Here is a 72,089-nt window from a genome sequence, read left to right on the forward strand (position 1 = left end):
GCTGACTGGGCAAGTGCACCCACTTGTCAGTCCATAAACCTTCCCTTTTCTTCATATCAGTCACCCCTATAGTAGGCCCAAGAGCAGAGTGCATTGTAAGTATAAGGTAAAGTAAAGTAAAGTAAATTGATACTTGTATAGCGCACTACTCACCTGCAAGGGTCTCAAGGTGCTTGTACGAATACCGCTGTGGAACCCATCCTGGCTTTCCCTGTGAGGCGTCCACTCCTGGGCACCCCCAAGGTGGAGGCCAGGCATCCTTAGCATTGTGGGGGCTGTTGTGGAGATTAAGCAAGCTATTGCCCAGAGTTGCAGAGTGGGACTCCATGATTGGAATAGGCACCAAGGCGAGAATTATCAGGTCCGTGGAATTTTGAGCCCAAGACCCGCCGAGGCGGGGAATTGAACCCTGGTCCCGGGCTAGACCTCTGCATCAGGGTCTGCCGCTCTAACCATTGAGCCACACTTCTCCAGGTAGGACATGCCCTGGAGTGTGTGGCCTATCCTAATAGTGAATTACAGCCATTTTCGTTTTTCACTATTGCAAGGCTACCTGTTCCCCATAGGCCAGAATGGGCAGTTAGATGTATTACCTTTTATAATACTAACTGACTCAGAGACCGTGGTAGAAATTTGAGTTTAGTATGCCTGGATTCAGAATTATAAAATACATCTTTTAGTGAAGTTGGTTTTAACATTCTGTGTTTGCAAATACCACTTTTAGAAAGTAGGTATTTGCTTGTCTAACCTTTCAAGCCTGCCTCTGCTAGGTTGTGTATTCCTTGTCTGGTTTTGTGAGTGACAGGGCTGGGGGATTCCAAGAGACAGGATGAGTCAGCCCAGTGGTGAATAGAGAGATCTGCATCTAGATGGGAGGGAGGAGTTGCACCTGAACCTTGAATGGGGCTGTGCCTGCCTTCCACAATGCTGGCTCCACCTCCTGGGGAGCGGCTGTGTCTCTGCCCTGCACACTGAAAGAAGAGAAGGAGTCCTGTAAACAAAGTGCTCCAGGACTGTACTTGCCTTCCACAATGCTGGCTCCACCTCCTGTAGAGCGTCTGATGTTTCTGCCCTGCAATGTGAAAGGGAAGGAGAAGTCTGGTAAACAGAATGCTTCAGAACAGGTTTACTTTGGACTGAGCAAAGGCCCCTCTCCCCTCGGAGAACAAAGGCTTTTGGAGTATAAATATTGGGACCCTGATCCCATGAAATTAGATCACTTTGGACTAAAAGAAGAAACCTTTACTGAGGAGAGGAACCTGAAGAAACTTAGAAGAGACTATTCCCAAGCTGAAGTGCTGCTTGGGGGATTGGCCTGCAGTGGTTGCCTTACTGCCAAAGGAAGGAGAAAGGAACTTTGTGTGCTTTAATTTCAACTTTTGAAGGATCTCCAAGGGTTTAGAAAAGAGTTTGCCTTCTGCTGAAGTCTCAGAGACAACATACTTCACCCCACAGTTCCCCAGAGTTCTTTGGAAGTGCCTGCTGCTGTTTTGGGCCTTCTGAGGAACTGCGTGTCGCATGGAGCTGGAAGCGCGACTCATCGAAGAAGAAACGTGTCGCTGTGCCTGCCGTCGCAAGTCCAAAGAAGGGTGTCACTGCTGTAACTATCGTATTGCATTGCATCGAGAGGAGCGTCTCGCAACGAAGAGAAAGCGTGTTGCCGTCGCTGCTGCTCCCGTCGCAACTCCGAAGGAGGGTGTTGCCGCTGTAGCTGTCGCATTGCACCGCATCGAGAGAAGAGTCTCGCAATGAGGTCGGCACGTGTTGCCGTCAATGTGCCTGCCATCGCTGTGCCTGCCGTCGCAACTCCGAAGGAGGGTGTCGCCGCTGGCTCTGTCGCTCTGCACCGCATCGAAAAAAGCGCCTCGCACCCCAGAGAAGCGCGCCGCCATCTGAGCTGCTGCTGTCACATCGTTGATGTCGCCGCTGTGGTTGTCGCATTGTGCCGAAGCTTCAGGCATCGTGGGAGAAGGGTGTCGCAGGTGGAGCTGCTGCCGTTTCATCGCGGAACAAGGGTGTCGCCGCTGCAGTCCCGGTACAAAAGGGGGTGGTGATGGACGGAGCATCTGAATCAATCAAACACTCACACCCAGTCAAAAAATCTAGGTTTAATCAGTCCCCTCATCAAATCGAGAACTTCTCGCTTCCCTGGAGAAGCGTGCTGCATCTGGAAGATCTTCACGTCTTTATTTCTTTGCACCTGAACTTTACTGCAATTCCCTTGCAGCAACATTGCTTGTCGGGGAAGCGTAACTCAACATAAGGTACATTGACGCAAAGTCTTGCATCTTAAGAACTGAACTTAACTAAACTAAATCTACCATCTTAAAGTAACTGTATTGTGTAATTTTGTTGTTTATGGTCTTGTGGTAACTCTATATAAAGTATACTTATTTTTGATATAAAAACCTTGTGTGGTGTCCATCTGTAGTGTTGTCACTGAGTTACTGTATGTGGTCACAAATGCTTTACACACTGCCTCAAGCTGCCAAGGGGGTGAGCAGGGGTTATTTAAGAGTGTAATCCCCTTATCCTGACTAGAGGGAAGGGTCCCTATTTCTCACAAGTACCTACCTGTGCCAACTAGAGACCCCCAAATCTAAAACAGAGCTAACAAAAATAGGGTGGGGAAAAGAGAACAAAACTGCCTAGTTCGTCGCTCAAGTGTGAATGCATCCGAGAGGGTTCCATTGATCGCTATGCAGGCAGTAGTAGCTGAGTACATAGCCATAACTATGTTGATGTATGAACTACCTAGATTACAGGACAGCATGCAGTGTCTCAAGAATGACCACGAAACCCTGTCAAACGCTTTTTCTGTGTCCAGGGTGATGGCTATAGATAGGTCAGGCTTCATCTTTGCCTGCTTGAGTCTGTGACACAGTAGGCAAATGATATCATTAGATATTCGATATTTGAGGAATCCAACCTGAGAGTTGCTAATTAATTTTGGAAGAACCTCAATTAGTCTCACGGCTAGGATTTTTGCATACCTTTTACAGTCCACATTGATCAATGAAATTGGCCTATAATTTCTTAGTAATAGGGGGTCCTTCCCTTCCGACGATAATATTGGCTTCTCTCGAATTCCATGTGCATCCCTCCCTGGCTTTGATATTGAAAACTTTTAATAAGGTTAGTTGGAGGGACCAACTGAATGCCTTGTAGAAGGAAGCTGACAAGCTGTCTGGGCCCGGGTCTTTATTACTTTTTAGAGATTTGATAGAGTTAGCTAATTCCTTTTCTGAAATGGCTTTCCCTAGCGCTGCATTTTCTGTCTCTGATAGTCTTGGTAGGTTTATTCAGTCTAAATATCTGGTACACCCTTCTGACTTTCTGCTTGTTAACTTTAATATAGGTCCTCATAGAAGGATTGGAAGGCGTGCAGGATCTCTTTTTGTTTGGTTTGGATATTGTTATTGGGGTCTTTTATCGAGGAGATAGTAATCTGTCTCTGCTTATGTTTAAGGTAAGAGGCTAGTAATTTGCCTTCTCTGTTGCCTTTGCAGAGTTTGAGGGCCTTGAATTTGTAGATCCACACTTCCGCTCGCTTACTCACAATTTTGTTATATTCATATTTTTTCTTAACTACTTGATCCAAGATGTCATTGCTATCTAATGCCTTGGCATGTGAGGTTTCTAGGAGTTTAATTTCATTTTCTAGTGCACCGTGTTCTGAATTTAGTTTTTTATAGATTTTTTGCTTTAATTCCAATGATGACCCGATAATCGCCTTTAGCGTGTCCCACAATGTGAAGGTGTCTGTATTTGGGAGATAATTATACTTAACGTAGTCCTTAATAGCATTCTCAATCTTTTTTTTGTCTACTGGATCGGAGAGTATCTCATTATTAAATTGCCACCTTTCAGAAGAAAGTATGGAGTGAGTACCTGCTAACTTAGTATTAATGCAAGAGTGGTCTGATACTAGTTAAGGAGCTATGTCCATTTGGTCTATAAGATGTGTATATGAACCTAAGATTAAAATGCAGTCAATCCTAGTATAGGAATTGTGCTGGACTGCGTAAAATCTATAGTCACTCGTATCTGGGTGCTGAAGGCACCATGAGTCCTTAAGATTGAATTTGGAGCAAGGTTTTTGGAGAACCTCATGTGATCGTGTGGCCTCGTATCTACATTTGGATTGACGGTCAATAAGGGGGTCTAGAGGCAAATTGAAGTCACCGCCTACTATGATGAAAGCCTCCAATTGTAATTGAGGTCTTTTCCCAGAACTTGGGCTCATCGGAATTAGGGCCGTAAACATTGGGAACATGGATTGAATCATCCCCCTCTTTTTAAGTGTGTGACTAACGTCCTCCCTTCATCATCATGTGTTTGTGAGACAGTGGTGATATTGGAATTTCTGGCTGTAAGGGTAATAACTCCTTTTTTGTTATGGTCCGTTGGTAAGCAGGAGATATGGGAGATTCAGTTGTGTTTAATAAAACCAACATCATCCTCTGAGAGTTTCGTTTCCTGAAGGAGTATGATCTTGCCCTTTGTTTTGGCCAGGAAGTCGAAGATTTTCCTACGCTTAACTGGATGGTTAAGCCCTTTCACTTTCAGGGAAACTATATTAAGGTCTTCTGCAAGCTTGAGAGATTGGCAAATCTAGTGGTCGCTACAGAAATAAGTAAACCTGTAAAGTAGGTGTGTAACACACACACAAACCCAACAATGATGTATTTAGAGTCATACAGAAGGTCAACTGGTAAGGGCTTTACTGCCCACAAGGGCCCTGTCACTGACCATGTATCAGAAAATAGAGCATACCTGTAATTTCAAAGTAACCTAGGAAAAGAATGAGAACAACATACAACAAAAAGAAAACAACCACAAATACTTTTACCCCCTGTCCCTCCTCCCCCACCCCCCCCCCCCCCATCCCCCCACTTTAGAGATTCGGATGCAGGAGCTGCGACGGCAGGTCTGTCAACTGGCTACCGGGAGGGTATTACTTTGGTTTACTGAAATAACCTGTATGGCAATGGTAATTTTACTTATATTTGAAAACAGTAGGTATCGATAACTGCCATTGATATTTATAACTTGTTGCAAAACTTGATAGCTGGTTAACCAGCGAGAACAGAATAAGGCTCTGTCCATTGACCCAATGTGCCAAAATCTAGATTAATTGTGTATCATGAAGGACATGGACTATTGCAACAAATATTTGTGCCTGCATAAATGCAGCAAGCACTTGTGAAGTGACGTTTAAAACCCACAACCTAAGATGCAGAAACCCTCAGAGGAGTGATGAGCAACCCACTACTCACACATAACCCTTTGTGCCAAGCGAGAAAATCAACCATTGTGAACCGTAGTGCTCCGAGCCACAACTCGCCTGTTAACAGTAGAGGCAAGGCACTTGTGTAACATTAACATTTACGCCTGTGAAAATATTGTGAAGCTGTTACAATTGGCAAAAGAGCATGTTTTTTTCTCTCAATTTGTTTCCTAGTAGAAGGAACCCCTTTCTCATATCCACCATTGCCTTTGAATAGTCCTGTGTGAAGTTTATTCAATGGCCTTCCCAGGAGACTTGGTGGTTTTTCCTGCCGAACCCTAGGATGGCCTCCGTATGTTGGTAGCGTAATGGTTTGCATATTATAGGATGAGACCCTTTCCTATTTGAGGAGTTGAACGTTGGAATCCTATGCACCCTGTCCATTTCCAAAGCATGATGACATTTTATTCCAGTGAGCATGGGTATCCAGGATTCTAAAATGCCATGCAGGACCCCGCAGCATCCTCTGAGGTCTCCGGAATTAAAAAAATACGCATGTTGCCCCTTCTATTACGGTCTTCCAACTCAGCAGTGTATCTTTTAAGCTTGCTTGTGGTGTCTCAGAGGTGTTTTATCCGGAGATAAAGATATCCAGTCAACCGAGATCCTTATAAATGGTAAGATCTGATAAAATAGAGATAAGCATCTGGCGTAATTAATATTAAATTAAAAAGATAATGTCTCAAGTAACTTTATTCTAAAAGTCATTGAAACATTTGTATAGAATTCAGTATGTACTTAGATACATGTACAAAAATGACGAGAGACTGCACTAGGGTGATTCTTAATGGGCTGAATAGAGGCTAAGATATGCTTCACTCTGATTGGGGAGCTGAGGAATCCTTTGTAACCACAAGAGCACATTAGAACGACTGGTTCCAAATCCAGCATGGAAGCTCATTTCTCTGCTCTGCGATATCAAATGGGTTGTCTTTGGGCTGAAGTGGGGATAACAGGAAAGTACCGAGGGGTGCTTCCTTGCAGCCAAAGTCCTTTGCCATTTTAGATTTTAAAAAAGCCATATGTAGGATTTAAACAGTTTGTAGGCAACTATCACAGTATTTGGAGAGGTTGTTTTTTTGCAAACGTGGGTGTGGATACCTTTAAGGACAACATACGATAGACATTTTACCACTTTGAATGCTGATTTCTACTAAATCGGTTTTCATTGGTGTCTGCTGACTTTGTAGCAGTTCTGGATCTTGAAAACTGTATTTAATCCTAAAGAAAATGGGAGCTTATTTTTCCATGTGCCAGTATCCTAGTTGGACTGAGTTTTTCCACCAGCATAAAACTAAACAACCTCTAAAATTACCTATGGGACCAGAGAGGAACTCTTCTTGTAGATTGCTCTGCTTGCCTGGTGAGGGAGATCTAGAGCTCCTATAGACCGCATGACTTTTAAGCTGTGAGACCCAAAAACAAAGTAGATGCCAGAGACTTCAGTAGACATTCCTGTAATACTCGAACTGATGTAGAACTTTGAAATCCATGTGGTGACTGCGCTGGGTATATCGATTATGAGTGAAAAATATGAGCTTGACGTTTACTGTCAGATGTCTGTGTTTGGCAGTCATCCATCTGGGGATTTTATCAAGATATGTCCAAATCTGCTGTGTGTTAACAATTAATTGATGAAGAGCCTGTGCTATTCTGAATTCTATCAAAAGTCAAGGATGAAGTACATGCATCATTAACATAAAGAAGCAACTTTACTAATCCGTTCTTATACCATCCAGTTCCCATCTGGAAACGGCCTGGTCAAGCAGTTTGGTCTGACATGTGCCTATTTGACCAGGTTCAAGGCTAAATTGCAGATGACTAGCCTCCATTAAAATTGGCATAATGGATAATAAAGATGGTCTGTAATATGACCCTGAGCAAATGCCAGTAGCTGGGATTAATTCCAAACATTCTTTTCACTGCTTTGCTTTGTGTTGTAGTGCAAAGGATGTGTCCAGAAGTGAGTCTCATACTCACTTTCCCAGGTCTCAAGCTGTATCTCCTTAATTATGCCTATGTAGGCCAAAATTGGCCTGGAGATGATTGTCTTCCCATCAGGGGCTGTATTATATATATGGTACACTTGCCGTGACGCTTGTGCTTCAAAGCTGCTCCATGTTTCACAGAGCAGGTAGCATCTGCCTGCACTTTCAAGAGAGATTAGAGATCCCCTTGCAGGCAGGTCAAGTGAGTGACTGCACCTGTCTGCAGGGCTTATGACTGGGGGGTCCATCAGACCCCCTTTTTCCTGCCCCAGAGGGCTGCCTTTAGGAGGTGCACTGGAAGTGCACCATCATTTCGTGGCACACTTTCAGTGTGCCTCCTAAAGGCATGTTTGCCACTGTGACTGCATCCATAATACAACACGGGTGTAGAGGCAAAGTGATTCCCTCAGTTGCATGGTGCCACACCCCCATGTAAATGAGGGAACACACTCTCATGATAGCACTTGCCCTACATGTGCTCTTATCTGTATTACAGAAGGGAATGTACACGTGTCTGAGGCTTCTTCTTTTACACCATTGTGCCCGGGGAAAGTACAAAGTGGGCACAGATGCCTGTTATGCCGGCAAGGCACTTTGTGTAATACTGCCCCTGGAGGAGACCTCATCTGGAAGTTTGGGTGAGTCTGCTGACAAGTCAGAATTGTTTATAGCTGATCTCTGTTTATAGTGGCTAATGGCAGAAAAAACTCTGACTTGAGTTTATAGGTGTAAAGTAAAAAGACATTGACCAAATCAAATATTGACAGCTATTCAGTCTGCGAATCTTTCAGTTGCCTTACCTCATTTAAATGCAAGATTACAACTCAGGACCTAATTCCCAAAGGTAACTTACACTTTTGAGTAATTTACACTCTTTGCTTATTCACAAAATCCGAGTGTAAGGTACTAATAAAAAAACTGTTATAACACCACAAATGGTCAACCACTGGAACTGCAACACTCTCCCTTAGAAAATAAGGATAAATCCACATAGGAATTGATGTTAAAAGAAATGAATTTAAAATAGCAAAATAATATAATCTAGTACAAATATATGAGTTAATTATAAAATATCTGAATACTCTATTTTGAATTTAAAAATTCATGTAGCAACATTTTTATAAAAGTGCAACAATGTTTTCTAGTTACTTCCATACATCACGTTTATGAACTATTAATGAATGATATTTTTTCTACTTTATTGGATATTTATTTTTTAACTTAAACTTCCCAAAAACTACCGGACTTTAATTTATTTCCATTCAGATATGATTTATTTCAAAATAAATCTAGCAGTGTTGTACCATTTTCCTTAATTATGATTCACATTTACTTACCATACGAAGATCTCAGCCCTGAATGTTGACCCTATGTTAAAGAATAGAGATTTTTTTTAAGTACTCAAAAATAAATATTGTTTTTTAATTTTTTTTATAGATTAATGGCAATTAATTTTATATCAAAATACAAAACACTATAGCACTATTAACTTCATTTTTAAATCAACCTTAAATTCTTGGAAATCCAGTAAAATAAATGAAATTTCTTTTTTTGAAGTTTAAATAAAAGAATGAATTTCCAAGCATGACAAAAATATGTTTATTAAGCATAAAAAATTATTAAAAGTGATATATATATATATATATAAATATATATATATATATATATATATATATATATATATATATATATATATATATATATATATTCGCTCCACAACACACCAAAATTATTGATGAGAAACGGGACACCCAGAGCTGCAGTGTTCAGAAAGATTTATTCGGCAGATGAAAAAAGTTCCACGACGCGTTTCGCCATTACGGCTTGGTCACGCTCCAAGCCGTAATGGCGAAACGCGTCGTGGAACTTTTTTCATCTGCCGAATAAATCTTTCTGAACACTGCAGCTCTGGGTGTCCCGTTTCTCATCAATAATTTTGGTGTGTTGTGGAGCGAATTGACTCAGCCAGCTGGAGGCTGCAACGGGACCGCCCGCGCCAGCTCTTCTCCCAACCAGCGGTGGTGGGAAGATATATATATATATATATATATATATATATATTTATATATATATAATTTAATATTACGATAGTTATATTTAATAAAATGATTGTGATGAAGTTCCAAGGCAGAACATTTGACTGGGGAGGCCAGAAAGGATTAGCTGAACACTGCTCCATCACAGTAACCCTAACACTGTGCTTAGGCCCCAGTCAACCTCGAAAATGTCATTTCTTTAGCTCATTAAATATAAACATTCCAATGAGGTATTAAATTGTAAAGCTCATGCTGGCTGTGCAGAGAAAGCCTGCTAGAATGGAGTACAGAGAAGCATAATAGTGCTACAACACCTGGGTTCTAACCACTGAGCCTCATACTGTTGATTCCTTTAACAGTTGTCCCACTCACCTCCATACCTTTCATTTTCTCCAACTGTGGGAGGTCATAGCAAACCTCTATATTCCACCTACCTTACATTGTTTCTGATGCATTGGCTGAGTTCCAGATGCCCACATTATGCCCTCCTCCAGGTCCTCTTCGACTTGTTGTGGGTCCGCTGGCTCACCACCACACCGTCACTGAAAGAGACCCAGTGCCCTCCACCTTGGGGAGAGCAGTACCTGCCAACTACCCCCGCCCTCCTGGTGCAACTCCAATAGTTTCCATTTGGCCTTAAATAACAGGTGGGTTTTGAGTATGTTGCTTAATAGCAGTTCTATGAACCGGGGTGAGTGGTGGGTTTTAATGGATGGGGGTGTAGGTGCCCAGGTATGACACCAGATCCTGCATACACACTTATCTGTCCCATATCCTAAGACTTGTGCTGACAGGGGTACTGCTGTATGCATTAAGGGGTCTGCAGTTCCTCTCCAGCCAGACGAGGTCCCACATCGGTCTGCGGGCTATACCGTGATCCACGAGTCAACAGTTTTTAGTCGAGGACAGGGTGGACTACTCCACCGCCTCCCTCTACTGCACTGCATAGTACTGTGGGATGCTTGGTATGGAAAGACCCCCCAATTACCTCAGCTGGGTCATTCCTTTCCTAGAAAGTCATGGGGCTCATCCTTTCAATATGATACTCATCAGCTTCCTTTGGATGCTGTGAAGATAGGGTGGGTCGAGCTATATGGTAAGAGCTTGGAATAAGTAAAGGAGGTGAGGTAAAATGCTTGTCTTTATGTCATTAATTCTACACAGCCAAGAGAGCATCAGATTCCCCCATGCTTGGAGATCTTTCACAATAGTGGTGCGTAAAGGGGGTAATTAGCCTTAAAGAGGTCTGAGACCTTCCACGTGACTCGGAATCCCAAATATTTTATGGAGGGCATGGTCCCGCTGAAAGGGAAGGCAGTCGACAGACCTGCAATTGTTATGAACCCCAATGTACCCCAATATAGACCTATGTATCAATACAACCTTTTACCTACATTTGTCCTACCTTGCTCTACATAACGGTTTTGGAACTAACCTTTTACCTAGTTATATGCTGAATAAATGTTGATCAGTTTTCTCTGAAACTGTCCTCATTTAATATGCATGGGGATTCCTAGTATCATATCTTATTACCCAGCCCAAGACGTACGCAGCAGGACTACCATCTTCTGTATAATAACTTTGTACAAAAGTCACTGATAACATCAACCTTGAACAACAGGTCCACTAAACATAACGGCAAGCCATTACGTATCTAGGTAGCACCCCTGATGGTATTTTGTAGATATAATAGAACCACATCTTCGTTGGGGAACCAGAGAAGAAGCTTTTACGCTGACACTAGAAGCTGAGGTCCCAGCCTGCAGAAGCTACAGCATGCAGTGGTCTGGCATCCCTTGTGGGGAGTCTAACTCAAGACCAAGACCGAGTCCTTCGTTCTCTCCCATCAGGTAATGGGGTTAGCTGAGCTCTTTCCTAGGGGATTCTTGGCTTTGAACCCACATACATGCTTGTTTCACTTAGATAGAGTTTGCATTTTAGGAGTAAGCTCGATTACTGTCATGTATCGATATGCCTGCATATATTTGCTATTTTTGCACCATGGTAGGATTCTACCATTTATTTACTCCGTTGGTGCTTGTAATTGTATATATCTGTTTCTGTCTAATGATTTTTTGCCGCAAACATGTGTTATAATAGAATTACACTAGTTCAATAAATGCTTATTGAAAACGTCCCCATCGTTTATTCTGTGTATCTCTCTGAGACTAAGTGAGCACGATTTACTGAGTGAAAGGTATGCAGTGTTTTCACGATCCTTGAAGGGTCAAGGGTTGGCATGTTTGATAGTTGCCAAAAACCATTCACTCCTTGGTAAGGTTAAGGGGTGCTTATGGTGGCACTGTGAGCTACCTGTTCTAAAGGCTAATATATCCTTTGGGGGTGTCTGGAATCAGTCTAGACAAAAATCCCTTAGTTTATGTTATTTAATTGCGCAGATCCTATGTATTATTAGGAACTATGGGCCCGATGTAGGTGGCTCATTACCGGTTGGTAAACCCGAAATTCGGTAAATTTCAGGCTTACCAACCGGTATTGAGCCATTTGCTATGTCGGTTATGATTCTGAATCGGTTTTTACTGATTCTGTATTACCGAATCATTATTTACTGATTCGGTATTTACCGAATCGGTAAATAGCATGTAGGAAGCACATTTAGGAGTGCTCATGTGCATTAAGTATTTGTTATTTACCACCAACTATAAGTTGGTGGTAAATACCGAATGCCTTTGAAAATGCAAATCTGTGCATTTTCAACTGTGCCATGTGGGAGACATACATGCCCTTAGGGCATGTATGTGTGCCACATGTGCACACAAGCACGATTATGGGTTGCAACAGGGTGTCAAAGATATACCCTGCCACCCTTCAATGTGTTCCCCCTTTCACCGAATCGGTATTTACCGATTCTGTAATTCTCATTCATTCCAATCGGCCTGAATGGGAATGGGAATTACCAAATCGGTAAATACCAATTCGGTAACTACCGAATCTTACAGATTCGGTAATACTTACTGAATAAATACCTACATCCCATTTTTACTGATTCTAAAATACCGAATCGGTGAAATTCGGTATTTTAAAATCGGTAAATCTTCATTACGTACATCTGGCCCTATATGACATGGCACCGCCAATGTTGGTTTGGCTCTTATTGAACGGTCAAATCTGAATCGTTCAGTCTTGCCTTTTCAAAGATCTCTACTTACATTTACCCAGAGACGTCTGGGGTGGGAAGGGAAAATCCGCCAAAGTTAAGTAGGTATAGCCTATGTATTGGCTGTAGGTTTGTTCAAGCTTGAAGAATTATAGTTCCCTACATTGTGCATAAACCTTATCTCTCTTTCGTAAAACGTTCCTCTCATAATGTCCCAGACTGAAGACTTTGGTACGAGTAGTGCGAGTGGCACTAGTGCACAGGATGCTAAGCAGGAAGGTGCCCCTAACATTTCAGAAAATTGCAGATATGCACTTACTATGAAATTATTAGGCTATGGGGTCACATCATTAGGTGGGACTATAACTTTTGTGTTGAGGTGCATGAGGCATTCAGAACAGAGGTATTATATTCTTAGGTTCAATTGACACCTGCAGATGCATGCACACATACATTTCATTCTTATACTCTAGATGATCCACCAGAAGTATACATTCCATACGAGGATATAGGAGTCGTGTTAACTTACCACAGATAAAGTGAGACTAGTTTTGCTCAGTAGAGACGGAGTAACTAGGGCAGTCCTAGCTGCTTAAACATCGCATCCAAAGACTGATACATTGCCAGCAGCAGACTTATGTCCACTTCACAGAGAAATAATAAAACTATACAGAAATCTTATACAGTTTGTAATGCAAACACTTACAATTCAACCTTCAAGGGTCACTCAAGCTGGTCAACCAAAAGGGACTGCAACAAAAATAACCCCACAGATGCTGAAGGCGATTATGGGAAGAATGTCCACTAAAGGTGAGCAAATGCCGTTCTGGATAGCACAGAAAATAGCCTAGCATGAGGCAATATTTTCACATACGGGCCCGCATTGCTTACCAATGATAATAGCTCCCCCGATAGAGAATTGTACCACTTGACAAACAGTTTATGCTGCAGTTTACACCAGAACTCATGGCGCCCCCTCAATAGCAGTCATTCCCCAAGTATTGAAACAAATACAGAATAAGTACAGGGCAGAACCTGCCCTGGACTTAGAAATGAAATTGATAGTCAATTTTGCCCAGGTATCGACAATTATGTTTGCCAACATAAAAGGGGAAACAGCAGTGGTGGTGGGACGCCAATGCCTGAGGGAATGTACTCCTGCACAATAGGAGCAAGAACTGCCTAAAATTATTGAAGGCACCTATGCTTCGCTGGGTAGAGATAACTTGGGAGCTAGACCTTTGAAACCGCAATTGATGAGTAATCTGGAACAGGACAACTCAAAGCAAGCATGCAGTTCTTCTAAAAAGAAATGGGACAACAAACAATCAAAAATAAAAAGCAGAATGCATCACAATCACTGGGTAGGTATCCTCAACACGAGCCCTTTGAGTCACTCAATTTTATATATATGCAGGTGTAGGCTTTAGCACCAGCTCCTGTACTTTCCCAAAATCATGTAGGTTGGGATGCTGAGTAACCTCACCATGAAATTCCACTTTAATCTGCTCCTACACCTCAGAGGCAGAACCCAATAAAACATGATGCAATGAAACAAGTCAGGGAGATTTTAGATCAATTTTAATACCAAGGTGTGATCGACAATTGCATCTCCTCCATGAATAATCCTTTGTTTCCCGTAATAAAACCAGACACTTCACACAGTCTAGTTTTAGATTACAGGCATTTGAACACATGCACAAAAACAGTTGCAGTACAGAATGCACACAGTGCCACATTAATTAATATAATTGTGCAGACAAAAATACAAAACAGCATTAGATAACTCAAATGGATATTTTGAAAATTGCAAACCTCAATGTCCTATTTTTGGGAAATGAGTTATGTGAAGGGAAAAGCCTGGCAGCTAATTTTCTAGAAAAATGTACACTGCTCCAACATCCAAAAACTCTGAAAGGATTATAATCCGTTTTAGGATTCCTATATTTTGGCATAACATACAATTTAGATTATGCAGAAAAAGTGAAAACTTTTATGACTTGATCAAACCTGATTTTTTCAGTTCGACATTGGACACAGGAACACACAGAAATTCTCAGTTCTATACAAGCGAACATGATAAATTCCAAACACCACAAATTTGGTGATCCATGTAGTCACGGGTCAATCAGGGTACACTAACCTTTCCTTCAATGAAGGTGAAACAGTACCCATTGCCTACAAATCACATTTGTATACAAATTCTTAGATGCGCTTTGCATTCACTAAAAAGAAACTGACTGCAGTACAGACTGCTATAGTGATAGAAAGAGCACTAGCTGAGATGAAATGCATAATTGTCATGACTCCAGTACCAACCTTGGAGCCTGTTACCAAAGCAAGTGTTCCAAATGCAAAAACATTGCATCCACGGTGGATACAATGGGCTAATTCTCTCATTGCAGCAGATGTAGACTAGAAATTTGACTCTACATTAAAAACACAAGCATTGCTGCAGCACGAACAAGAATATCCATTCCCAAATAAAATAATGCTTCTAGATCAGTATGAATACATTATTTACTCTGACGGATCTGCTGTGTCTGCTGTAGGAAGTAAACAGTAATACAGCATGGTATGTGCGATTGTGAAGGAACATATGCAGGTTGGCAAGTTCTGTCCTAGCAATATACAGACGCCTTCTCTAGGAGATTGCACGGCACAGCTGGTAGAACTAAAAGCCCTGATACTAGCACTAAAAAATACAGATATGGAATTCCCCACACTAATTGTGTGCGATTTGTTTTATTGTGTCCATTCATACAATGAATATCTACACTATTGGGGATGGAATGGTTTTAGAGATTCCAAAGGTTGCTCAATAAAGCAGAAGATGCTTTGGGAACAAGTGGCAGAGCTGAAAAAAGGCATGCCACAGGCTCACATAATTCACACATTGAGTCATCAGTGCGTTGGGGTACGCGTTGAAGGAATTCATTGGCTGATGTAGCTGCCAAAGTGACAGTGCCAACTGCTGCAGTTGCTGCAATTACTTTTTCTAGCATGAGAATAGAATAGGTGGACAGATAATGATAGCTGTGAATGCTACTCATAAACAACAGCTCTGCCTTGCCAAAAAGTTTTCCACTTAAGTACTCCTACAAGTTAGATGTGCAAAATATTTAGTATGCTCGAAATCCAGGAGTGGGGGATAGAGTAATACCAAACATGGATCACAGATTAGCATTAAATCTAGCTGCACACAAGGGTCTGGGTTCAGCTCACGCAGGGGTTACTGATACGATTTTATTATTGAAGTAGCGCAATTGGTGGCCAGTTCTTACCACACAAACTAAGGGCTTTGTCCATAAATGCAACATCTCTCAGCAGATGAAAGGTTCCACCATAGCAAGTCTGCCGCAAACACCATGACTGATAGCAGACAGACCTCTTGCATGTGTCTATTTGGACCACTGCGGACCCCTACAATCTGACAGGGCTTACAGGTACATCCTGGTAGCAGTGGATTCATGCTCTAGATTCCTGTGGGTTTGGCTTGAGCTCTTGGCTGACGCCTAAACTGTTACCAAGGATTTGCGAGTCTTTATAGGGAAATATGCAATTGGCACATTACATTCTGACTCCGGCCCTGCGTTTAGCTCACAGGCTTACAAAGAAGCCATCGGAAGTTTGGGTGTTGCATTGCTGTACTCCACTCCTTATCATCCTAAGGGAGATTTGGTTGTGGAAAGGAAAAACCGGGACTTACAGCAATCCTTAACAGTAAGGGTATTAGGGTCGGGTGGCAGTTGGGTCAATCACCTATGTTGGACCAGAGGACACTTAACAACATGCCAAGAAGTTCCTTGGGGAGCTGAACTCCATTCAAAGTCCTGTTCGGGATTAGAATGTGGGTCCCTGACCTCAACAGTTGCAGCGCAGAGGCGGATGAAAATCCATTTGACATCAATGAACATTTGGCTGTTTTAAAGGAACTCAGTGAATTCAGGGCATTACAAAGCAACGTCCAAGTAAAATGCTCCACCACTCGGGAAGTGAAAGCTATACCGGGAAGACCTGCCTGGATCCTAAAGATTGGAGATCTGGTTAGAGAAAAGATTGTGGACAAAAAAGAATTTGTGCCATCTTACAGAGTGCCTGTACCTGTCCTGGCTGTTGAAGGAACAAGAACAGTACTTTTTCTGCCTCTTGTGGGCAAGAAAGAAAGGAGATTTGTCTCAATTGATCTGATCACACCACCATATGTGGTGATACTCAATAGTAGGCCGCATGAGCTTATGTGTAGCACCAGATCTCCTCTCACTACCATACAGAAAGTTCAAACAGAAGGATTAATAATGTTTGAAAACTCTATTTTACATAGTGAAGGAGTTACTAACAATGGAATGGAACTCGTACCTGTTGAAATTGAACAACAACAAAGTACAAATGGGAGGAGCTATGTCACCAACCAAGATGGTCGCATAGTCTCCCGGCTCCGCTGACCTCCGTCCTTTGCTCTATCATCCTGTTGCTTATCCTGATTACCTGCACCGGATCTGTGTGTGTGATCCGACCCGCACTCCAGTGGTGCAATCCCGGAGTTTCTCCGCCGTTGTGGAGCGGAGCTACGTCGATGCTCGCATTGAGGCCTAACCCAGCGGAGAAGCCGGGGTCTCGAGTGCTGGCTCTGCCGGGTCCGAGTTGAATAACAACGGACTGCTGAAGGTGGTTGAGTCCGGTCTCTGGAACACTCGGACTTTTTTGATTGTTTTGCTGCCATCGGCTGCCTGGTGCCCAACAGAAGGTGAGGTGACGAGTGACGCACGGTGCTGTGTCGCGGGGGTCCCTGACCGGGGGTCTGGCATTCACATCGCCGTTCCCCCGGGTCGGTGCCTCGCTGCGTACTACTGCTCGCTAACCGTCAGTCCCTCATGGCTTACTCCTGCTCCGCCTAATTTTGCCCCGGAGAAGGCGCCTCTCCGTGGGGTCCACCATGTTGGAGGACGAAACTAATCTAGCGGAACAGGCTCGAAATGGCCCGTCACTGCGTACGGTGCTGGAGGCACTCATGGCACTTAAGGGAACTATTGAAGTCCAGACTTGCAGTTTGTTGTCTGCGACGGATGGACTCCTAGGCATGAGACCAGATCCTGACTCGACGCCCGCGACCCGGCAGCCAGCCCGCTTTTCAATAGATGTCTCGGAGGTGTGTCTTGACCCGGCGATGGAAACAGTGTTTACCCCTATTGAAGTGGATCTACCTGACTGTACTGTGCCTGGTCACCCCACTGAACCGTTGGAACCCCCGATCGTGTATCCCCCGGAACATTTACATGTCGTCTCCATTTTGGATCCTTCCACTTTCTATCCTTTGCTGTTTCGGACCGTGTCGACTACCCTCCCCTGTCGGTCTTTCAAGATGGCGGATGGGGTAAAACTTGGCTTCGGAGGCAGGGAGGGTCAACATTGGTACCAGCCATCTACATCGGGACCTGCCGTTCTTTTCTCATCTGTGTACTCCTGTTCGGTAGACTTTGACAGTACTTTGTGGGAAGTGCTTTCCTTAATTGATGACTTCAGTGAATTTGATCGACGGGGCCAGGGTTGAGATTCTTCTCCGAGTCTCTCATTGTGGCACTATGTTTAACGGGATTGTTTAATATTGACCTAACGGAGTCCGGGGCGGGGCTGGCTACGACGGGGGAAAGAGACCGGGAGCCCGTAGAACTATGCCCTCCTCCGATTTCCCTCATTGTTTGGGGTTCTTTGCCTTTTCCTTTCTTTCCCTTTCTACTATATTTCGGGTTCTGGTTACTGGGCGACAGGCACGCTGCGAGGGGGGTGGCCATAGTCATCAGCAGGGGTGCAGGGTGGGGGGGTGTGGGGGTGGGTGTTTCGTTTTTATTTTTGTTCTATGGCCTCTTTTCTTCCTTCTCTTCCCTTGCCTTTTCTTTCTTTTTCCTTTTCCGGGTTAGTGTAGTGGGTTCGGCTTTCCTTACATCCTTGTTTCTACATCTGTACCTTGACTTTTCTGAGGTTTTGGTGCTGTGGGGCGGACAATAATGATGGCGTAGACGAATAATAGTGCGCTACTTATCCTGATATCGTATGTCTTAACGCCGCTGACCTACATGATAGCGAACTTATTTTGGACACGTTGTTCTTTTGCTCGCCCCCTTTTGTGATCCGAGACACTGTACGACACCTGATCCTTTCAACTTTTTATATGTAAAATGAAAACCTCTTATCCTGTTTCCGAGTTGAACTGCTTTTGCAACCGATGTGCTTTGTGGATGGAGTTCCTATGCTCCCCAGGGAGGATGAGTCTGACGTTGGATTGTAGTAACATACTGAAATGGTTAGCGGCCCGCCCTGGGGGTTGTAGGCCCATGTCTGTATTTGATTGCAAATATTAAATAAAGGTTTTCAAAAAAACAAAAAAAAAACAAAGTACAAATGAAACACACTTCTCAATTTGGCATAATACCGACATCTAAGTGAATATGTCTCGACAGGAGACATCTGCCTGTTCTATAAAATCTGCTGAGATACCAATAATAGATCGAACTGCATCTGGCTACTTCATTGATTTTTGATACTTTCTCGCTGTATCCAAGAGAACCAGAGTTACCTTCACTGCCTGTTTCCCACAGACAACGACTTTGTCATTTCTACCTTTGGCTGAAAAAGACTTTCCTTGTTTCTCCTGGGCTACAGCTCGGGATTGCCATAGGTTTACTGTTCTAAATACTCTGGATAGTCTAGTGACTGTCTTTTTCCTACTCCTGAATTGACATTACCTCTCTAGACACTCCACATTACAACATGTGAACTTCGTCCTGAAAGTGCATGCATCATCACACCGTGAACAGAGAGACCTGTCCTTAGTGAATTACAGCAGTTCCAGTTCCTGAAGAAATACTTTGGGGCAGGGTTTCATATGATGCATGTGGTCCAACTGAACTTTTAGAAATACCACACATGTTTAAAATGTCATTAAGTGATATCATCAGCTCCAGTACTTTCTCTGATGATTTGGAGTTTGAAACTGTAAATACTATGCTATCTGATTTAGAACAAGGGGCTGCATTTCCGAGCGATAAATTGTATGATGATACATCTAATTTTGACACCATGATTTGTTACCAACACTAGTCATCATTTCTTGCACAAACCTGGTATCCTACGAAACGTTTTCTCTTGCCATCAATAAGAACATTGCCCAACACCGCCAATAGGTAGTTCAGCTACATTTGCACAAAAGATTGCTTATTTTTCTGGGTTTAACATATCAGACCCAACCACTTTTTATTATAAGGTTGCACCTACACCCACACTGGAAAATATGCTCACTAGCACGAAACAAACATACTCTGCTTCCTTTTTTTCCCAGCTGTCTGTACAGGGTTTCGAGTTTTGGAAGGACACTATACACACACAAATCTGTCTGGGGTACCAAAGATTGGCAGGTTCAGGGAACTGAGACCTTGTTCAGAGCTTGCCTCATACACATCAGATAATATTTCTGAATGGCACAGTGCAGCAGGTTACCAGTCTTGGGTTAGGATTGGATCAAGGATTAGAACACACAATAGATTCCCTCAATTACACAATTTGAGAGATGGCAAAATTATACACAACATAGTGAGAATACTTTAGATGACATTCTACATGATGGGTTGTACAATTAATCCTACCCCAATTGGAAGGGATGGTCGGTCAGGCTTATCAACACTAATGGGTGCCAGTCAAGATTCAGAGGTACCACCACAGGGTTTAGTATCCATAGGCCTGATCAGTGATATGTAAAAAGGGAACACATGGGGGTGGTGACATCTTACAGTGTTGGGAAGTTATGCCCATAGTGGCTAAAAACCTCAATACTGTCCCAGGTGAAACAATACTTTTCCTTACTTTCAGATGACATGGATCTCAGGAATTTTTTATTAGGCCCCCAGAAGCCATGTCAGAAACGCTACTTATATGCTATTTACAGTGAGGTTTGGAAAACTCAACAGGATGCTGCTGAGAGACTACGTAAAATGTATTGGGTTAACCAAGAAAAGGCTTAGGCAGTGGTCGACAATGGTATGAACACATTATCATACAGGATTTATTCACTGGACAACATTATGTATTCTGCAATAGATATAATGGAACAGGATTTGTCTATATTACAACATGGACAATCGCAGTTGCGAGCCATTGTATTATTGAGCTGGACGCTACACTCATTGCATTCTGGTCAAATGCCCTGGTGGTATATCAGCAGTACAACTCTGTTTTCTGCATATAATCTAACAGAAAGACAGACAACAATGGTACAAAGAGATGCAAAGTATACAATGCTGCACATTGAAAAATTGGACCAATTACCTTTTACAATGGCTGAGTCACCTTTCACAGAATGGTTAATCCATGGCCATATCACACTGCCCGTCGCAACATTTCAATTTCAATAATGTCTACAGTATCTCCATGTAGGTAGGTATGAAGGGTTGGGACAGGGATACATGCATGCGTCTTGGGATTTGCTGTACAGATTTGGATGTAGGAATGGGGACACTGAAATGTTATCAGCAGTTCAGACTGTGAAAGTTCTGTAAGTGGGTCTCTAATTTGCCAGGATATGTTGCTTAACTGAGCTTGTAATGCTTTGGTTGCAAACCTATCATGTCACTTGAAAGGATCCCCTACTGCTGTGATACATCCGGTGTTCAAACAGCTCTCGAATGGGATCTTTTTGATGGTGAATGATCACGGTTGTTGTGGAAGGGTTCCAGGCATCGCATATCTGCTCACAGTAAGTTCCAGGGTTATTTGTTTGCAAGTATTGTATCCACCTACCCACACAGTTAGGGAGGCAATGCTATGGCCTTCATTGGATGTTTTCCTTTATGCGGTTTGATACTCTGAGCAGACTGAAAGGCATGCTGTTACAGAAGGATGTGGCCTTAACCTCAGCCGAGAGATGTTTGATATCTAGGTTGCAAGGTCTTCGGCTGAGAAACAGGCGCTAGTAGAACGAATTTCCCAATCCATTTCGTAGATATGGTAAATCGTGTCTTTAAGTGGGTATCCTGTTTTTAATTTTCCTGCTATGCATTGGTTGGCCCAGTTCCACCAGAGATGGATAAACCACTCTTTGTGTGACATTGCCATGAATGCATGGTACTCCATCTGGGTGCACCTCGGCTTCAGGAGCTAATCAAGCATTGGTTCCTATCGTTCAGATTAGTCTGGGTTGGACTGCATCTTGCCTGTGCTCAGCTGCCTATTCTGTGGATATGAATGCGTGTTGAACATATGTCTAGCACTTCCATCATTTGCGCCACCAGATGTTGATATATTACAGGACCCCTTAAAGGCCAACGTATTGCATAGTCCTTCGCGTATTCCCGTGTTGATGACACCATTCTTAGAGCCTCCATGGGATGCTTCAGCTACTGTCGGACCGGGCACCAGCACTAATACAACTCACAGGTACTGAGTGTTTCGTCAGCAGGTTCTGCAAGGACTGAAGATGATCACCTTTGCTCCATTGACCTGATACAAGAGGAGCTACAGGGACCGTTGTCTGCAAATGCAAGCAACAGTGATGTTGCGTCTCCCACACAGGACACATAAACATTTCACTCTCGGAGTGCTGGGAACTATTCGCCCTTTTATCCAAAAACAAGCCAAATTGGAATTCGAAAATATTTTTTTGTTTTATTTTTCTCTCCTGCTCTCACTTGGCACCATGGATTTCGATGTGCTCAGTTAGTCTAACAATATATTGACTGTTTTAGAGGACTTATAGAGCTTTTTAATTTCTAAACATCATTTTTAAATATACTGTGTTTTTAGCTGTTTTTACACTGATTTTTATAACAATGTTTTTATGCTACTTAGGCAGGCATATTTTAGCATTAGTTGCCCTTAATGACTTTCGGATGAGGAGTGGGTGTTATGAACCCCAATGTACCCCGATATAGGCCTAGGTAGCAATACAACCTTTTACCTACATTCGTACGACCTTGCTCTACGTACCAGTTCTGGCACTGACCTTTTACCTAGTTATGTGCTGAATAAATGTCGAACAGTTTTCTCCGAAACTGCCTTATTTAGTATGCATGGGGATTCCTAGTATCATACATTAATCCCCTGCCCAGGACGTACGCAGCAGGATTACCATCTGCTGCATGATATAATAACTCTGTACAAAAGTTACTGCTAACATCATCCTTGAACAACAGGCCCACTATACATAAGGCAAGCCATTACATATCTAGGTAGAACCCCTGAGGGTATTTTCTGGGTATATTAGAACCACATCTTCGCTGGGGAACCAGAGGAGAAGATTTCACTTCACGCTGACACTAGATGCTGAGGTCCCAGCCTGCAGAAGCTCCAGCATGCAGTGGTCTGACATGTGTTGCGGGGTGTCTAACTTGAGACCAAGACAGGGTCCTCTGTTCTCTCCAATCAGGTAATGGGGTTGGCTCTTTCCTAGGAGATTCTTGGCTTTACACCTACATGTCCGCTAGGTACACTTACCTAGGGTTTGCATTATACGAGTACGCTCAATTACTGCCATGTATCAATATGCCAGCATATATTTGCTGTTTTAGCACTATGGTAGAATTCTACCTTTTATTTACTCTGTCGGTGCTTGTAATCTTATATATCTGTTTATGTCTAATCATTGTTGCTGCAAACATGTTTTACACTAGAATGACGCTGGTTCAATGAATGCTTATTGAAAATTTCCCCATTGTTTATTCTGTTATCTGAGACTAAGTGAGCTTGATTTACTGAGCAAAAGGTACTGCACTCTTTTCATGATCCCTTAAGGATCAAGGGTTGTTATGTTCGATTGTTGCCAGAAACCATTTGCTCCTTAGTAAGGTTAGAGGGGCTTATGGTGGCACTGTGAGCTAGCTGGTCTAAAGGCTAACATATTTTCTGGTCAGGAACCAGTCTAGACACCAATCCCTTAGCTTATGGTATCTAAATGTGAAACCCGATGTATTATTAGGAACTACACAACACAGCTTTCCCTTTCCATATCAAATTCATCAGCTTCTGTTGGATGCTGTGAAGGTAGGGCGGGTCGAGCCATATGGGAAGAGTTTGGAATAGGTAAAGGAGGTGAGGCAAAATGTTAGTCTTTGTGCCATTAATTCTACCGAGCCAAGAGATCATCAGATTCCCCCATGCTTGGAGGTCTTTCAGAACAGTGGTGAGTAATGGTGATAATTGCCCTTAAAGAGATCTGTGACCTTCCACGTGACTTGGACTCCCAAGTCTTTAATGGAGAAAGTCGTCCATCGAAAAGGGAAGGCAGTCGACATACCTGCAACCTCTTCTGCTGACAGTGTAAAGTTAAGAATTTCTGAACATATCACGGTTTTAAAAACCTGATCCATTTCAATCAATCAATCAATCAATCAATGCATTTATAGAGTGCACTACTCACCCGTGAGTGTCCCAAGGCACTGGGGGGGGGGGGGTGCTGCAACTGCTCAAACAGCCAGGTCTTGGGGAGTCTCCTTAAGGTCAGCAGGTCCTGGGGCTGCCGCAGGTGGCTGGGCAGGTGTATCCATTTCATAGTTGAATGGTTAAAGCAGTATTTCACTGGGTCTAAATAACATGGTTTCTCTGGCTACCAATAAAAGTTCTGTCCCTGGTCCTTAAGTTTGCAGGGACCACCTATCACCATTGAACACAAGACGCTATGTGTTCTGTAGTGATCAGGAACCTGGATGGTTAGTCCTATATGGAAACCAGGATCTCAGATTCATCTCTGCCTAGCTGGCCTTGCTTGGTTGAGCAGTCAGGGCCTAGTCTGTGTTGCTTTTAGAATAGAAGATATGGTAGGACACAGTTACAATGATCAGCATAATAACAAGGGGTGGTTTCACTAAAACACTTATGCATACACAATTACACACTCTTGCATGCCTTTGTGAACTGGCCCCAAAAACTTTAAATTTCCATTAGTAAAAGTGCAAAAAAGCACCACCTTTTCAAATTGTGTTAACTATTTCCCCAGAATATTCTCATTGTATTCCCACTCTAGATGTTTTGGAGCCCATTCACAACGGTGTGTAAACAAAATGAAAAATGAGTACTGCAGGAGAACTATCTTACAGATTTTTCTAATTTAAAAATGTTTTTTGAATAGGCCATATTTGGTTTTCCAGTTAGAGTTTTAAATTGAAATTGGATTAACTCATTACTGACACCAAACAATATTATATACAGAAAAAAGCAAAATAAATGTCAAAAAATGCAAGCAAAACAGAAATCCCAAGTCACCACCATTCAACTCTTAAATATCTCTCAAAATGTATTGTCAATGCTCACTGCACCGATTTGGGACCACTAGGCTGTTTGTACCACTTTTGATACAAGATAGTATTTCAATCCTCTATAATACAATTGCATTTATAGGAAGGGATCCATATATCAATCCTGCTGACAAAATCAATGACCCTGAACATGCTGTTTGCTACCTCTGTGATAATTATAAAAATCAACAAATTGTATTTTGTGAAGGGAGCTGAATATTAATCAGCCTACCAAAACCATTAGGCAATGCTGTGCTGATCACTAAACTGACAGCAATCGCAATCAGTAAAAGAGCAGTTAATTTATAATTTTAAGTGACTTTAAAAAGTATGTAAACAAAGTTATAACATTTATCTATATGTGTCATTTACCAATGTTGGTATTTGTGTTTTTATAGTAGAATGATTGCTAGGAAGACCTCCACTGACTCTTGGTTTATGGGTATGGGTTCATGAGAGCCTAAAAGTGAGTGGTTTCATGACACAAGGAAATATGCACACCAAGGGCCTGATTACTATGTTGCGTGGAAAGCCTCCGACCAGTGGTCAGAGACTTTCTGCCCGACATGGCAGGTTTACAGTCCTATCACCATGTTATGATGATGACAGCAAGAGTTAAACATGCGGGGGATTCAGATATGGTTCTGATGGGCCTAAGGAGCCCATTGATGCGTCGGAAAGACAGCATAATCCCTTAATGATGGCAGTTTAGCGGTCTGGATTATGATGTTGGTTTCTGACAGCCATTCCATGTTGGCCTTTCTGACATGGAAAGGCTTTCAGAAAGTGACATTGAGGGCCCTTAGCAGGGCCCGCTTCCCCGTGGCCCTCCGCATAGGGGCCTGGGGGGCACCTGCCCCCCTAAACATCCTTGCACTGTGTGGCATGCACTGCATGGTGCCTGCCATATGGTACAGAGATGTTTCAAAACATCTATTTCACTATGGCAACTCGTGCTGAAGGTCTTTTCTGCCCACTGCACAAGCTGACATAATGAAATAGATGTTTCCGGCCACCCTATAGGTGGTCACATCCAAATTGGGATGTCAGAACCGCTGACCTATGGTTGGGCAGTTCCAGACCGAAAGGGTGTGTCCGGCCTACATCATAATGAGCCCCAAAGTTAGAGACTCTGAGACCTGGAGGTAATTGGTTCTGACCCTGTGATGCATTAGAGATGTGAACCCAAAAGGTCAAAGAGGGTCCACGGTGAACCTCACAAGTCCTTCTTTGAGTTAAAGAACTATCTCCCCCCCTCTCTCTCTCTCTCTCTCTCTCTCTCTCTCTCTCTCTCTCTCTCTCTCTCTCTCTCTCGCTATTTCTCTCTCTCAGGAACCAAATGCTGGACCTCCTGTCAGAGGTTTCACATTCATCTGCAAACAGACACCTGAAAAGTTCCACCTAACTCTCTGATGAGGTAGTATGGAAGTATTCCAGAACTTATGCCATTTTCTCTAGATTCGTGAGCAGACTAAGGGATCCACTAAGACAAGATAGCGGCAGCAAGGCAGGCCAACAAAACTTCACATAGCTCTGAAAGCAACATCTTAGCTGTGAGAATTTGGGTTATTGTTTGGGGGACTAGAACCCCTTCTTAAGCATCAACCACAATCCTCATCAGGGTGAATCACAAAAGTCACAAAATTAACCTGTGTTAACCCTATGGTAGCTTGGCACAAAAGCAGTCAGGCTTAACTTAGACCCAATGTGTAAAGTATTTGTGCAGCACCCAAACAGTAATAAAGTGAAAACACAACACAAGAAAAATCCAACAACAGTCTTGAAAATTGAGTACATTTTAATAAATAAATAAAAAATGATATCAGAACAACAAAATTCCAATTAGTAGAGCTGGAGAAATACATTTTCAGTCTTAAGTGAAAATAGCACCAAAAAGAACAAAATGCCCACTGGGTTATATTGTTGCGGTGGACCAGGAAACAGTCACAAGTTCAAGCCAGCCGTGATGGAGGTGAGGGCGGGTACATGACTGAGTTCAGCCTGCTGAACAGTGTATCTGGTTGTACTTGCACTGAGATGTAAGATAATGCATTGTTTTGTGTCAAGTTGCATCAGGTCACATTAGGCCACCAATCAGGAGCTGTGAGTTGCTACATCCAATTGCATTCTACTGCATCATTCCAATGAGACTGCTGATCAGAAGGTGTGGGGTGCTATGATTCTTGATCCTCCATTGCAATGGTTTGTGCTGCATCGGTTCCAGAGAGGCCGATGATCAGGAGCTGTGTAGTGCAGGGATGCAAGGTCCTAAATCAGGAAGCATTGAGTTGCATCGTGCTGAGTCAGACCTGAGGAAACCCACAGTTGGATTAGTAAGTGAACACTCCGATGCCAGCCAAGGATCCGAACCTGGGGAGAACCTCTTGGGTATCAGGACTCCATTCATCAGAGGCCAGCAGCAGGGCACGTTGGGTCCTGTTGAGTCTGGGAAGTTAGGCAGTTTCAGGGCATGCCTCTGAAGCTTCTTATGTCCCTGTAGCTCAGAACAGGAGGCCAGTCAGCTAGCCCTTTGAGTCACTCTGCTGGTTCTGTGGTCAAGTAACAAGTCCAGTCTTTCTTTCTCAGGCAGCAGCACAGTAGGGCAGTCCTTCGTGCAGCAGGGCAGCAAAATATTGCTTCTTCTGAGTCTTCCACTGGTCCAGAAGTAAATCGAATAATTGATATGAGGATTCATTATGTATACCTTGTGCCAACTTTAAAGTGGGAGAAACTTCTAGACTCCCCCCATATCTTGTTCTGGAAATATCTTTCTCCCTGCCCTGGTTCCATGATGTCTGTAGTCATAAAAGGCTAGTGTAAAGCTATTTGTGAGTGTGCTGAGGCAACTAATGTGAAGTACAAGTTTGGTAGATGACAGCTCCGCCCCTCCAATCAGGTCAGGAGTTCCCATCCTGCCAACACTCATTTTCTTGTTTGTGATATTTTCTGGGAGGAATACACAATGGCCAACTGCCAACTACACCTAGTGATGTGACCCAGGATACAGGCTGCATGCACCAAATAGGTAAGACAAGAAAATGCTAACTTATAAAAGTGCAAAAAGAACAATTGATGGACAGAAAGAATTCTGAACAATGTCAAACATTCACCCCAGTATAGAGATATGGGCCTAAATCCATTGGTTTTCTTGCTCCCCATGCCATTCCAGTTTAAACCCAACCATATGCAAATCAGCCTTGACCCTGCACCCCATGGGAACAGTCCAGCCCAAACTGCCAGGCCAGGTTCTCACTGGAACGGAAACAAGCATCCTGGAACCGTTTTCTGGCTATCACCCCTCATCAGCCAGGCTAGCTTGACTCCAGTGGCATGGAGAGCACAGGACTGGGGGTGAGTGGATGAAAGGATTCAGCACTCCGTCCAGAATCTTGTTGTGTTTTCTGTGTTCATCCTAAGTAGCCAAGGGATGCCCAACTGTGGGTCCCTTGCTCATTGTGACACTGGATTCAAGCTACGCTGGCTGATGAGGGGTGACACCCCGAAACTGGTCCTAGGATGCATAATTTCGGTCCAGAGAGGACCGAACCTGGCAATTCAGGCTTGACTGTTCCCATGAGGAGCAAGGTCAAGACTCCTTTGCACATGGCTGGGTCCAAAATGAAGTGGCATAAGGTGAAAAAGAATGATGGATTAAACGCAGATCTCTTCACTGGGAGTGAGTAGTTGAAAAGTTTCAGCACTCCGTCCATCATTTTGTTGTGTTTGTAACTTTCTAAAAGTGGCATCTTCAGAATTTTTACTTATAATCTGACTTTACCATTGAAGAGGGTTGTAAATTACAATTACTTTGACACCAAGCATGACAGGTCTAACTGTTCCCAAACAAAGTTGTCAACTAGTAAATGTAATTAAGTACCCCAATGGTATCCAATGAGCGAGACAGGCCTTGAATTATTGGAAAAGGAATTTAAGAGGTTTTTTTTTACTACCAGGACACGTACAACTTCAATGTAGATGTTAAACGTTTTAAATACAATGAACCATGCCCTAAGGCATGGCAAAAGAGCTTATTTTCTAGGTTGAAATAGAAGTGTTAAATTGTGCACAAGCTTTAATGGCAGAATAGAGGCATGTTTAACAAGTCTGTTTGTGTGGGTTGCACAATAAGTGCTGCAGGCCCACTAGAAGCACTTAATGTGTTGGCCCTGTGTACATATAGTGCCATTTTACTAGGGATGTTTAGGTACATTAAAAGTACCAATCGGGTGTAAGCCAGTTTTACCATGTTTAGAAGAGTGAGCACACGTTCTTTACCACTGGTTAGCATTGGTAAAGTGCACAGAGTCTTAAGGCCAGAAACAACGGTTAAGCAAAACAGGAGGAATGAAGACAAAATGTTCTTGGGTGACCCTGCAGAATCAGTCGAGTCCAACACTAGCCTATGGAAATTGGAAACTTTCTGTGCCGACATACAGGAAGACATTTAGTAGAGTTGACACAGGTCCAGTGTAAGTGTAATTTCTCATAGAAAAGGAATGGGACTCAAGCCTATAGTTTGAGCCCAAGGCAGGTATACAACAGTTCATTGCCAATGAGTATCTGTGCACAGAAAATGTATGAAGTACCAAACAGTCTGTTTGCAAAAGCTACCTGGTATATTATTGATGTCCTACCCCAGTATGCATTGTAGGGCATGGTGGCCATGTGACATCACATGAAAGATATCTCAGAAGGGGTGTTCCGCTGGCAAACTAAGTGTATTCCACCTAGACATGCCATGTAGGATAGGAAGGATCAAACGAGAGAAGAATTTATCTTGTTAATTTCTGGAGCAGCAACTATTTTCCATTTCGGTTCAGATTGAGCTACAAAATATGTTGATGGTCATCTTGTTGTAACTGGAACATATCGTTCTTCCACCTGTCTTCCTTCGGATATTCACATTCAGTACTCCAATCACAAACACAGTGAACCCTTCTTTTTCTTTAAAAAGTAAATGCCAGGTTTCTTTGTTACTAGAAGTCACTGGATGTAATGTATATGTTATAAACACATATTTTTGCCATTTTGTCAAGCCGGGGTGACAAGAAATTTTCTGCACCGGGTACCACCTGACCTTGCTATGCCACTTCAAAAGGCTAGGTTGGCTGGCAGCAGATAAGACATACGCTATTGGGTCAAGAGAGCTCTTGTTGCGAGACTCATCGGGTGCAGGAACCAGTTTAGTGTTTCCCTGGTTGCAGTGGCCCTTGGACTATCTCTGGGGCGAACTACAGTTTCACTTTGCAATGCCCCTTAAATTAGAACTTTCTCAATCAAAGCTAAAATCAAAAAACTCTTAAGATGGATTTATAGATATGTTCTTTTCAGATTATTTTATACCAACCTTCCAACCTTTGTAATGTGATAACATAATCAAATTACCTTCCGATTGCCAATTCAATATTTTCTCTCCAATCAATTGTTCATTTGCCGTCAATGTAAAAATCTGTTGGTAGCGGTGTTTGTCTGCTGAAAAAAATTGTTTTCGAAGTGGCAGAGGAGTGAGCTTTGAAACCCGATACGATTATGTTTCTGCACACATACAATCAGACCAATGAATATTTTTACGTGAGATGGTAATATTTTCTTGACTTTTAAACTGAATGTAGAAAACGATTTACTGATGTCATCAGAAACTCTTCCAAAGAATATACTTTTGGTATGCAATGAATCATACCAGGATTCCAATTCGAAAAATATCCCTCCTCTGCTGACACTCTTTGAAATTACAAATAAAATCCATCCCCACTCTGTGTGAAAATAATTTCCAGAATAAGTACATTCTGTTATATCTCGGCCGGGAAGTGTTTCTTATAACATAACTGTACTGTGCCTTCGGTTGAACAGAGAAAGGGGTGAGGGCATTATATTAGCTTATCAATTTAACATGCTTATAGTTTTTATGGAATCCAGGTAGCTTTTTGTAGAGTTGGTTATGTGCATGGAGCAATGATCCAAGCTGGGATTGAAAGTTCTCTATCAATTGATTTAGACATTCCAGGAGTGATGCATTTTCGACATTTTTCCATTCAACAGCCAGTTGATCAAGAAAGAAGATTTGCACATTAACTGTGGTTCAGCAATAGTGCAGGACGTCATGTGGGCCGCATAAAAGTAGGGCATGTTCTGTGAATAGCAACAGCTGGCTTTCAGGGAGCTTTAATGAGTTGCATGTTTAAGAAATGTCAGTCTACTGGAAGGTGGAGGGGTGATTCAATTAGACACATTAACACTTACTCTTTCAGTTGTGGGTATGTTTCATGAGAAAAGTTTGGGGCGCAGTCTGTAAAATGCTCGCACCTTTTGCAGATAATAAAAGTCATCTTCTATTTGTAATTTCATGGCACCAAGGGATGACGCGCAGATAGCGCTCGTGTGAATAAAAATCTCTCAATGTCTGACTCAAAGATTTACTCTCAAGAACTGGATTATCTGCACTAGTTTACAAAGTCAAAGGACCCATTTGTCACAGAAGAACTCCTCAGACATTGCATTAGAAAATAGGTTTGTGATTAATGTCAATGATAGTCTTGAACTGTCCGTGCCGCTCTTTGATTTATTTTAAAGTAAAAGAACTCGACAGGAAGTTCGAAAAATCTTAAATCAAAGGTAATCATTTGCGATGTTTTCCTCCATCGTTATCAGGCATATTTCAGATCAATATTGTGTTCATTAACGCTTGACTGTAATTAAGTGCCAAATAATATCTGAGGTGAATATGCTGCTTTTACATCAGTGTCCAATTTCGTATTTACTACCTAGACCAAAAGAAAATGAACTATTCTTGACCCGTGCCTTGTTGTTGCAAAAAAAAAACATATAACACTACCTGTTTCTTTGATGACGAGTAGGTGCATCTCTAATTTTTCTGTTTAATATTTTTAAAAAGTGATTTTTTTTTGTGGAATCTAGTTTCCACCTGTTTTTATACAATTTGGAAAAATAAAATGGAATTTAAACCAAATATTGTGAGTAAATTATGACAGCGCCAAAGTCACGTTTTACATCAAAACATTTTCAAAATATAATCTATTATAAACTTTCAAGAACGCTTATAAAATAGAAACTAATTCGGTTGTTGAATATAATGTGTGGCACTTTTTAATGTTCTCCTGACAAGTAAACACGAAGGGTGCGTTCTGATTTGAGGATTGTTTCTTACCTCTGGGTGGTATAAAGCAACATTCTAAATATTTGCATATATACTTCACACATACTTTGAATCTCTGTTCATACCATGTCAACAAATACGCAATCTCAGCATGCTCAAGGGAGAATATTATGCTCCGGAATACTCCAGTGCGCATTTGAGTACTCCTGGTTCAGGCATCTTTTCTAATTTTAAGCAAGTCATTAAAACTGAGAATTGTGTTACCGAGTGTTTTCTTCCTTCAGCAAAATTATCTGAAAATCACGAACATGTTCTAATTGAAAGACACTGAACATCTGGCGCTTTTACGCCATTAGCTTATCAACATAATTTCTCCTGATTTAAGAATCTTTTGTCAAGTGTCGCAAGCATGCAATTAGCAGCAATTTAAGTGATGGCAACACACTATAAATAATATTCTTAATTGTGTTTGCGAGATTAAAATGCAGCCTCTGTTTCCCCTTCCTTCATGTGGTGGCAATATGGTACGTTTGCAATGCTCCTTCTAAATGAATGTCAACTTGTTTTACCTCTGCTATGGCCGATCGATACTTCATTAGGTTGAATTGTCTCGTGCCCATGCAACCTTGAATCTGTGGCTTAATTACCACCCGTATTATGCAGCGGCTCGGGGAGCTCTGCTCAGCTGTGTCAGTGCTGAACAAAAGCCTGCTGCTGCCTAGACATGGGGGAAGTGGACTTTGCAACCGAAGACACTGTAGTTTTGGATAAATTATTAATTATGGAGGGAAACAACACGTTTTCTGAACCAGGTAATGAGCATTGTCTTTTCTCATCCTTGCAAGATCCATGGGACACATACACACCGATGCATCTAGTATTTGTTTGAAGCAGGTTTCGTTGACTTAAGATAATTTTATATTAATCACAAAGTAACATTTGACTGAGAGAGAAGGCAGCGGAAAGTGCAGTCAAATGGCAATCATGACAAATGACATCCCTTGTCTGAGAGTCATTTTTCCTCACCGGGCTGATTTGTCATCCTCACTTTTGACATTTTTCATACTGCAATGAAATCACGCTGACAGAATAAGATATTTCTCCACTTTACAACGGGCCACAGTAGATGGTTCTATGGATTGTTTTTTTCTTGTTTCAATTTTGATTCTCAAACAGCAGAATGTTACCAAGGATTTTTTGTGCTATTGGTGCCTCTGCAGAAGTAAAGTTATATCAGAAAAGATGTGCTTCTCTAATTAAAATCTATTAAACCCCAGAAATCAGATAGGATGTCGTTTCTGCCTTTTAGCATTATGTGTGTTGATCTACTTGCCTGGCTCTTGGTACTCATTCTAAAGCAGACCTATTGTTGTGGGAAATTGGGTTAATTAAAAGAGAGAGGACCAGCAAGCACGTTCTTTGGGGGTGGTAATTGTGGTCAAGTGATAGTTTGTGTCCTTCAATGAGAATAACACTAACACAGCAGAATAGTTATTATGACCATGATATGATTAAATTATAAAATTCATGTTCTTGTACACACCATCTTTTTTTTAAGTAGTTGAATGAATGAATGACTAGGTATTTCATAAGCGCATGGCATCCGAGGGCCTCCCAGTGCTAAAAGAAGTACATTTAACAACCACAAGCGGCATTAGGGAAACAACAGGGTTTTGATTTGTTTCCGGAAGGTCAGATGTTTAGCTTCAAGATGGACCTGAAGGGGAAGGGCGTTCCATAGCCTGGAGACGTTATAGGAAAAGAGACGTCCTCCACTTCTAGATTTCCTTATTTTAGGGACTGCAGTCAGGCGTCTACTATTCGACCTCAGAGCCTTATTTGGACGATAAGGAAGACTGATGGAGCAAATGATGGGCGGTCCCTTACCTGCAAGAGCCTTGTGTGCAATGCACAGAGTTTTAAACGTAATTCTCTCCGGAATAGGAAGCCAATAGAGAGTGGCAAGAGCAGGCTTCCATGATTGTTGGTGAGGGATTTTCAGAACCATACGTGCTGCACAGTTTTGGACAATCTGAAGTTTTGTGTTTGTAAGACTTGGGGGTCCTAAGTAAAGACATAAGCATATTCCAACTGGGAGTGGATCAAGGCCTGGACCATTAGTCTGGTGGCAGGGAAAGGTAGGAGGGAAAGGACTTCATGAATCATCCTAAGAAAACCATAGCAGCTAGCTGCCACCTTCCTTGCCTGCTCCTTAACCCCTTGCATGCGTCAGACAGACACCGTGGTGGGCATGTGCATCGAACGGCCGGGAGCCGTTTGATCTGCGCACGCGTGGAATTTTGCCGCACAGTGGCAAAATTCCAGCAGCGGCCAAGGGGTTAAAGTCCAGATTGCAATCCAGCCTGATGCCTAAACTCTTAATCTGGTCCTTGGGGAAGGGAGCGGGGCCAAGGCACAGAGGCCAGAATGATCCTACATTCAAAATCAGGGACTTGACAAGGAGCATCAGCTCTGTCTTCACCCCTTTAGGTTTCAGGTATGAGCCACCAGATTGCCACCTTCTCCAAGCACTGGGCATGATCAGGCACTCTGTTGTCAAGATGACTAAAAGAGACAACCAGCTGTGTATCATCAGCATAGGTAACAATCAGAACTCCAAAAGGCTTCACTATCTCAGCCAGGGGATTCCTATTGTGGGGCTCAGGGAGGACCCATGTAGGACATCACTCTGAGGGGCATATGTTCCGAGAAGATTTCACCTTCAAAGACATGAAAGGACCTGCCCTCCAGAAAGGATTGCAGCCACTTTAAAGCCCCTCTCCTGACTCCCACATCTCTGAGTCTCTGAATGAGGAGCAGATGATTAACAGTGTCAAAGGTGGCATTGAGATCTAGGAGAAAAATAGCAGCGCAGCCTCCGTCATCTAAAATTCTCCTGGATTCTTCCCACTGTCAGGAGGGTGGTCTTAGTGCCGTGTTGGGGTCTGAGTCCGGTCTGTGAGGGATGGAGGCAGTTATGATTCTCCAAGAATACAGAGAGAGCTTAATTGACATGCTTTTCTGCCACCTTACCGATCCCTGGCAGAAATTAAATGGGACGAATGTTCCCCTTGAACTCTGGGTCGAGATTGGTTTTTTTAACAGCGCTTTTAGCTTCGCACAATTCCAGGGGTAGGGGGATAAGTCCTGTCCGAAATGAGGCATTCATCCATTCCAGGATGACTGGGGATACTGTATCAAAAACTTGATTTAAGATGCCCGTGGGTGATGGATCTGTAGGAGAGCCAGATTTTAGTTGGTCAAAAATACCTCAGAAGGATATTGGGTTCAAAGGGGGAATTTCCTTCGGAACACAATTTAAAATTAGAGATCCGCTACCAATAGGAGTCATATTTTGCTGCTGGGTCGCCACCTGAGGGAAGGAAGAATATATATCTTGTATTTTATTAGAGAAAACTCTGCAAGTCGGTTACAGCGAGATGAGGCATCCTCCAACAGAGCTGGTAGATCGGGCATTTTAAGGAGAGATTTTACAATGTTAAACATTTCACACAGAGAATTAGATGCAGAAATTGTTCTCTCTTCATAGTAAAGAGCTTGAGCAGATTTAATGTCTTCTTTGTACATTCTGATTGCTTACCTATATTTGGCTTTGTTAACAGGTGAGAAATCCTTTCTCCATTTCCTCTCCAATTTTTTACAGGAATGCTCAAGTTCCCGAAGCTTAGGGAAATACCAAACTTCGATTTGTCTCACCTGTAAGATCTCCCCAAATACACACTTTTGGGCCAGGCCTAAAGATAGCTTTAGCAATTTCAACCGCCTCCTGTAATATAAAAAAAAATTGTAAATACAAAACATAACTACATGCATACAGACATACATAAAGTGGCTTTAGGCCAGCCCACTCCATTTACTCTTCCGTTTTGCTTCCACCCATCACAGCATACATTGATGGGCAATGGGTCAGTGCACTTCAGCCATTGACTCTTATAGAATTTTGCTTGACCACATGTGAACATGTCCCTAAAATTAATTGAAATCACAAGCCAAGACTTGTTGGCCAATGCTTTGCTTTGCCAATGCTTTTCTCTTTCAATTGTTTATCCATTTAAATATGTGTTTAGACGATGGCCCTGATTTTGAGTTGGTTGCGGTTTACTAACCCTTTGTAAAACACTCTTTGCACAGGAGTTGGAATTTTAAGCGGGCTAGAATTTACCGGACCCCGTAATGGTCAGATGCATTTAAAGCTTGCCCTTCATTACATTTTGGAAGGTCAAATCTGCCAGAATGTAACAGGCAAAACATTATGGTATTTGCAGTAACATGCAGATTTTAGTGCGGTAAGCCCCAAAATCTGCATGTTATTCCACCAAAACCCAGCATTGATGCTATGTGTCGTGCCCAATTAACAATGAACCCCATGGTGCTGTACTTTATGGGTGAGATTATTAGCTCCTATACCTCTGCTAAATCGGGATCAGGAACTATGTGATCAGGGTTTTAATATAAAGCCAATTGTACTTTGTCTTTTTTCCTCTAAGGTGCATATTTTCCTACAATGTGATTTAAGACTAAGGGGCAGATTTACATGCTCCTTGCATGCCACTTTTGCAGCACTTTTAACATGGGAAAAGTGACACAAAGGTGTCGCAAGGGGCTTGTAAATCTGCCCCTAATTCTTTTAAGGCTTTTGTACGTGCACCTGCCTGATAGGAAGCACCCATGCTATAATATTAAAAATCCATTTGAATGCTAATTTAAAAAATAAAAAAATAGTATTGCAGGAAGATGGCTGCCATGTATAGGTGTCAGCAGGTTTTCATATTGTTTCGCCTTTTATTTGTGTGCCATGTGTTTGCATTATAAGAATATTTGTTACCCAGAAAGGGCAGCTCTTACATTTTTCTTTTTCCCTTTCATTCTCAAATAAAACATAGCCAGCACATAAATTGCCAAGGCCAGATATATTACCTCTGCCGGGTATTGTTACCACAAGCATCTTTCTTTATTTCTTCTTTCCTTTTATTTGTGTGGGCTATGCTTGAAATAAAAAATTAAAATAGCCATCTTGCCAAGTCCAGACCTATTAACTTTCCCTCTTCCTATTACCCCACATAGCTTTTTTGATTTCTTCTTCCTTATATTTTGGTGGTGTATGCTTGCAACAAAAAATATAGTCATCACTCCAGCTTGCCAAGGCCAGACCTATTGGCTTTACTAATGCTTGATTCAGAACCTAACCTTGCTTTTTAATTCCTTATGGTGTTCATAACTGCTGACTTTTAAAGAGCTTTTCAGTAACTGTAATTAGAGCACCTTCCTCACAACTCAAAGCAAATAGTACATTTTTGAATCTAGAAAAAAGAAAGGCGAGTACAGTTAGATTAAGCAATGGGAGGGGGTATTTAAGCTATGCCAGGGTACGGGTTGTGAAAGCGTTATATGCCCTTCATCACTCCATCATAAGTATGTATAGCAACCCTTACTTGATTTAGTAACTGACCAGGCAGCATGACACAAGAAACCAACAGCAGATTATCGTGGATATGTAGCAGGGTATTCAAGAAATCACCCAGATACCGTGAGGCCTGAGAAGGGAGCAGTTTGAGCTTCTGGAATTTATATGCTGCAAATGTCTTCTGTCACCAACTATTGATGCCGATAGTCAGATAGGGAGACTTGATAGATTGACCATTGTTAACAGAGAATTCTCCTAGTTCAAATGCATCATTGAGCAACACAGGTGGAGGTAACTATACTTTCCACCTACAATTATGCCAAATTTGGGCAGCTCAAGCATGAATTCTCTAATGTATAGAAGTAGGTGTTTGTACATTGAGAGAAAATTCCCTTTGTTGTATTATTGCCCTCAATTTTTTGGCAGATGCTGTTGGTCTTTGAACTCTGAATATTGGAAAACTGATGTTCAGCTCCGGATGTGTGTGCTATGACCCCTAAAACTTGACATAAATAGCTAACACCCAATTGGCATATGTAACGTTTCAGTAAGGTGATTTAATATATGGTGCTTGAACTATACCAGTGACAGGTGAGTTAAGTGCCACCTGTGGACTTCAACCTGATTTATGCCTTTCACACAGGCAGACCAGTAAAACATGGCTTCTTATATTAATGGTAAAGTCAAACTTCTAATAAATATCCAGCAAATGTGAGTTTTAGAAACATACACTTTTCCTCCCTGGAGCTCCAATAGGCTAATGATTATTAGCTTCCAGAAGCAGCAAAGTGTAAAAACAATGCCTTGGGTCTTGTTCAGCTGGATCAGGTATATGAATCTCAAGAAAGGCCATTTGGGAGTGTACAGGAACTTTATACATTTGAAAGGGACCTGGGGAGGCTTGCTTATTTCTGATGAGGCTAGTGTAAAGTGTTAAGTGAGACCTGGGAAAGAAGACACTTTTGATGCCAGAATACCCTCCAGTTATCCTGACTCCAATCACACAGGGAGGGAATCTGGTTTCAGAACTAGTCTAGTGTAGACAGGTAGGACGGAACAGCTCAGTACCCTAGTTGCACTCTTGGGTGGATGGCAAACTGCTGCCAGAGAGCAAGGTTATGTGATACAGAATGTCCCTAAGATACTGCAATAAAGTAAACAGGATGTGCTGTAAAAGGGGAAAGTTTAATCATTGAGACCATTTTGCCCATGTGCCAGGGAGTCATTGCCAGCTACTGGCTAGAGGACTGCGCAAAACTGGTACTCCATCCCCCAGGTAGTCAGAACACCTCTGGACCTGAGGGAAAATAATGAAACAGGGCCTGCTAATGTGACCTCAGGGTTGACCTGATGGGCTAAAATACTCCCCCTGGTACCCAGGACTGAGAAGTGGACTTCAAAGGTAAGTTGTCCTAACTGCTGTATGGCTAACAGGGCACCAAAAGCTGCAAAAGGCCTATTGTGGAAGTCACCAGTTGACCACTGACAAGAGATTGTTGTTTTGACCCCTGAGGCGTGAGCTGGGTGGTTACTCATTGTAATTGATATTAAATATTACTGTGTTCTTTTCCCTTGTGTCCTCTCCCCCCCTGCAACTGCCCCTGGCATTAGCGCTTGGCGCTCGAAGGCACTACTCTAACGCTGCCAAATTAAATAATCACCGATTTCAAGGGAAGCAAACAGCTTTTTAAAAATCACCTTTTGCACAATTAGGCTAGCGGCGGCAGATTTACTTGCTTGCCTCTACCCTTAATGACTGGCTGACTGCAAGGTCGTCTTTACTGGGGGCTCGGGCTGAGATTTCGGTGGCGGCCATCTTCGATAGGGATCTCCTCTTCTGGCGCTCGAGGCGCCGGTATAAAAACAAAGGATGCACTTTCATTCTGGAGATTGTTGTTTTGACCCCTGAGGCGTGAGCCGGGTGGTTACTCATTTTGATTGATATTAAATATTACTGTGTTCTTTTCCCTTGTGTCCTCTCCCCCCCTGCAACTGCCCCTGGCATTAGCGCTTGGCGCTCGAAGGCACTACTCTAACGCTGCCTATTTAAATAATCACTGATTTCAAGGGAAGCAAACAGCTTTTTAAAAATCACCTTTTGCACAATTAGGCTAGCGGCGGCAGATTTACTTGCTTGCCTCTACCCTTAACGGCCGGCTGACTGCAAGGTCGTCTTTACTGGGGGCTCGGGCCGAGATTTCGGTGGCGGCCATCTTCGATAGGGATCTCCTCTTCTGGCGCTCGAGGCGCTGGTATAAAAATACACGGCTATGACTCCGCGCAGCGGACGCGTACAGCGGGCGCGCCGGATTCGCGCCGGAGTCAAGCCAGAGTCCTGCCCGTCTGCGCCCGTCCGCGATCGACCGGGGCACGGGGCAGGTCTCTCTGGTCCCTATGTGCCTATTGACCCAACAGGTACGCAATGCAATACTGTTTATAATTACTCCAAGCAGGATCTGCTCTCCTTACGCCATAGTCCTATTAATAGTTGCCACCATACGTTTCGGGCTGATTTAATACCTCCTTATTGTAAGGTGTGTAACAAGACCCTACCGTCTCTACAAAGGGACGTGATAGAAGAAACTAAATTAAATATGATACTACTAAACTGTAGATCCATGGCTAAGCATAAAACTGAGATTTATGAGTTGCTTAGAGACAGAAGTCCAGATGCAATGTTTCTCACAGAGACATGGATAGATGAGGGCTCATCTCCAGATGTTCTCGAAGCTATTCCCCCTGGTTACAGTCTACTTAGGCTGGATAGAGAAAAACAACATGGAGGGGGGCTAGCCCTTATCTACAAATCATATTTGGTATGCACCCTAGTCAAGACCGCACTGATTAATAGTGAGAGTGGCTGCTTTACTATAAGAGTTGGACCTAAGAATATCATCAATGGACTATTGATATATCGCCCGCCAGGAAATACTGCCCACTTTGGGAACCAACTTCTGGAACTAATAACTCTATCAGTGCTAAGATACAAAAAGTTTCTCATCCTGGGTGATTTAAACATCCACTTCGATGATATTAAATGTAGAGAGGCGCAAGCGGTGGTTACGGCATTGAAACCCTTGGGGGTAAATTTGCTATCCACAGCCCCCACACATCAACTTGGCCATCTATTGGACCCTATTTTTGCCAACTGGGAGGGTATTAGAGTCCTACCCCCAATTGAATTGGCTTGGTCGGACCACAGCATCGTTCCATTCGAAATCAAGAACGTACCCCTAGAAATTAGACCCAGGATACCCCTTCCTCAGAAACGCAGGGAATGGAAGAAATTCACCCCAGAAACATTCAGTAATGCCCTATCGGAAAATCCCCTACCTTTAGGCGATACCCTGCAGGAGATGTGGGACAATTATGAAAGTTGGATGTCCGACGCCTTGGATATAGTAGCACCCTGGACTACCAAACCTCCGGCAAGGCAATCTAAAACTGCACCATGGTTCTCAGAAAAACTGAAATTAGCTAAAACTAAATGTAAGACCATGGAACGGAGCTGGAGAAAAAACTATGCTCCAGAACATAAAGCTCTTTATAAATTGGAATTAAAAAAATATCAAAAACTTATTAGATCAGAGAAAAGTACTTATCTTAAAAACAGGATTGAGTTGGCAATCAACCCCACTAAAGAACTTTTCGTCATTTATAGGGAGCTTACAGTTCCTACTAGATTGGAAGCTCAAGACACATTTTCTAATGAGATATGTGACTCTGTTGCGGATTTCTTTTTAGAAAAAGTCGATAAAATCCATGCCACTTTTACACCAAGTATCGATCCTTTAGGACATCAAAGAAGCATGAGAGACAGTTCTAGACCCATCGCGAAATCCCATCTCACATGCTTCAAAACACCTGAAAGACATGACTTACTAGCTATCATCAATAGCATACAATCCGGCTCTCCTAACGATGTATGCCCTCCGGCACGATGCAAAGAAGTTATGGAAAGTATGCTAATTGACCATATTAGCCATATGGTGACGTTGTCCTTTCAGGAATGTTATGTACCTGAAGCGTGGAAAACTGCTCAGGTGATCCCTCTTAAAAAGAAACCCAACATTCATATCTCTCAACTTCCAAATCTCCGTCCCATCTCCCTCCTCCCTTTCTGCTCTAAAGTTGTGGAGAAGGTTGTGAATAAGCAGCTTATGGCTTATCTGGAGAAAGAATGCCTCCTCCATCCATCACAATCAGGATTTAGACCTGGCTACTCCACGGAATCGGCCGTTCTTTATTCCTCCGAGTGCCTCAGAAAGCTAGTAGATGAGGGTGAGACAGCAGCGTTGGTGTTATTAGATCTAAGTGCAGCGTTTGACAATGTGCTGCACACAACGCTGCTGTCTCGACTCTCTGAGATGGGGGTGGAAGGATCAGCACTGGAGTGGATACGTTCCTTTCTGGCCAATAGGAGTTTCCAAATTCATTGCCCTCCCTTCAGGTCATCCATTAGGAAGGTGAGCCATGGGGTTCCTCAGGGCTCAAGTTTGAGCCCTACTTTGTTCAACATCTATATGGAACCCCTGGCTCACGTGGTGGAGGCATTTGGGGTGGCCATTGTTAGTTACGCTGATGACACCCAACTAATACTCAAGCTTACGCCCGACAACAGTGATGAAGCCACTAACTTTTCCAACTGTCAGTCATCAGTAACATCATGGATGAACAACAACTGCTTGCGCCTTAATGGCGATAAAACAGAACTGTTAGTGGTGGGGAAAGCAGTATCCGCCTGGTCTCACAGGTGGTGGCCCACGAAACTGGGTAGCCCGCCCACTCCTGTGGATTCGGTAAGAAACCTTGGCGTTATGCTTGATTCGGACCTTTCTTCTAAGTCACACGTCAACAAAGTGACAGGAAGGTGTCTCAGCGTACTAAGGGTCCTTCGGAAGGTTCTGGATCTCCTTCCCATAGAAGCCAGGAGGACTATTGTCCATGCTCTGGTGACCCCCCACCTTGATTATGGAAATGCCCTGCTAGTAGGACTGAGTGTGAAAGGCCTTCACCAGCTTCAGTGCGTCCAGAACGCTGCCGCACGCCTTGTGCTCGGGCTTCCTCGAAGAGCCTCCGGAAAGACCGCGTTGGCAAAGCTTCATTGGCTTCCAGTTAGGGAACGGATCAAGTTCAAAGTCCTTTGTCTTGCACATCGTATTGCTCAAGGAAAAGGCCCAGACTATCTTAAAAATCTCCTTAGTATACATCGTCCTACCCGGAATTTAAGATCTTCCGGTACGATGTTGTTCAAACTTCCTCGAGTCAAAAGGGCCAGAATGGGTGGCCGCTCATTCAGATACTTGGCCCCTAAACATTGGAATGAACTTCCATTACATCTTCGCATGGAACCCTCGGAAACGAGATTCTGGGGTAAACTTAAGACATATCTGTTTCCCATTAAATAATTTCTCCCTTATAAGGCTCTTTTCTTGTCATCTGTCTCTGGAAATCTTAGCAGCAATTAGCGCTGGGACACACTGTCTTCTGTGTAACCAGGCGCTTAATAAATGGTTTATTATTATTATTATTAGATCCTGACAAGGCTGTGCTGGTATTCTCTGCTGGAGTGAGTTCTGGTGTTTAATTACTGTTCCTGAGGTCTTGGGGACTATGGGAGAAACAAGAAGGAGCTACCAAAAAGAAGAATATGCAGGGAAGCAAAAATGTTTTGACCTCTGGAAGACTAGGACTAACCAACAAGACCAACAGACCAAGGCGCAACCTCTGCAGACAAGAAAATCTGGTATATCCCGCTGTGAGCTTTTTTCCACCTAAAAAAGACTACAACAGACACCTGTGGCAATGTATGCAGCTTTAATGCACACTACTCTGTTACAGCTTCCCTGTTTGTTCCACAAGACAATTTTATACTGTAAAAAAGTGATTTAGAGTGTGGCAGATGGGGGGGCATGGTGTAGCGCCGCAGTAAGATGGCTGCATTGGCTTGAGCTCCGCTCGTACGCGGAGCTCTTTTACCGCTAAAAGCCTTTCTTTTTCAACTTCAGCGCTGATGGATGCAGGATTCTGTAATCTGAAGCCTTGAGGCGGCATATGGAATTGGTTAAGCCACATTTCAGCCTTCCAATGAACCGATGGCAACGGAAACAAATTTTCCTCATTTGAACGCAAGCGACCACCATTTTGTATCAGCCATTGCTCGCTAAAATTTCCTCAGTCTCCTTTCAGGTAAACCAGCGTTTTTCCTGATATTAAAATTCTTGGCAACGTAACACTTTTTCATGCCCCTGTTCAACACATTATTCCATGCGGCAGTTCTTTGGAATGTGACCTTCACCTCAAGTACTTTGCATCTTTCTACATGTTAATAATCTGAAGCTCTCCTCAGTTTCATGCATCTACCAAGCAGAGACTGTCTCTAGTAACAGTAGTTATCATAATCTTTTGAGCTATTATAACAGTCCCTGCAATACATATTTGGTGAGCCTGCATGATGAATGCCACCATCATCTACATGTTTTTGACTGTTCACATATAAGTTTTCACATGAAGGGCTTTGAATAATATATATATATATATTTTTCCTTGTCATATCCTCCAGCCACTACTGTTCTATAGGCATTTGATTTACTAAGTGCTTATTAGGATTGGTTCTTCTTCTGTCCTCTTTTTGATATGTGCTGGACTGTGAATAGAAGATATCATATAAATCTTTTATGCTCTCTCTGAATCTCCATTAACTGAGTTGTGGTTTCTTTCTTTTTTTTTGACCGTATGGGCAGACAGAAATCTTTATCAAGAATCACATTTTACACTTCACGACATTCCAAGATGGCAAGTGAGGTGACACTTTCGGCTAAAGCCATGTCTACGGGTACCAAACCTAAGAGAGCTACAAATGACCCTCCTTCACCCATCTTATCATCTAAAAAGCCTGTATTGGACACCATTGTAGATGAGGTGAGAGGATTGAAATCCTTTATGTCTACGACAAATGAGAAACTTCAACAGATAGTGGACAGATGGATCAATATGGAAACTAAGGTTCTGGATATGGAACAGCTCATTAGTGATCTTCATGATGTTTCCACTAAGATTCCCGTCTTGGAACAGGAAATCCATTGTCTCAAACATCATACTGAGGACCTTGAAAATTGTAATAGACGCAATAACTTACGCCTTTATGGCCTACCAGGAAATATTGAAGGTACGGAAATGCTTCTCTTCCTTAAGAAGTTCCTGTCAGAACTATTAAATCTTCCTTCAATCCCTCAATTAAATATTCAACAGGCTCACCGGCAAGGTCGTCTTCAATCAAATGCCTCCAGGCCAAGATGAATCATTATGTTATTTTTGGAATTTACTGACCTCATGTGTGTCCTCTCAGCAGCTAAAGCAAAGCGTCGTCTCATTTGGTCTGGTCATACCATCTATCTATCACAGGATATCTTTAATGCTATTAACGCACGGAGAAAGGAATTTCTGGCTCTCCGTCCCCAAATGCGACAGTTAAACATGTGTTATGGCATTCTTCATCCTTGTCTTTGTAAAATTACTCATGAAGGCTCTTCACACTCTTTTGATGATCCATCCAAATTGAGAGTCTTCCTACATAATCTCTCTCCACACTCTGCTGCTGACTCCTCGCAGCATCACTAAGTTTCCTGTATCTGTTGCATATTTTTCCTCCTATGGCTGTTCAATATTATATTATTTTTATCTCCTTCTCTGTGGTTTCATCTTCCATCTGTGCAGTTGCGCCCCATGCTTCAATCTTTGCTGTTTTCTCTTAGATCTGGATCTTTTTCCTTGATATATCTTCTTTTTCTTCTATTCTTCTTTCCTTTTTCTTTCTTTATTATTCGTGTTTTGGTTGTTTTGCTTTTCTCATAATTCTTCATATTTTGCATATGTCCATTAGTGCTGTTTATTGTTCTATGATATATTTTTTACTATCAGCTTATATATGGTATTTATCTCCTACCAGCTGTCTCCCTGAGATGTGTCATCTCCTTCCATGTACTACCCTCCCAACCTTCCAATATGTGTAATTTTGTCTCGTGGAATGTTCTTGGTCTTGGACACCCCATCAAGAGACAAAAGGTACTCTCTCATCTATCAAAATTGAATGCTCAGGTTTCTTTTATTCAAGAAACGCACTGTAATGAAGCGGAATCGCTCAAGTTGAAACGGCAATGGGTGGGTCAGGTGGCTTTTTCTCCTTCATCTGGATATAAGGAGGGTGTGGCGATATTGTTTCATAAATCTTTACATGTTCACATTGTTTCTACACAAAATTATACTGATGGACGATGGGTAATGGCTAAAGTTATCATACTTAATAAAGAGATAGTTCTCTTGAATATTTATGGCCCAGTCAGACCTGACCCTGAATGTTGGAATTGTATCAATATTTTACTTTCTACCGTTGATTCTCCAAACATTATAATTGCTGGTGAGTTTAATCAATGGATTGACCCTTTTTCTGACAGACTATCCAAGTGTAAATTTAATCTGGATAAATCCCAAAGAGCCTTTTAATTAGCCATTGCCTCTCGTTCATTATACGATACTTGGAAAACTTCTAACCCTTGAATTTACTTTCTTTTCAAATGTCTATCAAACTCTTTCCAGGTTTGCTTATATTTTGCTTGGCAAATCCTTTCTCCCATCACTTTTGTTTTCGGAGATTGGTTCTATTTTCACCTCTGATCATGCAACTGTTCTCTCCAATTTGGACCTCTCCTTAAGTTCCCCTAAATTTAGTCGCTGGAAGTTTAACAATTATTTATTGTCTGATACCCTTTTCATTTTTGAGGCTACTAAGATTATTAATGAATTTTTCACACTCAATAACCCATCTGATACCTCTACGTCCAATAATTGGGATGCCTTTAAGGCCTCTTTTTGTGCTTTCACGATTTCATATGTTGCAAATAAAAAGAAAACTGATCGAAATAAGTGTACAGCGTTATTACAACACCTACAATTATTGGAACATACATTTTTTACATCCAATTCCCCCTCTGCCATCATGAATTGATTAAGGCCAAATCTGAACTTAATAAATTGGCTACTGTTGATGCTTGCAATCTCCTTCCTAAAATATAATCTAAATATCATGAGGGACAAAATAAAGCTGGTAGGATGTTGGCCAATTACTTAAAAATTAAATCTGAACGCAAAAATATTGGACCTATTTTAAATTAATCTACCAATGTCCTTGCCTCATTGAATGATGATATTGCTAATGTATTTCACGAATATTACCAGTCCCTATATTTCGATGATACGTATACTTCTCCTCAAAATTTAGATACCTTCTTTTCTGGTCTTTCCACTCCTCCTATCCTACCTCATGAATTTGATCTATTGGAGAGAGACGTTACTTTACAGGAGATAAATGATGCTATTAAGTCCCTGAAAAAGTCAAAAGCACATGTACCTGATGGCCTCTCTGTTGAATTTTATTCTGCCTTTTCCGCTATTTTCCCTCCGAAACTTTAGGCTCTTTTTAATTCCTTTATTGCAGAATCCAAAGCCTCTGGTTCCTTTATGGAAGCCTTGACTGTTCTTATATCCAAGCTTGATAAGGATCACTCCCTATGTAAAAACTATCACCCCATATCATTAATTAACTATGATTGTAAGATATTCGCTAAATTTCTCGCTACTCGTCTTGAAAACATTATCCCATTATTGGTTAACACCGATCAGTCAGGTTTTATTAAAGCTCGACTGGCTGCTGATAATGCTTGAATGTTTGCTAATGTCATTTCCCTGTGCAAAAAAAATTAAGTCCTCTCTGGCTGCACTATCCCTAGATGCCGAAAAGGCTTTTGACCGTATTAACTGTCAATTCATGTTTATAACGCTTCAATGGTTTGGATTTGGCCCAATTTTTATTTCCTATATTAAATTATTATACACTCATCCCCGCGCTAGTATCTTTGTAAATATTCGTTTCTCCAAATGTTTCTCCCTATCTAGAGGTAGACGTCAGGGTTGTCCCCTTTCTCCCTTATTATTTGTTCTATGCCTTGAACCCTTCCTTGAGCGTATTCGTGTCAATAAGCTTATTTCTGGTCCTACATATAACTCTTTAGAAACTAAGATGTCAGCATATGCTGATGATATATTAATATATATGTCTAATCCTCATACCTCTCTTCCTCCATTTTTGGATGAGGTTCACCTGTATTCCAGTATTTCGGGATATAAATTGAACTTCTCAAAATACTACCACTGAACTCCCTATGTTATCAATACATGTTTAAGGATACAAACTTCACTTGGTGCCCTACTAAAATTAAATATCTTGGGATATGGTACTCTGATACCTTACATATCACAACTAAACACACGTTTAATGCATTACTCACTGAGATCCAATCTCTATTACTTTCATGGTCACCTCTCCATTTGTCATGGTGGGTAGGCTTGACACCATTAAAATGCTGATTGTTCCTCATATCCTTTATACTTTATCTATGTTACCCTTTCGAATCCCTCTCTCATATTATTCATGAATTAACTTCATCTTTACAAAATTCCTATGGAATAAAAAACATCCTCATATTTCTCTTTCAAAACTTAAACGTCCCAAATCAGAAGGAGTTGTGCGGTTTCCCGACTTTAAAGCCTACCACTCTGTATTTTTAATTAGACAGTTTTTTGCCCTTTCATATGAATTTGCTGATGCCCCTATACCAAGATGGATTACTTTTGAAAGCTCCCTATTGAAAGATTTTTCTTTTCGTAACGCAATTTATATGTCTAATTGTACCTTCATATCTAATCATCCCATTTTAAAATACTCCCAAAACGTATTATACAACATATTCATGTATGGCCTCGACCTTTTTCAATCTTTTTTAACCTCTAATATTTGGTATAACTAATATATTAAACATAAAAGCAAGCCATTTAGGAGAAGAGAATTATTTTTGTCCATCAACTTATTCTCCAAAACTCTGTTATTCCCTTTTCTGATCTCCACTTGCAGTATCATTTACCTGACACATTTCTTCATGAATATACATTAATTTCAACAGACTTACTGTCTCATTTAGCTACTTTTGATTTTCCTAATGTTTCGACTTCACTTACTCCAGCTACACCGTTGTATAATATTTTTCATGAACATAAGCCTAAAGCAGCCCATATCTATAAATTACTATCGTTACTTATCACTGAAGGACCTAAATCCCCTACAGAATTAGCATGGGAAACAGATTTATCCGTTACATTATCTATTTCTGATTAGGATAAATGATGGTCTAAGTTATTCAAAACTTAAGATGCTACTCGTATAACTCAGTCTCTTTACTTTTCTTTATTGATAACAGAGCAGTGATTACTCCTGTTTGTATATCCAAGTTCTCCCCTTCCTCATCTTCCTTATGCTGGTCCTGTTCTAAATTTAATGGTACTTTAATGCATCAAATTAACAAATGTTCAAATGTTTTGGACTTTTGGAGTTCTATTTGGTCTATATGTATGAAAGTTTTCAATTGTGATATAAAGTTATCATTGAACATTCAGTTTTTTGGTTCATCTTCACCTGATTTAGATGTTTGTAACCCCATATCTTTATTTCTTGACCTATTTATCAAATTAGCTTTTAAAGTTATTCTGTTACACTGGAAAGATAATCCTAAAATATCTTCTGTTATTTGGTGGAACTTTATTTGTGATGAACATAGAATTGCTACTGTCTCTTCTTCCAATTTATCTCAGAAAATTAAATCAGATCTTCTTTGGCTGCCCTTTACATCCTATCTGTCTTCCCATGCACCTATATCTTTCCAGTTTTCATTTTTTTCTAATTTTCGTTTCTCTTTAGGATAGCGCTTTCTCTTCGTATCTTTATATATTATATATTATATGTTTATGTATCATTTGTAATATGTTTATTATTCAGAGAATGTTGTTGTAGCTTCTTTTTCTTGTTCTTCTTGTCATTCTTAAAAACTCAATAAAACTTCTTAAACAAAAAAAAAAGAGTGTGGCAGATGGGCGACTCAATCACAAACATGATGAATATGAAATCCACAGCATTACAAGTGCATTATATCCTGTTTCACTTGTAATACTTGCAATACGAAGTATATTTGTCACATTTGCTACGGAGTACCCATCCCCCAAAATCAAAATCGGGGACAAAGTCCCTATAAAGAAAACTCAACCAACCAAAGTTGCTTCAGGTATCCGACTGAGGGGAAGACTTTGGCAGGCATACAATTTGACAGATAAAGCCTTCGACCATGCCCCACAGGATAATTTCTACTTCCAGGTAAAACAAGCTGTGGCATAGACAATAGCTCTCACTTTTTGCACTTTATAAGATTGCAGCCATGCAGCATATTATCCTGGATGTAAAGGTGCAACAGGCGACCTGAACCCTTGAACATGAGAAGCTTGTTCTGCAAAGTCTGTTTTTCATTGTTTTCCTTTCTTGGTTGTACTGTGTGCATGTGGAAAAGTTAAATAGTTGACTGCTGTTCACAGGACAGTAAACACTTTTTTCACTTTTTATATTTCAGGATGTGAGTTAAAAGAAGTTCACAAACACTCACTTTGGGGTTTAATTCTTTTAAAGAATCGTTTAAATCAAAACCAATGTTTTTGTCAAACATAGTCCAAGTCAAGTGACATTTTGTAGTCTCTTGAAATTATGTATATTTGACCCAAACAGAATGCAATTAGATCTTGGGAAACTAGCCAGGATTAAGATTAGAGCCTGATGCAGGGCCAAGCACAATGTATATCACATTACCTTCTGAAGCGAACCAGGACTACAAATCTCAAAAAGCATTAGGCTGTTACGTGCCTTTATCCTCGTGTCATCCAACCTTTCTTCCTTCAAGGAAGTGGTTTCTCTCTGTATTTGAGATGTAAGGTGTCTGGTTAAGGCTAGGGAAGGAGCAATCTACATGGAGATTGGTGTGTATTGGTGTAGCATGTGCATGGGTTTGGCTCCCACATGCTTCTTGTCATCAAGGATGCAACACTCAGTGTTAGAACTGGGGGTCTCTAGTTGGCAGAGGTAGGTAACACTGTCCAAATAGGGACCCTTGGTTGTTGTCAGGGTAAGGAGGAAACCCTCTGAGATAACCCCTGCTCACCCTCTAGGTAGCTTGGCACTAGCAGTCAAGGTTATTCTGGAGGCAATGTGTAAAGTATTTATACCAACACTCACAGTAACACAGTGAAAACACTACAAAATGACTCTACAACAGTTTAGAAAAATAAATGTATTTAATCTAAACTACACAAGACCAAAATGACAAAAATCCAACATACACAGTTCAAGAATATGGTTTCAAAAGAGTTCTTAAGGTTGTAATGTAAGTTCTTTAAGTTGCGATCAAATAATCCACAGTTGCGTGAAAAGTTCACAGCTGCGTCACGTTTCAGACACAGTACCTTTAGTTGCGACAAAGTTCCAAAAGCAGAAGCTGGTGTGGTGGAAAACAAGCGATGCGTTGCTCCTGAGACCCTGGGGAGGCAATGCGACAGCCCCGCTGCAGCAGCGGGCGTGTTGCGACGAATCCGGTCTGTATGGGTTGGAAGGCCACTTGTATGGATTCCGGTGCGTAGGTTCCGTAGGAAGTTTGTTCTCGCAAAGGCACGATGCGGCGATCTCTGGAGTTGCAACGATCTCCGGGGCGACGATGAGCGAACCAGCGGTGATCTTCTCTCTCGCAGCTCCTCGAAGCGATGGCTTCTGCGACGACACTCGCAGCAACGTGATGCGGTCCACAAGCAAGCAGTGCAGCAATCTCACCCAGCGACGACAGGCTCTGCGACGACACTCGCAGCGATGTTAGGCTTCCCGCACTGATCGGGTGCGTCCCGCAAACGAAGGATGCTACGGCTCTGACAGCGGCAGCAGGCGCTGCGACGATCTCGACCTTCGTAGAGGCGGGAAACTTCTCGCACTGTCGGGGATGTGCTCCGCAGCGAGCGATGTGATAACTTTTCAATTGCAAAAAGTCTCTCAAGCTTAGTTTCAAGCTTCCCAGCAGAGGTACAATTTCCAGGGGCCCCACAACTGGATCAAGCACTCTAGGAAGGACAGAACTCTCACAGCAGAGTTCAGGGAAGTTGGGGGTGAAGTCCTTTTGTTCCTGGGACTTCAGAACAGGGAGCCATCTCTTCTCAGGCCCTTGGAGAGTCCTTCAAGACAGGGGACACAGCACAACAGCAAAGTCCTTCCCCTCTCCTTGGCAGCAAAGCAACAGGTCAGTCCAGCAGAGCAACAGCAGGACAGTCTTCCTTCTTCAGATTCAAATTTCTCCTTGGCAGAGGTTCCTTCTTGATTCCTGGATGATCTAATTTTCTGTTGTCAGGGGTCCTGTACTTATACCCCTAAAAGTATTTGTTCTCTTTGTGCATGTGGGCCCTGAGCCCGGTCTGAACCAGTTCTGGGTGTTGCTTGAGCACTTTATTTGCCTGGATTCTCCTTTCCTTTCAGAGTGAGGGGCAGGGTCGTCAGCCACCCAGCAGGAGGTGGAGCCAGCATTGTGGAAGGCAGGCACAGCCCTATTCAGGCCCAGGTGCTATCTCCTCCCACCACTCAAGTTGCAAATGCAGTCATTCAGCCTAGGGCTGACTCAGCCAGCCTCCTGGGGAATCCCCAGCCCCTGTCACTCCCAAACCAGACACTCAATACACAAACAGGCCAAGGCACACAGAAGGGTAAGACAAGAGAACAGCAACTTTCTAAAAGTGCTGTTCTCAAACACAGGTTTTAAAAAACAACCTTTCCTAAAAGATGTGTTATTAAATTCTGAGTTCAGGGATACTATACTCGTATGTCCTATCTTGTTCCTATGGGAAGAAATGCTGATAGCCACTGTAGCCAGCATCCCCCATGTTAATCTATGGAGCAAGATAGCCTTACAATAGTGAAAAACGAAAATGGCCGTAATTCACTACCAGAGCATGTAACCTGCACCAGTACATGCTCTACTTTTCACATACACTGCACCCTGCCCAGGGGGGTACCTTGGGCCTTCCATAGGGGTGACCAATGTGCACAAAAGGGAAGGGTTAGGCCTGTCCAGTGGGGACACTGATCAGGAGGACATGGCAGTACACAGACTGCACACAGGCACTGCAGTGGCAGGCCTGAGACACCTTTTTGGGGCTACTCATGTGGGTGGCACAATCAGTGCTGCAGGCCCACTAGTAGCATTCGTCATCACCAGCCCTGGCACACCCAGTGCACTTTACTAGGGTCTTCATGGTGATACAAATATGCCAATGAAGTATGTCCAATCATAATAACAATTCACACAGAGAGCATATGCACTTTAGCACTGATCAGCAGTGGTAAAGTGCGCAGGGTCCTATTGCCAACAGCCACGGGTCAGGAAAAACAATGGAGGAAGAAGTAAAAAGTTTGGGGATGACCCTGCAAGAAGGGCCAGTTCCAACACTCGGCTTGTGGGCTCTTTCTTTACTAGTCATTTTTTCAGTTGTGTTGCTTCACTTGGATCAACTGAAGTGAACCAGGAAAAGAATCCCCAAAAAGCGTTAGGTTTTTAAATGAAAATACATAGAGGGGTACTGTGTTCTTGGTGACATGGAGTCATCTGGTAAGGTTATGCATGGAAAGGCAGCTATGTAACTCTTTTATTGCCTAAGCTTTGATTATTGAATAATAGTGAACCCTATAGTACTATGTAGATCGCCATGCTAATGTCCTCCTCCCAGGATTAGTCAATGACTGAAGAATTTGGATGGTAAACTCTATTTGCCATGGACCTGCATGGCTGCAGAGATCTCATGCTTAATGGCAACTGTCTTTGTGAAAACGCACTGGAGTTCATTTGAAACTTGTACATTTTTAATAAATGAATGTAACAGCATGCTATATATCAGTAAGATTGATAGATGGTTTAAAAAAATAACTGGCAAAAACATTTTGGGAGTTTTTGATAAGGGCCCTGGCACTTACATTTTTACAAATTAAGCACTGCTTGCACTTGGTTGCTATTGAGATGGGATGGGGGCACGGCATGTTCTTGGGTCATCACACCCTACCATTAAGTATTTCCAATAGAATACAGTCACAAAGACTCTGGCTTCCTAGAATAATTTGACATTGCAGCAAAAGAACCACAAACTTAAGTGCAGGTTTTAAAGTAGTCCCAGGCAAAACTTTAGATAAGAAAGCATGATCATGCTTAATTGCCAATAATTGGGTTCTGCATAACTTTATTTTACTACAGAAAACAACAGTTTGAATGGGGGTCTAAGGGCAAGATTAACGACCAACAAACAGACACATGCCCCAAAGGTACGTATTACTAACAAGAAATGTCTGAGGGTCAAAAAGGGAGGTTCATTTGTGTAAAACGTTCAAAGCACAACTAATATATGACCAAATGGCGAATTAAAGTGTATCGATGTGTGTAAAAACACTACATCTCTAGGGCGAGGAAAAAATACCCATCAGTTTCCGCTCGGTACCGCCCTTTGTCATCATATGGGTTCTCCTTATACCCAGGAGAAAATGCTGTCTGCCACTGGATGTTGTTGTGACTAAGCATGGGCGAATTTTGCGAATCTCGCGTTCGCGAATTTTGCGGATTTGCGAACTCGCAATCTGCAAAATCCGCGAATTCTCGCGAATTTGCAGATTTTTTTTTGGTGTGTTCGCACGGGTTTCTGCCAGGTCGCGAGGGTTTTTGTACAATTTCGCAAACGCGAACTTGCCTGTCGGGTCGCAAGTTTTGCGAACTTGTTGTTTCTACGTGTCCAGCCTGTTTGGGACACTCTTCTTCATCACTGCCACCCTCTGTCACCACATGCCACCCTCTGGCTCACCCATGCCACCCTCTGTTTCATCACAGCACCCTCTGGTTGTCCAGTGTACATTATTGTGGCAAAGCAAAGCACACCTTCCCTGCCTCAAGTGACCTGAATTAATTTGGGGCTGATTAATGTGTCACAGAATATTTTTTTAGCTGGCACCTGCTTCCTTAGTGCTTCCTGATTAGTGATCTTTTGCACTTGCTAAGTGCTTTCATTGTTGCAAAATTAGTTACAACACCTGCCCTGCCCCAACTGACAATAATGAATTAGGGGCTGATTAATGTGTCACTGGATTTGAACTTCCAGCCTGGCTCCTGCTTGTCTCCCTTAGCTGTAATTCAGGACCTTTGTGGCATATGTGTAACTATTCTGAGGGTCAGAGCAGGGTCACATAATAGTTGCAAGTAGGCAACTGAACTCTGGAGGGGCCCCTCAGGAAGCACTACAGGAAATGGCTACTAATGATGAGCTTGAACTTTTGAACCTGGTAAGTAGTTTCAGTTTTGCTAAGATCGTATTTCTGCAATTTAGCGCTTATTCGCGGGGAGCGAAGTTGAACTGGGAAGCCGCAAACTCACGCGAACAGTGCGAGCAAGCCATAAAATCCGCTGCTCGCGGATTTGCGGATTTTGCAGGAAATTCACGAATCTCGCGGATTGCGAATTTACCGAAAATCCGCAAAATCCGCGAGCGGAACGGATTTTCCGCCCATACTTAGTTGTGACAGATGCTCAACCATTGAGAAATATACATGTAAATGGATGATACCAAGAGTAGTGCCAAAAGGTGTAACTGATTTGCAGTGCAAAAGTGAAAAAGTGAAGTATAAAATTGGATAGAAGTGAGTAGAATGGAACATTTTAATAGTGTCTCTCAATTCTTCCAACGCTTAAAAACAATGTGAAATACCAACAGATTTAACAAAATATCTGTTTGCAGGAAGGGTCGACATGTTTCAGCATTTGTGGCTATTGTGTCCGCCACTGCTTCCTTCAGGACCATTATGTTTGCTACTACAATATTCAATAATAATAAAAATTATATCACCTGTAGATTCCAGGTCATACTAAATATCCTCCAGAACACGGAGGATTCATAGTGTCAGGGAACAGGATACACGAAGATCCAAGGGGGAGAGATACACAAACATCACAAAGTTGGCACAGCACATAGTACATTTTGTTCAATGTGTCGAAAGAAGTATGGTCAATTAGCCAATTACTTAAGAAAAAGATCAGCTTACCTATTAGGTAGGAGGATAATGGTAGGAGGATAATGCATCACCCCACCTGGCTGCAGCTCAGGTAAGTGGAACACCGCTCTAGTTAAAAACAATAGGAACACTCAGTCAAAAGTTACTCTTCTAGTATCAATTTAAAGATGGTAAGTACTGATACTTCACGATAGTTGGTGATACTATTACTATTAAAAACCTTGCATGTAGAAAATAAATAGCATCGCAAACTTTGAGCTATTCTCATTTTCGTTCTCACTTCCTGATTAGCTCCATAGTTTGTCACCACTACCAAGATCCACAGACATACACTCTCTATAGTTTACTGATAAGTTTGTTGATAACACCTACTGACAGCGCATTTATATGGATAAATACTCTGGCAGCGCATTCATTAGGAATTAAACTCACTTTGTAACCCGATTTCGATAGGCATACAGATATACATTCACAACATGTGGGGGAGGGGTAGGGTGGGGGGTAGTAAACACCGGCTCACGGCCAACCTGAGTTACTCAAGTAAATATATAAATAAAATGAATTTAATTGTGCACGCTGAAACACCAAATGCGTTTCAGCGTCCGCAATTAAATTTGTTTAAAATATTTATTTACTTACATTACTCCGTTCGACCAAGAGCTGGATTTTAATACCACTCACCCTAGTCCTCCCCTGCCATGCCCCACTGCCCCACGGCACTCCCTCCACGGGCTGCTACTGCCCTTTGGTGTGTGTTGTGTGGGGTTGGCCTTCAGTTGCTGTTTCTGCCAAGGAAAGGTGAAGTGGTATGTGTAAAGGGGGTCCCCGCAAGGAAAAAGTGTTATGTGCACCATACACCACAAACAGAACTAAGTGTTATTTTCTGAAGACAATAATTAGAACTACTGAAAACCGGTATTGATGTTTATTTTCCAATACCCATCGTAAAACACTTATCGGTACATACATAAAACATTTTCGAAGGCCCCAAAAGGCGGGGGAGAGGGGAGAGGTGAAGAGTGAAGGGGGGGGAAAGAAAAGGTGTGCTCTAGGCAAGATAAGGTCAAAAGGAATAAAGGTGAATCACAATGAACACAATCAAAATTGATAATACATGAATCAAAGCAAATTTGATACCATTGCCTAAGAAATTATGGCATTCAATATAGATATGATACAAAAAGGACCTTCAACGGTCACACATAGAGTATTAGAATTATTGAAAGGACAGGTGCCGGAGGTCTGTGTTGAAGAAAGAAGCCGTCGACGTTTCGACCCCTGGCCGTAGGCTAAGTTAGGTCCTTAAACGGGGTCTTCATCAGGACAAGGAAGGGGCGGAGTGGGAGGGGGCAATGTTATATCATTTGTCAACCAATCAGCCGATTGGTGAGATTTACTGTTATCAACCCACACAGGGGATTAGGAAACCAGGCAGTATTCTTGAATTTAAAAGAGAGGGAAGTCAACCCTGGTGTCACCGTGGGTCTGAACCCGGGAGGCTTGCTTCTTAATCAAGTTTTTAGAAAGAGCTAGTTATTGCACTAAAGTGATCCAAGATTCAAGAATACTGCCTGGTTTCCTAATCCCCTGTGTGGGACTTTGAATACAGTAATTTAGTATCGGTAAGTCTAACTTTGGTCATGGACTTTTGTGTCATTTTAAAATAAAAGGACCCAGGACTTGATTGATTAAAGTCGGTAAAATAAGTGTAATTTTTCAAAAATGTACTGGAGCTGCCTTGCAATGGTGCTGGGCAATGTACCCACTGTGTGTAATTTACAGTACCCCTTCTGGAACTTGTTTTATGCAGAAAATGAATACCATAAGGTTGAAAGCAAAATAATTCATCATAATTAGCAGACTCTAAATATAAATTTTCAGCATCAAAGGCAGCATAATATTTGAAATCAGAGAATAATGACTCGATAGCCTGAATATCCCAATCATCAGAATGTATGTTTTGTTTCACCACATCCCCCATGTTCACTGTGAGGACATTAGGGACATTAACCACTTCAGTAGGGCCATGGATTTGAAATTTAACTGCATCCCACACAATCCCATCAAAAACAGGCCAAGCAGTGATGTTAACAAAATTTAAGTCTCTCTTTAGTCTGTGTGCTGAATGTGACGAGGAAAGGGGGGCCAAAGTTCCATTTAGATGCCGAATGCAAGTTCTTCTCTCGTCATAGTGTCCATCGATGAGACGGAAAAAATAAAACACAAAACCAATTGACATAAAAAGGTAAACTGAAAAAAGTACCAGCCAAATATATGTCCAAGGGGAATCAAAAAATGTGTTTTAAATAAAGAGACATAAATTGCACAACGTGAGGGTTTTTTCAAAGTCACTGAAACAGAGTCAAAGGAGAACCTGGATTCTGTGGCCAAACGTGTTTTTAAATCAGGCATAGATAAATCAGCTGGATAGGCGTAATCTAGGTCATCAATGTTATTAACGGGAAAAGTGTTTAATAAAGGATTGGAAACAGAAGGCATCTCGAGGGCCACTTCTGGCTCAGCATTAGAAGTAGTGGCCAAAACAGAATTTCTCACAATCGAAGGACAGGAGACCGCCGGTTTAATACTATGAAGAATCGGCCACCCTGTGTATCCTGACATTGTCAATAGAGATAAACCTGTTTTCGTTACGACCTGGAAGTGGTGGTAAAATGACTGTTCTTGTGCCCTTCACTCCAAGAAAAGAGAACCGGTACTCGATAGGAAGGACCAAATTCTTTCTTGTTATCGATCTTCTCTCGAACCAGTTCTCCAACTTTGGGTAGCCAGCGAACTACAGGGATCTGCAACGCATCATCCGATGTGGAGGGCAAATGTTCCTTTGCAAGACTGTCTCTGGTCTTTTGTAGATCCTGTAAAACATTGCAATGTTCATCTACGTCAAAGGTCGTGGCTTGGGCCACGCAGTCTAGACCGTCGAGGTCAGGGACATACATCTTGATACCAAAGAGCATTTTGTATGGTGTCCGCACACCCAGAGACCTTCAAGGGAGATTATTTAGAGCACGCTGCATGCCATTGAGATGGGCCAGCCAGTTTCTGCCAGTGCCTATAACTCGTGCCGTCAAAGATTGCTTTAAGTCACGGTTCATTCGTTCCACTACACTATTACGCTCAGGCCTGTATGGAGACGAAAACTTGACTTGGACCCCCAACGAAATCATAGCATCCTTATACGCCTTAGAGGCGAAAGCCGGACCATGATCCGAATGGAAGGTACCACAGGCAAAAATCCCTACAAAGGCACGCAAATCTCTTATGACAGTCCATGAATCAGCGCTGCGATGGGGCCATACGTGTGTGCGTGTGTGCGTGTGCGTGAATCAACTGCTACTAAGATGTACTTATACGCAGTATCAGTAGAAAAAGGACCGCAGTGATCCAAATAAATGCAACCCAGGGGTTTATTAGATATGTACAACTGTTTTCTGAGGCGGACGTGCAGCAGTTGAAGGCTTAATCTGCAGGCAAATGTCACATTGAAGGACATAATCGCACGTCTGTTTGTACAGTCCCCGCCACCAGAACCGTTGTTGTAGCTGAGTTACAGTGGCCGAGACGCCCACATGCGCAGACGCCACACCTTCATGCGCCACTGTAATTAATGTAGCCCTGCGATCCATTTTGGGAATCAACCGCTCCCCAACATCAGGAATTTTCTCATGAGGAACCTTATCGGGACTTAAGTGGTATGTGTACTTCGAAGGGAACCCCGTAGGATATTTACTTCCCTTCTCAGTGGCAGCTACAGCCGCCGAGATGTCATCATCTATTTTACTTTTGGATCGTGTAACTGCTGCAACTAAATATTTTGATACTGCAGATTTCGCCACTTCATCAGCAAGCGAGTTACCGACAGCGTGAACTACAACACGCTGATGACCGAGAGTATGAATCACAAACACAAGTGGCAACGGCTCTTTAAGCTCGGCCACCAGGACCCAGATCATCTTATGTTTTATTGTGCTACCCTTGGAATCACGAAAGTCATTCTGAATCCAAAAGAACAAGTTCTCATTGTAAGACTGGACACAGTAGTAAGAATCACTTACGATAAGTGTTATCACACTAGGATCAGCGTACTGCAATGCAAGCATCAGAGCACAAAGTTCTGCCAATTGAGCGGTGCAGTCCCCTAGTGTCTGCGTGTGCACAACACTGGACTTGAACTCATCGTTCACCATGGCACCGACCACAATGGCGCATTCGGAAATGTAGGCATGTTTAGAGCCATGCGCAACTTGCGCCGAACTATCAGTGTAAATGATGTAATGGAAATCCTCCAAGGGCCGCATTGCTAAAGGAGCCGGATAAACGAATTCATACTGTAAGTACTCCTGCGACCGTAATGAGGCGTCAAAAATAAATGTGACATCCTGGGATGTCAAGGATGTCCATTGAATCCACCGAGGGTGCAAAGCTTTGGAATTTGGTACACTGGCTTTCGTGACTGCCTCCAAGGCAGGACATGGGGTAACAACCAACATGCGCTTTTCCTGTGACAGAGCACGTTCCATTAAAATTGCCATCTGCACAGCCATCAAAACTTTCTCCACAGTGGAAAAGCGCAATTCAGCCAAAGTGTACAAATATGACTTGTAAGCAATAGGTACTGTGTCTCCTTCATTAAAAGTCAGGTACGAAAAAACCCACCGTCCCAGGGATAATTCTTATCACCATGTTCGTCTGATTATCACGAGTCAGTAAGAATTTAGAAGCGAGCAGATCAGCTTGCAAAGACTGCAGAATAGCTGAATGCTCAGGCAGCCAGCATGATTTGGAAAAAGATGGTTGTATCAAAGCATACAAAGGCTTGATACGCTGGGCATATTCCGGAATGGATGTTCTCCCGAAATTTAAGAAGCCCAGTAAAGATTGTAATTTTTTCAGTGTTGTCGGAGCGCACAGTTGTGCGCATTTCTCCAGGAAGTGAGGAGTAAGCATGGGCGAATTTTGCGAATCCGCAAATTTGCGGATTTGCGAATTCGCGATCCGCAAAATTTGCGAATTTGTGCGAATTTGCGGATTTTTGTTTTTTTGCTTCTTCGCGGGTTTTTTGCGTGTTCGCGGGGTTTTTTGCGTGTTCGCGGGGATTTTTGCGTCTTCGCGGGCCGCTTGCATAGCGAAGTTACCCATGCAGTCGTTTATGGGAGAGGGAGAGAGATAGATAGATAGATAGATAGATAGATAGATAGATAGATAGATAGATAGATAGATAGATAGATAGATAGATAGATAGATAGATAGATAGATAGATAGATAGATAGATAGATAGATAGATAGATAGATAGATAGAGAAAGACAGGGAAAGAGAGAGGGAGAGAGAGAACGAGAGAAAGAAAGAGAGGCCGATCTCTGAAGGGCCAGATTCCTGAGTTGCCCCTACAGAACATACAGCTTTTTATTTTTAGCAAAATGCATATGAAAATTGTGCTGTAAAGGTCTCTTTTAGTTTAACCCCTCCTGACAACTCAAAATGGGTGTATTTGCCATCCTCTTCCTTCTTCCTGTTTTTTATATCTGTAAGTGCTTCCTGATGAGGCTTAATTCCTTGGACAGGTGCCTCGTTGCCTACTTGTAACTATTCTCTGACCCTGCTTCAAGGGTCAGAGCAGGGTCAGAGAATAGTTGTAAGTAGGCAACAAGGCGTCAGGAAGCAATTAGCAGCAGGTGTCCAAGTTGAAGTTAATTTGTTTGTAACCCTTTTGTAAAAGGTTACAAAGAAATTAGGTTCAACTTTTGCACCTGCTGCTTTAACCCTTGCTTGGCTGAAAATTCGTCCCCGCTGATTCGCGGATTTTACCGCGATTTCGCGAGATTCGCCCGCAAAACGGATTTTACGCCCACCCTTAGTGAGGAGCCAAACCTTTTCCCTCATTGTTGAGCTCGTAGCCCAGAAACAACACTGTGTACTTTGCAATGTGCGATTTTGCAAAGTTAAATTTGTAACCCAAGTTAGCAAAGGTACAAATTATTCCGTTTACACAACACAGATGCTCCCAAAGTTTGTCGTCTGTGAGATATATGTCATCCACATACAAACAAGCATCCTGGTCGATTCTCTCCAAAAGAGAGACTATGCGGGCAATAAAAATTCCAGGACTATTCTTAAAGCCCATAGGCAAACGCCGAAATTGTTCTTTGACACCGCTGCAAGTAAAGGAGGTCCATTGGGAACTTAGACCATCCAATCGATGGGCAAAAAAACCATTGGAAATGTCAAGCGCGATCTTAAACCGCGTACGCACAAGACTATTCACTAGGGCAGAGCCGTGAGTATTCTGTACTGCACAGTTACGGCAATGCGAATTTAAATGCCGGTAATCCAATACCAAACGATACGAACCGTCAGGCTTGTTTACAGTAAAAGAGGGTTATTCATATGTGACACACATGTTTCAATTACACCTTGATATCCCAATTGTTCAAGGATAGCCACGACGGAAGCCTTTGCTTCATGCCGTATAGGATATTGAGGTTGAGGTTGCGGCTGAGACCGTAAAGGAATCTCGTGGCATGGGGACAATTTATCCCAACCACATTGATTGCGGTACACAGCCGCGCCAGAGCCCACTCTTCTGCAAAATGCAGCGCATCCTCTTTCGAGACTGTGTTCGCGAAACTGGGGAGGATTACCTCCTCCCCTCGCGGAGCTGCGAGAACAAAAGGTGGGGGCCTGTCGGCCTCCGAAAGCAAAATATCATATGTAGACTATAGATTACCCCTTTAATGGTTCGCTGTATGTCACCTTCGATCAACAGGACAATTTCAAAAAGTCTATCAGGGGGAGCAACTCTTGTATCAGCTGTTTCGATCACAACATAAGTATCAGTCGCTGTCACCTTCAGTAGTGGACGCAGGGCCTCTCCCACTATGGTAATCTGCGCCGCGCTGTCCAGCAAGGTCAGAGCCCACGTCAGATTCCGAAGCCGCGTTCTCACTATCCGTGGCATATCGATGCGCTGTTAAGACTTTCTTCTTTGCAAACTGGGGTCTCTTCGGTGTCGAGCCTTCCTGCCTGTCTGCACTGTTTTTCGGGCGGGGATGGTCACGTCCTTGTTGGCCACCCCGACCCCTGCTGCCCCCTCCACCACCAGTAGTCGGGGCCGATGAGTCCTGAAATGAATGAGGAGAGCGTTGTTCAGAAGCCTGAAAACAATCAGGAGATTTAATCATTGCGCAATCGCGCAAGTCATTAACGCGTTCAGATTGTGCAGGTAACGGTGACGCAGGACGAGAAACCTGTGTTTGTTGTTGTTGCTGTTGCTTTCCCAGTTTCTGTTTTTTAGGCCAATTCTGTTTTTTGGACTTGGGCAGAACGTCCGTTTCCGAAGCTTGTCCCTGGGGTTGCTTTTTCTCCTTAACAGAAAAAGGCTTAAGACCCTTACGATTGCGACCCACGGTTTTATAAGCCGCCACAATAATCTTTGCTAACTGTCGGGGTTTCTCTGCATATGGAAGCACCGCCAAAGCGTTTTCAACCTGAAAGTTCACTGCATCCCCCTTGACATAGGCAAGGATGAGATCGCAATCCACATCAAAGGTGCCACACAGCCGCATGCCCAATTCAACTGCAGACTCCGGTCCGTGATCATCTTGAACACGTTTAAGGACCGTAGGCAGCACTGCCATGGACGGGGTGCCGTAGTACCTTGCATAGACCGCTGCAAAAGTCTTACCCCAGGTCTCACAGTCAACGAGCTAAGGGGCCAAATCTTTCGGCAAACTAAGCGTTAGAATCCAGTGTTTTTCACCAGGAGTCGTAGTTGGAAATACAGCTTCCAGCTGGTCAAATTTCTCGGCAAGCCAGAAAGGAAAATCATCCTTATCCTGGGGTTTCTTGCCCATTACGGCATTGACCATGACGGGACTGAGTTTCAAACCACCCTGTCCGGCCGGAAGCGCTGCACCCCCGGGGCTCCAACCGGAAGATTACGGCCCATGTAATGCACTAAGGCTCTAATCACGGCAATTGCGACCAAATGTAGTCGTTGAAGTTCAGCCACGTTACAATTGCCGTGTAGAGGATGAGGAGTAAATCCAGCCAAAACAGGCCAACTAGCGCCTGGAATGGACAAAGAACCTAACCACGAAGCGGTCAAAGTATGGGGTAGGGCGCCACCAAACCAAACTCGATGCTGCCAAACGTCAATAGGAACTTCCTGTGCCCTGTACGGAGTATACTCATTAGGTACAGCCATGGGAGTGTACGTGTGGAACACATTAGAATTCGCGTCCACCGCCGGAAATGTCACCCACGAATAAAACAGTTTGGAAGGGTAAGCAGCATCCGCACTCACCACCTTGATCACAGCCAACCCTTCTAAAGGCACATTGTACATCCGCAAATGATCTCTCACTGCAATGCGACTATGCTGCGGAATGTCCACGGCAGCCGTGACAGCATAGGAAACAAGAAAAACAAAGCAAACTTTGTAGCACAACTGGGTAGTAATTCAAGGAAACCGTTTAAGAAAGATTCAAGCTTGAAACGACCTATTTAAAAAAATAGGTAGGTTTGTTCCGACACCACCGTTTTCCGGAAACGACAGTGAAGGGGTTAAGGATTGAATGATATACTACTCGAGTGTCATGATATAAGGCCAGCCAAGTATGGGTGCCCATCAATCAATCAATCAATCAATCAATCAATCAATCAATATATGAATCAAACAATCATATAATTTGTAAAGTGCACAACTTACCCGTGAGGGTCTCTTTTTTTGTTTATTTTTTTTTATTGGGATTGTAAGGTACAATACAAATAGAAACATTAAGGCCAGAACATTATATACAAAACTGAGGTATCAGGCAGAATAAATACAGTAAAAAATGTACACAATAGTAGAATTAGGAACAGCACAATTGATGTAAAAGAATTGATGTATCAAGGAGAATTAATAATACACCGGGCCATTTTAAAACCAGTTACTAGCTGAATTTATATATAAAACACATAGCGAACAGCGTTCAGAGCTTACAGCCTGCCTCCCTCCATTTAGTGATAGGAGCCCAGATACCTCTACCGAAATCCCTAGTTTTCACGCCCTTCTGTTCATATAGACAGGACTCTATAATATGTATTCCGAGAAATCTGGAGAGCCACATTTGAAAGGACGGAGCCCCAGCATCTTTCCACCCCGCTGATATTAAAATCAGGAGTACCGCCACTGAGATAAACACCAAGGCTTCCTCTTCTCTTCCCAGCTTCGTATTTGAGTCAGTACCCATTAACATCAGCGTAGGGGATAGATCGATCTTATGACTTCGGAGCCCCTCCCAAACTTTCTCTATCTCCGATCTGACTGGGGCCAGTAAGCTACAGTTGAAAAACATATGCATTAGATCTGCTTGTCCAACCCTGCATCTAGGACACCTATCATCTTCCCTAATCCCCCAAGCAAATAATTTTTCCCACGTATAATAGAGATTAAACACTGTCTTATAGTGCTGGGCCCGCAAGTTTGAGGCCCGAAATACCTTCTTATTCAGGTCAAGGGCGAGATCCACATCAACATCGGGAATCCCCAATTTTATAGCCCAGGCAGATTTTATCTTTTCCAAGTCATCTTGAATTCCTTATAGAAGAAGGTTGTATATTATCTTAATCTTCTTGCGACCCCTAGTCAATAAGTCCAGCAAGGGGATATTTATCGGAGGCAGCGCTTTCAGGGATCGTCTAATTTGACCATACACAAACCAATGGTTCGAAGAAATTCCAAACCTACATTGCAGGACCCCAAAGTCCACTACCCCGTCTCCTTCCATAATGTCCCCCAACGTCTTAATCCCCATCCCCCTCCACTCCTGCAAGGTCCTATCGACACCCAGCTGTGAGAATAGGCTTGAATTACACATATGTAGATATGGATTAATCTTTCAAATATTGAAAACCTTTAAGCTGGTCATCCAGACCAGCCACGCCTCGTCCAATATCTTAAATCGAGCCTTCTTATAAAATCTCCAGTCTACTTCACACAGCAGTAAGCCAAAAGCCTTTCTCCCTACCAGCAGCTCAAATATTGAAGGGGGCCTCTGAACATTAATATTCCAGACATCGAGGCTCGCCTCAAAATGAAATAGGACCCACATTTGTGCCAAAAGACAGGTCCAATGGTATAATCTTAAATTTGGTAAAGCCAGCCCACCCCTTTCCCTGGGGAGTGACAACAGGTTAGTGGAACGCATAACCTTCCCGTACTACCAAATAAATCTAATAAAAACAGATTCCAGATTTTTAATTATTTTCTCCTCGAGAAATAATGGTATGGCCCGGATTAGATATAACAATGTAGGAAACATAGTCATTTTTAGTGCGTTTACCCACCATATAAGTGATAGATGTAACACATCTATTCTTCTCAAATCTGCCTCTATGGATTTAATGAGCGGGATATAATTTTCTTCTATTATTTTATCAACTGAGCCATTAATTTTCACACCTAAATAAGTGGCAGCACCTACAAATCTAAAGTCAGATTTTCCTATATTTTTAGTGCAGATTATCTGTGTTTTAGATTCGTTTAATAGGTACCCAGATCGTCGACCGAATCCCTGTGCAAGATCGGCCAAAACAGACATCGCCTGCTGCGGGCCCATTGTAAAAACCTCGAGGTCATCTGCGTAAGCCAGAATTTTATTTTCGTAGCCATTAAAGACCACGGGACTTATCCTCGGGCACCCCAAAATTTCCTAAATGAGAGGGTCAATATAGAGAGAGAAAAAAATCGGGGAGCAAGGGCACCCTTGGCGCGTTCCTCTCTTCATAGCTATTATTTCGGACCACTCCAACATAACTACCACTCTCGCTACAGGGTCTGAATACATAGCTTTAAGGGCTCTGATGGCTTTAGCCCCAAAACCTCTCCCTGCCAGGATACCCCAGAAAAAGCTCCAGACCACACGGTCGAAGGCCTTCTCTGCGTCGAGCAGGATTATGGCCATCCCCCCACCGTGGCAGCATGGGCATCAAACAGGGCTATAGCTCTTCTTGTATGATCCGTCGTGCCACGCCCGGGAACAAACTCATGCTGCCAAGGAGAGACGAGACCGCCAACCTTCTGGCCCAGACTTTGGAGTACACCTTGGTATCCGCGTTCATCAGCGATATTGGTCGATACAACCCTGGGTTTTCGCTTGGTTTCCCCTTCTTGTGGAAAATTAATTATGTTAGTTTCCGTCCAAGAATCCAGGATCACCCCTGAACATAATATCCCATTAAAGAGATCCACAAGAAGCGGGTTGATCTCAGATTCAATGCATTTATACACCTCCAGGGGGATTCCGTCAGGGCCAGCCGCCTTGCCAGAGGCTAGCTCCTGAATTGCGTCCGTGACCTCAATCCTGGTTATATCCTTATCCTATTCTTCCCTTGCTATAGCATCTAATCGCGGTCCATTATCTCGACAATCTTCCCCCGACCTCCCGCCCACGCTTCCTCATCATACAGTTTTTGATAAAAATTCTTAAACACATGTAACATCTCGTCGTCCTCAGTATACTCCTTATCATTCTCAACTATGCTAGTAATTACATTTTTAGATTTTTCCTGTCTCAATCGGAGTGCTAGGGCTCTACCAGCATGTTCTCCTGTTTTGTACCGCTTAGCCCTAGATGCTTGATACTCCCCAATCGCCTTCTGAGTTATCACTTTTTGCAGCTCTGCTTTAATAGTCAGGATTGTCTTTTGGCTGTCGCTACCATCCCTTCCGAAGGCAATAACCTTTACATGTTGTTCTTCCGCGGCAGCTAGTTTCTCCATTAGCCGCTCCACCTCCCTCCTATCCTCTTTTCTCAACCTGGCTGAAAAGCTTATAGATTTGCCCCTTAAAGCCGCTTTAAAGGTCTCCCAGAGGTTACGTGATGAGCTGTATCTGTTAGCTGCGAAAAATTCCCCGGTCTACTTAATATGCTCAACAAATCTATTATCCACCAATAATCTCCTTTCAAAAGTCCAAGATGTCCTTTTTCTTTCCACCAAATCCCTTTCAAATGATACTACCAGTGGGTTATGGTCTGAGATTGTCCTCGGCAGTTTGGTTATGCTTACATTGCTAATTTCGGGAGAGGAGATAAAGAAATAGTCTAATTTACTGTACTTCTGAAAAGGGTTTGAAAAGTAGGTATATCCAGAATTTTGGGGCTCTTTAGACCCCCATACGTCTATTAGTCCCAGCAAACTCATAAGGGCCTTTATTGCCCTAAAAACTCTCGGTTTCCGCCCCGAACAGATTACGCTATCGTCCCAGTCCGCAGAGATATTTAAGTCTCCACACAGTATTATAGGGGTGGGCCAACCGACTAATTCAACTGCTAGAAAATCGTAGATCTCTGGATCATCTTCGTTAGATCCATAAACCACACATAATGTATAACCCATTTCTATCTCAGCTATTACCCATCTACCACAACTGTCCACCTTAACCCTTTTAACACCTCCCAGAGAGGTCCTAGCTAAAATAACCACCCCCCTAATTGTAGAGGATTGTGATGAGCAAGCCACCATCTCAAACCCATTCAGGAACAAGAGGTTCTTCTTTGCCCATGGAAGATGCGTCTCTTGGAGACAAAGAACGTCAACTCTGTTAAATTTCACAAAATATGCCAATCTTTGACGTTTCCTCTAATCGTTCAATCCTGCCACATTCATTGTGCAGATTCTAACGTTTACCATCTTGGCATTTATCTTGACCAACCCTTAAAGCCTGGACCTCATTCCGACTATCTTTTGCTAAACAGCCCTTTGGTCTAAAAGTACCACAAAAAAGCACCTTTTTCTCCCATTTTTTTGATTTCCACCAGAGCACCCCCCACCCCCCTCTCCAGCCCTCCCCCCCTCTGTCCCCCCCACCCCATCCGGCTTCGACCCAACCCCCCTGACACCCCCCTCCTACCCCACTCTGTGAAGCGCACAGATCTGGTCTGTGCATGTGATGGACATGCAGTGTTGGCTGTGAGGACAATGCAATAACAAACATTAAACCCAAACATCAATGAAAATCATGCCCAGGTTTCAGACCGGAGGCATTTGCCAGGCATTTACCCTGCACTTAACACTCTACAGCCATCATCTTAGACTTAGCCCCATCCTATTTGCTCAAATTGTCAAGATAGTCTTTGGCCTTAATTTCTGAGGAAAAATAAACTGTCCTCCCATCATTTATGATTTTCAGCTGCGCCGGGTTTATCAAAAAAGCTTGACGTTTTTTCTCCTGAAAAGACTTGATCATACCCCTAGGACGCCAACGCCTCTCCACGGTCGCGGACGGGGGCGGACGAAGAATGAAACCCCATCGCTGCTTCTCCTGGCATCTGGTCTGGCCCTTTCTGCGATAGCCTGCCTGAGGATAAAGTTTCCAGGGAAGATTTGCACTGCCCTGGGTTTGTCTCCTTCCTAGGCATTCCTTCGTATTTTAAAGGGGGTGCGGTGCACTCTCTGTAGTTCGTTCGACCAGTTCCAACTCGATAATTCAGGGAAGGCTTGCTGGAAGAGCTTAATAATATATGCCCTAATGTCTGAGCCCTCGACCCCCTCCGGGATTCCCAGAACCCTCAGGTTGTTCCGGCGAAGCCTATTTTCCATCTCCTCTAGTTTCCACTGTATGTCCACCACCTGGGAACAATGGGCATCGACCTTGGTGACAGCTTCAGCCACTTTTGCTTTGGTTGCCACAACCCGCTCTTCCAAATTTGAGACTCTATCCCCAGTATTAGCACATACCTTGGATAATTTCCTCACCACGCCCTGCATTTTCCTCATTGCAGCCTGCGATTTGCAATTATCTTGGTGTGTTTCCTCCATATGCACAATTATTTCTTGGTGGATTGTCTCCAATGAGGTCCTGGTTGAAGCAAGATGGCGGCCGCCTAGCGAGGCTGTTGCAGTGCTGCTGTGAGGACGCTAAGGTGCAGAAGCCCGATGGCGGCATAACGCTGTAGCTGGGAGCCTTCCGACACGATACGGGGAAGACAGAAAGAAGACAGAAAGAGGAGAGGAGAAAATGATTTTTGGGGAAGGACCGAGGAGATGCTGATGGCGCTTACCTGTCGTGGGTCAGCCAAGCAACTTTTCCGGGTGCTGGTGCAAGCGCTGGAAACTCTCTCCCCCAGCCGGAATCGCCTCGCTGCTCGAGTTGGGCGGAGCCAGGTCCAAAGTCGGAGGAGTAGATTGGAGCTCGGAGCGGAGCTCTTCGGCGGTAGCAACAGGCAAGAAGTCCTGAGTTCGCCCCTGCAGAGGAGGTGGGTGTGGAAGAAGGCGATGGCTCCTAAAGTAATTCTGGGGCAAAAAGCGGCTGCCCAGAAGAAAAAAGCACTGCGAGAGGGAGCTGATGCTGAGGGAGTGGAGGATGTGCAGAGCGAAGAAACACCCCCGGTGGAGTAACTGAAAAAAAGGCAGCAGGGTGATCCGAGGACTCGCCTGGCCACAGCCTCAATAGTGGACTTGTTCTCCAAAGTGGGTAAGGAGAAGGAAAAGGAGAAGGAGGCCAAAGATGTGGGGGCGAATGCACCAACTGCGCCAGCCATGGGGGATCCAGTCCCATTAGGCGAAGTGCCCTTTAATCCAACCCCACTTTTGCCACACCGGTGCGTAAAGGAAAAACGCAGGATGAGGACGTGGGCCTAACTGAAGTAACGACTTGTAATTCCAGGTACGGAAAATAATACCAAGACTAATGCAGGGCTAGCGGTAAGGGAACAGACGACTTGTAGGGCCCAACCGGTGTCATAGGCTCTTAAAGATGTCGAAATGGTGGATCTATTAGATGTAGGGCCCCAGGACACCACGGAGCCCTTGGGTTCAGAGGACAGGCTGGAGGAAGGTGGATGATTCAGAAAAGGGTGTGGTGATGGACAGAGTGTCTGAATTAAGCAGAACACTCGTACCTAGTCTAGAGATCAGGGCTTGATCAATCACCGTTTTTTAGCTCACTGCACCATCCCAGCTCAGAACCTGGCTACATGCAAATTAGTCTATCCCTGCCCAGTGCATCATGGGAACAGGGCAGACCAAACTACCAAGCCAATTCTTTTACTGGAAAGAAAACAAGCTTCCGGGGACTGGCTTCTGGCATTACAGCCGTCTTCGGCCCGGCTTGCTTGAATCCTGATGGTGCAGTGAGCAAGGGACTCATGTCTGAGCATACCCTTCCACGCTTGTGGTGGACAAAACCATTCAGAAAAGGGGGTGGTGATGGACAGAAAGTCTGAATTAAGCAGAACACTCGTACCCAGTCAAGGGATCAGGGCTTGATCCATCACCGTTTTTTAGCTCACTGCACCATCCCAGCTCAGAACCTGGCTACATGCAAATTAGTCTGTCCCTGGCCAGTGCATCATGGGAACAGGGCAGACCAAACTACCAAGCCAATTCTTTTACTGGAAAGGAAACAAGCTTCCGGGGACCGGTTTCTGCCATTACAGCCGTCTTCGGCCCGGCTTGCTTGAATCCTGATGGTGCAGTGAGCAAGGGACTCATGTCTGAGCATACCCTTCCACGCTTGTGTTGGACAAAACGATTCAGAAAAGGGGGTGGTGATAGACAGAAGGTGGAGCAGCTGGCGGAGCCGGATTGGAAAAAGAGAGTGCTCCGACCAAAGCCTTTTTCTCAGTCTCAGATGGGGTTGGTTGGTCAGAGGATGGAGAGGAACACTGCTCGTATTTGGACTCTGAGAGTGACCCCGAGATCGACCAGCCAGCGACCGTGTTAAAGCCTTCAACCGTAGCTAGGGGTCAAGTGCCAGATCAATGGGAGCTGAGCTGGGATCATTCATCCGCCATGCCCTTACAGGGTAGCCCACGTTTGGAACTTGCACACATGTCCCTATTGGAGACAATCTACCCGTGAGGGTCTCAACGCGCTGGGTGGTGGGGAATGCTGCTACTGCTCGAAAAGCCTGGTCTTGAGGAGTCTTCTAAAGGTCAGCAGGTCTTGGGTCTGCCGTCGATGGATGGGGAGGGTGTCCCAGGTGTTGAAGGCGAGGTGGGAGAATGATTTGCTGCCAGAGGTCACTCTTCAGATGCGGGGGACTGTTACGAGGGCAAGGTCGGCGAAGCGGAACTGGCGGGTGGGGGTGTAGAAGCTGTCGTCTGTTGAGGTACTCTGGTCCAGTGTTGTGGAGTGCCTTGTGTGCGTGGGTGAGGAGCTTGAAGATTAGCCTCTTGTTGACGGGGAGTCAGTGCAGGTCTCTTAGGTGGAGTGTGAAGTGGCTAGGGCGGGGGATGTCGAGGATCAGGCATACAGAGGCGATATGGATGCGCTGAAGCCGTCTCAGGAGTTTGGCTGTCGCTCCTGTGTAGAGGGCGTTTCCGCAGTCCAACCTGCTGCTGATGAGGGTCTGGGTGACCGTTTTTCTCATTTGGGTGGGGATCCATTGGTAGATCCTGCGGAGCATGCGGAGGGTGTTGAAGCAGGAGGAAGAGATGGCGTTGACCTGCTTAGTCATGGAGAGTGTGAAGTCGAGGATGACCCTAGGATGCATGCTTGGTCGGTGGGTGTTGGGGCTGTTCCCAGTGCATCGGCCACCAGTAGTCATCCCAGATTGAAGGGGTGGATCCGAGGATGAGGACATCTGTCTTGTCTGAATTTAGCTTGAGTCTGCTTTTCCTCATCCATTCGGCGATGGCCTACCTTCCTTCTTGGAGGATGGTTTTGGCGGTGTGGGGGTCCTTGGTGAGGGAGAGGATCAGCTGAGTGTCATCTGCGTAGGAGATGATATTGAGGTCATGCAGTTGGGCGACGTGTGCGATCAGTGCCATGTAGATGTTAAACAGCGTTGGGCTGAGGTAAGAGCCCTGGGGTATGTGGCAGATGATCTTGGT

The sequence above is a fragment of the Lissotriton vulgaris genome, chromosome 4_1 (assembly GCF_964263255.1).
Source record: "Lissotriton vulgaris chromosome 4_1, aLisVul1.2, whole genome shotgun sequence".
NCBI lineage: Eukaryota > Metazoa > Chordata > Amphibia > Caudata > Salamandridae > Lissotriton > Lissotriton vulgaris.